We start from the raw sequence: 71,269 nt of genomic DNA, 5'->3' as shown, positions 1-71,269 counted from the left end.
ACTCTTTGTGACCCCCTGGACTGCAGCACGCCAGGCTTCCCTGTCCATCACCAACTCCCGGAGCTTACTCAAACTCATGTCCATCGAGTTGGCAATGCCATCTAACCATCTCATCCTCTGTTGTCCCCTTCTCCTTCTGCCTTCAATCTTTCCCAGCATCAGGGTCTTTTCCAATGAGTCAGTTCTTTGCATCAGATAGCCAAACTCAGCTTATACCTCTGGAAGTCCTTGGTTCACGGACCGTTGAAATCTAGCTTGAAGGATTTTGAACATGACTGTGCTAGCATGTGAAAAGAGCACACTTATGTGGTAGTTTGAACATTCCTTGGCATTGCCTTTCTTTGGGATTGGAATGAACTGACCTTTTCCAGAACTGTGGCCACCGCTGAGTTTCCCAAATTTGCTGGCATGCTGAGTGCAGCATTTTAACAGCATCATCTTTTAGGACTTGAAATAGCTCAGCTGGAATTCCATCATTTCCACTAGCCTTGTTTGTAGTAATGCTTCCTAAGGCCCACAACTTCACACTCCAAGATGTCTGGCTTTAGGTAAGTAACCACATCATCGTGGTTATCCGGGTTATTAAGACCCTTTTTGTACAGTTCTTCTGTGTATTTTTGCCAGCTCTTCTTAATCTCTTCTGCATCTGTTGGGTCCTTGTTATTTCTGTCCTTTACTGTGTCCATCTTTATATGGAAAGTTCCCTTGGTATCTCCAATTTCCTTAAAGACATCTCTAGTCTTTTCCATTCTACTGTTTTCCTCTATTTCTTTGCATTGTTCACTGAAGTCTTTCTTACCTCTCCTTGCTATTCTCTGGAACTCTGAATTCAGTTGCGTGTATCTTTCCCCTTCTCTTTTGCCTTTCACTTTTCATCTTTTCCCAGCTATTTGTAAGGCCTCCACAGACAACTACTTTGCCTTCTTGCATTTCTTTTTCTTGGGGATGGTCTTGGTCACCTCCTCCTGTACAACCCTACAAACCTATGTCCACAGTTCTTCAGGCTCTTTGTCTACCAGATTTAATCCCTTGAATCTATTCGTTACCTCCGCTGTACAATCATAAGTAAATACGTAAATAAATATTTTTAAAAACCACATCATGTCTTGGTATGTCTTGGAAAAGATTAGCATTTGAATCAGTAGACAAGAGTAAAGGAGATCACTCTCCACAATGGAGGTGGGGACCCTCCAATCTACTGAGGGCCCTAGTGGGGCAAAAAGGCAGAGAAAGAGTGGACATGCTCGCTTTGCCTGAGTCAGGACACCCGTTTTCTCCTGCCCTGAGACACCAGTGTTCCTGGGTCTCAGGCCTTCGGGCTCAGACTGAATTACACCGCCTGCTGCCCTCCGCCTCCTGTGGGCAGAGAGCAGCCAGGGGTGCCTCTGACAAATATAGAGCAACATCCGTTCAACTCTGTTTCTCAGGAGAATCATGACACAGGCAATCCCTAAAACAAAGCAGGGCCTCAGTGGGGTTTTCTTAACAGATAGGGACCCAGTGGGGGCACCTTGAGGCCCAGGCCTCAAGGAAGTCCTGTGTAATCTTGGACATCTCTCCAAAATGTTCAGTTCAGATCCTGACACTGACGCCACCCAGGACGTGGCATCCGCCCTCCGTCTCTAAATGTCGCTTCCATGCTTGCGTGTGGCTGTCAGAATGATGGCGCCGTATAACACTGAACACGCACACACCCTGTCCACGGGAAACGAGTGCAGAGGGCCACCGAAAGGCGGGCAAGAACATCGCCTTCGTCTGATCAGGCCGCAGACTAGGCGGCTCATGCACAACAGAATGTTTTTTAATTGGAAGGTAATTGCTTTACAATGATGTGTTGGCTTCTGCCATACAACAAAGTGAACCAGTCATAATTAAATCCATATATATTCCCTCCCTCTTGAGCCTCCTTCTCGCCTCCCACCCCAGCCCTCTAGGTCATCGCAGAGCGCCAGGCCGGGCTCCGGCGTCACAGAGCAGCCTCCCTCCAGCTCTCGGCTTTACACGCTGTAGCGTTTACGCGGCCGAGCCACGCTCTCAATCCTTCCCGCCTTCTCCTTCCCCTGCTGTGCCGTTCTCTACTTCTCTGCTTCTGCGTCTCCATTCCTTCGTTGCTCGTTATTAGAGACATGCAAATCAAAACTACAATGAGATATCAGCTCACACCAATCAGAATGGCCATGATCAAAAAAAGAAAAAAAACCCACAAAAACTTCAAATAATAAATGATGGAGAGGATACAGAGAAAAGGAAACCTTACTGCACTGTTGGTGGGAATATAAATCGGTAGAACCTCTAAGGAGAACAGTATAGAGAGTCCTTAAAACACTAGGAATAAAACTACCATATGACCCAGCGATCCCACTTTTGAGCATACACCCTGAGGAAACAGCAGAAATTTATTCCTCACGGTTCTGCAGACACGGTGTCTGGTGAGGACCTGTCTCCTGGTTCGTGATCAGCCATCTTCTTGCTCTACCCTCACGTGGCGGAAGGGGCAAGGGGACTCTGGGGTGTCTTTTATAGGGTCACTAATCCCACAGCATAATCACCTTCCAAAGGCCCCACTTCCAGACATCACGATGTTGGGGGTTCAGTTCTAGCATCGAATCTTTGGGGGAAACAAACATTCAATGTACAGTAAGTGCTCATAATAGCTTATTTGTAATAGTTCCAAAACGGAAATAACCCAGATGCCCATCAACAAGAGAATGGGTAGATAAATTGTGCACTTTCATACAATTGGAACGCTAACAATAAGAATAAACCACTGCTACACACAAAGACGTGGATGGTCGCACACATTATGTTCAGTGAAAGAAGCCAGACTCTGGAGAATGTACTTTGCATTACTCAATTTATATGAAATTCAAGAATAGGCAAAACCAGTCAATGGTGATAGCAGTCATAATGGTGGTTATCTCTTGGGGGGTAGGGCACAGAGGACCCTCTAGGTGCTGTAAACATCCTGATCTGGTAGGGTGACAGGGGTGTGTCGTGCTCAGGCCGTCGCTTCAGCCGCGTCTGACTCTTTTGTGAGCCCCATGGACTGCTCCCCACCAAGCTCCTGTGTCCATGGGATTTTCCAGGCAAGAAGACTGGAGTGGGTAGTCATGCCCTTCCTGACCCAGGGGTTGAACCGGCGTCTCCTGTGTCTTCTGCTGATTCTTGACTGCTGAGCCACTGGGGAAACATATATACGTGTGTGTGTATGTGTGTGTGTGTATGTGTGTGTGTGTGTGCACGCCATCAAGTAGTATCCCTCAGATTAGTGTACTTCACAGACACTTTGCTATTTGTGTTATATTCCAATAAAAACAAAAGAATACTTATATTCCTTTACCAGATTCTACTGTCTGTGTGAGCTGTGAACAAATAAATCCAGTAACTGTCTTGGAAAAGCGCTTTTAAATTGCTTTATATTATTTTTTGTGCTAATGGGCTTAACTTTAAACATGTTTACATTTGAAATACACTACAATGTTTACGAGCCATTTTGACATGTCTTCATTGGGTAATAAACCACAGCTTAAAGAAAGGGCCCCTGGGAACCTCTGGGAGGTCTGTGCTGGATGCAGACCCAGGACAGGTGAAGGCGGCGGGAGAGGTCTGTGGACTTCCAGCACACAGCTGGAGATGGGCAGCGGGGAGGAGGCAGGCTCTGCCCAAGTGCCCGCGCGGGGGCCCCTGCGGGACAGGAGTGTGGCCTGGGGCGCCAGTCTGGGCTCCAGTCCCAGCTCAGCCCCATGCTGGCTAAGGCATCTCAGCTGAGCTATGAACCTCTGTGCCTCAGGTCCTTGGCTGCAACATGAGGGTAACAGTTTAAACAACCCCAGAGAAGGTGTCAGGAGAGTTAAATCCGCCACCAGCACCCGGCCTGGCACATTACAAGTGTTCAGTAAAGTTTCCTGATTAGCCTTAAGATGGTGGAGGGCGGATTATTGTGGGTGCAGTCTTGCCTGGACCTGCCTTAGAAATGCCTTTTCTAAAGGCAGGAGCCAAAGAAAGAAGCTTTAGGATTAACTCTTCCAAAATAGCAAATGTTCTCTCTTTGGCGTTAGGTCTAACTCTGGCTGCCTTATTACACCCCAGGAGAAATGTGTCCTCATCAAGTCACAAAAGCCTGGCTTCAACCTGCAGAGGGAACAGGAAAAAAAAAAAAAAAAGCCTGAAATCTTGAAAAAGCCGATAGCTCCAGGTACACGTTATCCAGCCCATCTCTGATTTGGAGGTTCGCTGAAGCATGGCGGACATGTGGTTATCTTGGGTCCTATATGTCGCTTCTGTAAACAGACTTTTGTTTTTAAAAAAATGACTGACTTGGAAAAATTGAAAGAAAGACGAGGACTGGGGAGAAATACTTTTTCTCTCTAACCTCTCCCGTGGAACTGATGGGTCTGAGAACTCCAAGGAGCCCAGCTGCTCACACATTCATTAACGTCTTGCAGCCTCTGTTTCTCCGCTTGTATGAGGGACACAGCCGGCAGAAACTGGGAATGCAGATGCTGGAGTCAGACTCCAGGGCGTGTCTTCACACCATCACTTCCCAGCTGCTGGGCCTGGGGCAGGCACTGGAGCTCCCTGTGTTTCTGCTTCCTCGTCTCTAAATGGAGGAGATTATGACCCCTGTCTCCTGGGTTCTTGTGAGGATGGTAATATATGTATGGAACAGTGCCTGGCATAGTAAGTACTCAATAAATGTTTGCTGCTGAGCACAAGCATAGAGCACCCAGACACAGTCTTGCAGAATAATGAGTCCGTAGTAGCTGCGTCGGGCTTCCCAGGTGACTCAGCAGCGAAGAATCCACCTGCCAATGCAAGAGATGTGGGTTCAACCCCTGGGTCAAGATGAGCCCCTGGAGAAGGAAATGCCAACCCTCTTGAGTATTCTTGCTCGGGAACTCCATGGACAGAGGAGCTTGGTGGGCTACAGTCCGAAGGGTTGCAAAAGAGTTGGCCACGACTTTGCAACTAAACGACAAATAGCAGTGGCAGCTGTTGTTATTGCCATTTAGATGGCCCCGGGGCGTCTGGGCCTGTGGCTGCAGGTCTCTACTGAGAATACAGCTTCAGGGGATGCACCAGTGATGCTTCAAGGCCTGGGAGAACACCTCCACCTTCCTGAGGTCGGCCCAACCTCCGAGGGCAGCAACCTTGCAGCTCAGAGGCATTTTAATGTCAGAGCAGGAAAAACAGGACTTAGAGCAGGGCTTGCCAACTTCTGGGATGTAATGCCTGATGGTCTGAGGTACAGCCGATGTCATAATAATAGAAATAGAGTGCACAGTAAATGTGATGTGCTTGAGTCACCCCCAAACCACTCCCCACCCCCTCAGTCATCTGTGGAAAAACTATCTTCCAGGAAACTGGCCCGTGGTGCCACAAAGGCTGGGAACCCCTGGAAGGAGGAACCAAGGCTCAGAGAAGGCAAGCGACCTGCCCAAGGTCACAGAGCAAACTCGGGGCTGAGCTGGGAAGACAGCTCAGGGCCCTTGACTCTCTGCAGCCCTGCGCGGCCCAGCCCCCGCAGTCTGTCCTGCCGGAGCTTCTGTGTCCTCGTCCGGTCCTCCCCTCCTCCCCATCTCCTGGGCGGGCTCTCCATCAGGTTACGAGCTCATCTAATTCTTGGCCACATCCTGCTGAAGACCCATTTTTCTTACTGAATCAGGCCGCCATTAGGTCCTGAAAGCCCCATAAGTCTTCTATGGATGAGCAGATCCCTTAATCTATTATTCCACAGTCCTATTTATATATATTTATCCATATGGCTATATAAATAGGGCTTTGAGACATATACGTGGCAGGTTATTGCTGTAGCATGGCTGTTCTCCCCAAGAGGAAAACAAAAATGATGTATGGCTGAGGCCCTTTTCCATGCAGAAAGCGCCTGCCTGATTTATTAAGAGTTAGGTGGCAGCCACATGCTCCGGAGGTAGAGAATCTATTGCAAAGTTATCTAAGAACGGGACAGTCTCAGCTCCAGATGCCAAAAGGCAAGGCTAGGGTGTGGCAGGTGCTCACGGAGGCTTGGAGCACCTTCTCACCGGGCCCTGGCCACTCCCGGTCTGCTAACTAGGAGCGCTTTGGGTGCAAATTGAAGCCAAAAGGGAGATTTTGGTCTAACAGTACTGGGGTCTCTGGGAATCCAGAGAGGAATATGGCCAGGTCTCAGGAATGGCTGGGTCTGGAGAGATGACACCAGCGTGTCTGTCTGTCTCTCCGGCACCTCTCCATGCCCTGCTTCCGGGTCCCTCCAGAGTGACATCCTCCACACAGAAGAAAACGTCCCCAGGTTCTCTCATTGCTTCCAGGGGCTGACTCTGTGTTTCTCTGATCCCAGGTCCCAAACCCCACGGACCTGAACTCCTGCCCTCTGCCTGGTCCAGGGGCCATAAGCGGGACCGTGAGAGACCAGAGCAGCTCCTGCAGGCATCACATGGACGGACTGGGTGCGAGGAGAAGCAGTTCCCGGGTGAAAGTGAAGGGATTTTACCTTCTCTCTTACTCAGAAAAGGCATTTAACCTCCCTGGGCTTCCGCATCCCTAAGCATAAAACCAGAATAATGGTATGCTCCGTCAAGGCAGAGATTTGCGACCATTTTTGTTCCCTGATGTCTCTCCAGTGCCTAATCGAAGCCTGGAACACGGTCACGTTCCATAAATATCTAACAAATAAATGAGATATAAATCTCCAAATAAATGAATGAATGATAACTCCCTTGCAGGGTTGTTGGGAGGATTAATTGCAATAATAAGAAGAACTAGCATTTAGAGGTCACGGGGTCAGAGACTGCTTTCCGCGTGTAATTTAGTACATGACGTGTGCTCAGAATAGTGCCCTGTGCACGCATGCACACGTGAGTATAAACTAGGGCCCCAGGAAGCTAGGCAACGTGGCAGACAGCAAGAGCAGGATTCAGGTCCTTTCTGAAGAGATGAGGCCAGCTTCCCCGTCACTGACGTCTCTGGTCCAGCGGTTTCCGGCCGCGGATGGAGAGGTGACTGAGGACGCTGGCGCAGAGGTGCAGGTGCGTATAAAACATGGTGATGAAGAAACAAGTTGATCACAGATACCTTTATGACCATTTCAAAATGTAATGCACGTTGCCGTGTTTAATGAAATACAAATTCATTGTAAATCATTCATGAGCTCAGAGTAGCCTAGGATGGTGGCGTATTTTCTCAATCATGGAAATCCGTAAGTATGTCTGTTTTTATGGGGAAGGTGGTGACGTTTAATTTTGAGTGAAAACACTCAGATTATGAGTCTCTGAGCTAGGCCTTCGTCCCCACATCACAGATGAGAGTCAGACTTGGTTTGGAGGGCTGGGAATTGACTCACCCAAGGCCACCCAGCAAGTGGGGGCCGGCTTAGGGCAAGAGCTCAGCCCTGGGACCATCAAGGTTTCAAGAGGGAAGGGTATTGCACTAGAGGAATTGGGGGACTCCGCTCCCTTCTTTTCTGACAACTCCGATACAGGTGGAGGGGGAGTCAGGGGGTGTGCTCTGCTCTGGAGGCATGTAATTCTTCTCTTCTTAAATTTTTGAGTTACAATTTGCATACCATAGCAAGCAAGTTCACTTGCTTCATTTGCACAATTCTGTGATTTTGGGTATATTTACAGAATTGTACAACTATCACAACAGGCATAGATTTTTGTTTTGTTTTGTTTTTTTTTTTCGCTTTGTTTCGTTTTTGGCTCTGCAGCATATGGGATCCTAGTTCTCCGATCAGGGATGGAACCCAGACCCTCTACACTGGAAGCATAGAGTCTCAACCACTGGATGGCCAGGGAAGTGATTCTTACAAACACTTAGAGAATGATCTGGTGTTTTCTGGTGAAGTTGAGAGTATGTATATCCTGCAATTTAGAAATTGAGTCCTACAGAAAGAAGCTCTATCCCTGGTGGCTCAGATAGTGAAGAATCTGCCTGCAATGCAGGAGACTCGGGTTCGATCTCTGGGTTGGGAAGATGCCCTGGAGGAGGAAACAGCAACCCACTCTGGTATTCTTGCCTGGAGAATTCCCTGGACAGAGGAGCCTGGCAGGCTGTAGTCCATGGGAGTGCAAAGAGTCGGACACAGCTGAGCAATTAACACACACAGAGAAACTCTAGACGTGTGAATGAGGAACTATGCTTAGGATGCTTCACTGGAGCTTTGAAAAAATGGAAATAGAGTCAATGACATCAAGAGAAAAACGTAAGCTGAAGCATTCAAAGACTTTCTATCCAGCAGTTAGAAAGAATAATCCGGTCACATCCATCCACAGGAATAAAACTCCTGGCTGGAAAAAGGAAAACCTGGACGGGCCCTGGACTTGTTGTAAGACCTTAGTCCTTTCTCTCCAGGCCTCAGTTTATTCTGTAAAATGGGAACTTGTGATTAGACCTGTGGTTTTCGAAGTGTGCTTTTGGCAAAGCCCTAGAGAGGCTTCAGGTGGGCTCTACAAACTCAGATGCAAATGTCACCTTTCAAAGAGATTTTAAACTGTTTTGAAACTGAAGGAAACAACACGCACACTCCAGTGTGCTTTGTACAAAATATTAACCCCTCCAGGCCGCTGGCTTCACAGACCTCAGAGTGAGATCCCCACCTTCCTCCATTCAGCCCAGTACATCCTGAGACCGCAGGGCGGCAGCTGTTGAATCTGCTGCCGTTTTTCAACTGCTCCACTGAGGAAGTCGAGGTTTTTTTCCAATGCTGTGTAACCAAAGCAACAGATAGCAATAAGTTCCCTATTGTAGAAGATAATGGTTGCCCATAATTTCAAATTTGTATTTTTTATGAATTTAATTTACTAATGCTTCCCTGGTGGCTCAAATAGTAAAGAATCTGCCTGCAATGCAGGAGACCCAGTTTTAATCCCTGGGTCAGGAAGACCCCCTGGAGAAAGGCATGGCAACCCACTCCAGTATTCTTGCCTGGAGAATCCCATGGAGAGGAGTTTGGCGGACTACAGTCCATGGGGCTGCAAAGAGCTGGACACAGCTGAGCCACTAACACTCACTCACATTTACTAACGCAATAAAATTTTTTAAAATAACCTTTTTCTTTTGCTAATTTTATATTCACAGAGGACTTATAGTCCAAGAGTTCCTGAATATGTGCATCCAATTAATTTCATTTTCTCCTAATATTTGCCATCATGCATTGCAGTGCACATCTGTCAGAAATAAGAAACCAACCTGGGTATGTTACTATTAAGTGAAAGCTAGATTTTATTCAGATTTCACTGTTTTTGTAAACAGTTTGCAGACACCTGGAGGAGCTGACCCATGGAGTTGACTCGACCCTGGCAGCCCCAGGGGGCACAGTTCCGGCACTGTTGGCTCTATCAGGACTTGCTAAAAAGAGCCAAGTCCCCAGCTCTTTAGTGTGGAAGCTTCACACCCTTTTTAGGTTGAAATTGCCTCTTCAGGCTATTCGTCCTGAAGGGACTGGGATGCTCTTCTCCAATGGAATGGACATGAGCCAGGCATCCACCTATTTGTTCATTCTTTCAACAAGTATTTAAGCACCTGTTACGTGCCCGGCAGTCTGGGAGCTAGGGTTACCGACGGATCAGGTAGACAAATTATTGCCCTCCCAGAGCTTAGAATCTAGTGCAGGAGACAATGATAAACAAGACAGAGAGAGAAGTCAACTGCACGACGTGTTAGATGGTGAGGCTTAGAGGGAAAAAAGTGGGAAAGGAGATATGAAAAGCTGTGGGGGTGAAAGTTTAGGTAAAGGAGGAGCAGATATCAGGGGGAGAACGTTCTAGCAGAGGGAATGGCAGGTGCAAAGGCCCTGAGGCAGGAACACGCCTGTGTTCTTGAGAAACAGCAAGAGCGCTTGTGAGGCTGCAGGGAGGGTGGGGGCGGGGAGCCACTTAGGAGCCTGGACAGAACGTGAGGGGCGGCCCGGAGCCTTCCAGAAACAACAGCTAGAGACTCTTGGGCCGCACTGAGGCTCTAGGTCAGCAGCAGGGGCTGAGCACCCGTAGTGTGAGCTTTCACATGAGTGTAACCACGTGTGACTCCCGGGTACAGCCCAGAATACACCCCGACACACAGTGGGGAGTCTCAGATATGTCCCTGCATGAAGAGAGCAGGGAGAGGAGGAGTGACCTGGGTACCATGCCAGGCCAGCCGCCGGCACCTCTCCTGACCCGGCTCCCTGAGACTGGGGAGCTGCAGACGCAAGGCGTGGTGTTAGGCAGCCTCCCATGGCCAGCCTGCCCCCAGGAGGAGCTGATGGGGGTGAAGTGACGCGGGGCACCTCCCAGGCAGGTGCCCTTGTGCTGGCGGCAGGCCCTGAACTCACCTTGGAGAAATGAACTCTGCACCTCTTCGGGCCCTTGAGAAATAAAGAGAAACTTGGGAAGCAAGAGGAACTTCCTACAATCCATTGCACGGTGGGGCGGAGGGTAGAGGTATTTTCAAGTGAATATTAAACCCAAGTGTCCTTCTGCACATGACTGAATAAACAAAGTGCGGTCCATCTGTTCAGCGGATCTCAGCAATAAAAAGGAAGGAGGCCCTGACGTGGGCACCAACACGGTCTCCACAAAGGGGGCTGAGTGAAAGGAGCCAGGCAGAAATGAGCACACACTGTACGGTTCTGTGTATACAAAGTCCCAGGAAACACAAGCTGATCTGCAGTGAAAGCAGACTGCTGATCGCCTGGGGATGGGAGGGAGGTGGGGAGCAAGCAGAGGGGTCACACAGGGGCTGGAGAAAATTTGGGGAGTGATGGGCATGTTCAGTATCTTGGCTGGCAATGGCTTCGCAGGTGTGCCCATATGCCAACATTTATCCAGTCGTGTGCTTTAAATATGTGCAACTTTCTGTATACCAATTATGCATCAATTATACACAGAGTTGGGAAACGTGAACGGAGTAAACACTCCAAGTAAAAGTTAGAGATAGAAGGGGAAAAACAAAAAGAGTGACTTTATTTTATGGTCCAAGGTTTTATTATATTTTATGTATATATCCACATTTATACATATTTAAAACATGATTGCACATTCTGTATTTCATGTATAATTATAGACATGATTATATACTACAATATCTATAACTTTGATGTATTTGTATTATACAAATATATTTGATTTTTATGTATTTTATATTTTATCGTATATGAGTTTATACATTTATATTTAACCTGCTGTGTATAATTTATACATGGTGGTGGTGGTTGTGTCCAAATCTTTGCAACCTCACAGACTGTAGCCTGCCAGTATCTTCTGCTGATGGGATTTCCCAGGCAAGGATACTGGAGTGGGTTGCCATTCCCTTCTCCAGGGGAATCTTCCCGACCCAGGGATCGAACCCAGGTCTCCTGCATTGCAGACGGATTCTTGACTGGGCCGCCAGAGAGGTCTTAATTTATACAGACTGTTATACGGGGCCTCCCAGTGGCGCTAGTGTGCCTAGAACCCGCCTGCCAAAGCAGGAGACGTAAGAGATGCCGGTTCGATCCCGGTTCGATCCCGGGATCGGGAAGATCCCCTGGAGGAGGGCATGGCGACTCACTCCAGTATCCTTGCCTGGAGAATCCCACAGCGGAGCCTGGAGGGCTACAGTCCATGGGGTAGCAGAGTCAGACACAACTGGAGCGACAGTGTGCATACATGTTATATAAAACTCTGCATTTATTCATTTTCTATATTAACATATTCTGATGTGTACACATGTGTTTATATAGAGCATCCCAGGCTCCCTTAAGGGGTGACATTGATTCAACCCCCTCATCGCACAGGCCGAAGCTCTCACCAAGATTTCTCAAAATTCCCAGCTGTTGGAAGTTGTAGGCTTCCAGCCCTGGCTGTGGCTGAATCCGCACCCCGGCACTAGTTCATACATGAGACACGTCTTCTCTGCACACACGGCTACCCTCCAAGCAACCTCAAATACAAAGCTGCTGCTCCCCAAACTGAGTCTTCAGGGAAGGCTGCAGCGTCTCAGCAGCGTCTCCCAGCAGGCAGCTTGAAAAGGCCTCCTCTTCCTCAGGCCGCCCTGCTCGGGGCTCCGCCTGGGCCACCCCGCCCAGCCCTCCCCCATCACGGCTTCCCATTCGCCTCTGTGCCCCTCCCTGTTGGACCACCTCGTCTCTGCTCCAGAGCAGGGTGAGGCTGCCTGCCCAGAACCCCTTTCCAAACTGCAAACACTGGGTGGAACAAAAGAGCAACTGAGAGGCACTTGTGGCCACGGACAGCTATGCTTTGCAGCCTCTTACACACAGGTTTGTAACCGCACGTGCATGTGCGTCCATGTGCATACGCACACACGCTTACACCCTCATCCACCACTGGGATGCTAACCCCAAAAGCAGTGCCTGGGCCCATCTCCCGGCCCCTCGCCCACGCCCAGGGCCCCTCCAGCGCCTGCCTCCCTCCCTGCTCTCTGAAGTGTCTCCTTCCTGTCCTAAAGTGCTGCGCAGCGCCCCCACTCTCTCCCTCCAGGGGCTTCGCTTCCTGAGTAAGTAGCGAGCCCGCCAGTACAAAGGCTGAATAAACAGTTGGTAGAAATTAACTTGAACGTTCAGGGAGAAGAACAAAGACTTTCGACGTGAGCTGGGGAGGGAATCATAATTGCTGGAGAGGGGGGAGTGGTGGGCCCCAGGCTGCAGGCGGCACACAGTGGCAGTGGCAGAGACAGGCAGGTGCGATGCTGATTTGATAAGTGGGAGGGCGAGAATTCGAATGTAATGGAGACGCTGATGGAAAGGGGAATTGGGACTGAGAAAGGGGAGGCTTCTGCAGGCAGCCAGCTGAGGACGTGTGCCCAGATCGGGGGTTTCCCAGCTGAGAAGGAAAGGGCATCTGGAAGCGGGGTCCCCCCGGAGCCATAATTACGGCCCAGGAGGCCTCCCACGGTGGCTCAAGGGGGGAGTGGCGAGGGGACCAGGAGCTGGGTCTTGAGTGTGGAAGGGAATGATGGGTCCCTTGGATCCAGGGAAAGGGGGTGGACCCCACCCTGTAAGAACCCACAGAAGCAGCTGACGATGGTGTTGTCTTCTGAGAGACTTCTCCAGAGGACCACTCAGCTGGTGCTGCCTGTACACCATTTAACAGCTGAAGGGTATAAATAATAAACGAAATATCAAGTGCCTCCTAGATGCCGGAAACTATGTTAAACTCCCACAATTTGAGAAGGTGCTCTTATTATTGACCCTAATTCACCGATGAGCAAACTGAGGCCCAGGGAGTTAAGATCACGCAGCTTTTAGCCAGTCTCAGCCAAAAAAGCTAGAAAACAGTCATGGAATTCCCTTTGGAGGGTTCCATCCTCTGTTAACTGAGTTTCTATAGTACCCACTTGAGGTCTGATGCACTCCACCATTCACTCATTCAGCCAAACACTTTTGAGTGCCAATGACGTTCTGGGGCGTCTCATAGACCAGGTGCAGAAATAGAAGATGGGCCCTGCTCCCTAGGGACTTGCAAATAGTAGGAGGCAATGTCTTAGCAGAAGGGTGTTCCGAGTGCCTCAGTGGCCCAGCGGGGGTGGGAAGGCCACCATTCCACATCTGGGTAGGAGGCTGGGAGTCCGGGGATGGAAAGAACTCAGAAGTACTTTCCTAGAAGTGAGAACCTCACGTGTCAGGAGAAGAGACAAGCAGCACCAGAGACCGTCTTAGCAGAGGCATGGAGGAGAGAGAACGCTCTCACTTTCCGCAAAGTTTGGAATAACCGATGAAGGTTAAGGGTGGTGGTGAGCTCGGATGCTCTGGAGGCCACGGGGTTCTGGAAGCCTTTTGGGGACACACCAAGGGTCTCTCCTGAGGGTGGTGAGAATGGCCGGTGTCTCCATCCAGCCTGGAAATGCGGATAAAGAAATCTTCCGGGGAGGTTTCCCTTCCTGCGAGAAATGGAGGTGGCTCCCCGGGACGTGCGGCCTGTCCGCTCAGGTTAGTGGGTGAGGGTAAAGCACCAATCCCTGACCTTCCAGAGGGAGCCCTCGCCAGGCCTCCTCCCTGTGCCCAGGAAACCCCAGGAGGCACGCACGATGTCCCGGTACTAAGTCACCCCGTGTTCTCAGGGCTGAAAACAGACCATAAATATTCATGGCTGGAAACAAGCGAGGCCCGCCTGCTCCGGAAGAAACCACCGGAGGGCTCCTGGCTTTCCTCCTCCCGCCTTTAAATGCCAGGTCAGAGCTCAGGAAGAGCTACACCTTCTAAAACCCAGCTTCCTTCATTTGTTTAACAAAAGACATCTCCACGCTCTGTGGCCTCTTAATTTCCGCAGATGTTAAAGTGCAGAGAATTAAAGAATCAATGGGCAATTAAGGAGACACTGGCAGGTTCTGGCCGAGAGCAGATTATTTATTTATTCAGCCAGCCACGCTCGTTTTTTAAAGCGCCAACTTTCCATTTTGTTTCTGACATCAAAAATAAATCAAACTAAACTGTACACGTCACAGCTGAAAAAAAATTATTTGCATGATGCATTGCTCCTTTGAAAGAGCAGGAACCACCTGCGAGAGGAATTTTTGTCTGCGTTCAAAAAAAGAAAAGATATGAGTTAATTCTGGCACTGGCCTCCCCTTAGGATACTGATAGGCTTGACAGAGACACGATTTTAATATACTAGTGATCTTTCCCCCTCGTCTCAAGGTTCTTTTTGATTTCTGAGCATCCATCTTCGTGGATCATCTAGAGAGGGTTGCAAGATTTTAGTTCATTAACAGTGGCTGCTTTGGTGAAATTTCAGAATGGGCAGAAACAAATAGCCATCCATAATGGAGACCTAGGCTGAGCAGCCTGTGCTTCTTTTCGCTGCTCAGGACCTTTCATCTAAGGTGGGGGTTCCCTAGTGACTCCCTTTCTACCCCCATCCAGCTGATACCATCTGACATGCCTAACCTAAAAAGAAAGCTATAAAATCGCCACCCATTCCCTTTTCCCTAACTGTTCCCCTATTTGGACCAGCCCTATCCAAATATGGACAGTGTGGACCTGCCCCTGCACCACTGATCTTCACTGTCTCCCTTCCCAGCCTCCCCACTCCCCCAACTCACCTCACCTTTCTCCAGCAAGGCCTCTAGCCACTTCCACTTACCTTCATTCACTCAAACTACCCCAAGGTTCACGTACTGTTGAAGCCTGGCTTGGAGAATTTTGACCAGAACTTTGCTAGTGTGTAGAGTCTTCTCTTGTGTTGTTGGAAGAGGGTGTTTGCTATGACCAGTGCGTTCTGTTGGCAAAACCCTGTTAGCCTTTGACCTGCTTCGTTTGTACTCCACAGCCAAATTTGCCTGTTACTCCAGGTGTCTCTCGACTTCCTACTTTTGCATTCCAGTCCCCTGTGATGAAAGGGACATCTTGTTTGGGTGTTGGTTCTAGAAGGTCTTGTAGGTCTTCATAGAACTGTTCAACTTCAGCTTCTTCAGCATGACTGGGAGCTGACTGTGGCTCAGATCATGAACTCCTTATTGCCAAATTCAGACTTAAATTGAAGAAAGTGGGGAAAACCACTAGACCATTCAGGTATGACCTAAGTCAAATCCCTTGCAAATATACAGTAGAAGCGACAAATAGATTTAAGGGATTATATCTGAGGGACAGAGTGCCTGAAGAACTATGGACGGAGTTTTGTGACATTGTACAGGAGGCAGTGATCAAGACCATCCCCAAGAAAAAGAAATGCGAAAAGGAAAAATGGCTGTCTGGGGAGGCCTTACAAATAGCTGAGAAAAGAAAAGATGCAAAAGGCAAAGGAGGAAAGGAAAGATATAAGCATCTGAATGCAGAGTTCCAGAGAATAGCAAGGAGAGATAAGAAAGCCTTCCTCAGCAATCAATGCAAAGAAACAGAGGAAAACAACAGAATGGGAAAGACTAGAGATCTCTTCAAGAAAATTAGAGATACCAAGGGAACATTTCATGCAAAGATGGGCTCGATAAAGGACAGAAATGGTATGGACCTAACAGAAGCAGAAGATATTAAGAAGTGCCAAGAATACACAGAAGAACTGTACAAAAAAGATCTTCATGTCCCAGATAACGACGATGGTGTGATCACCCACCTAGAGATAGACATCCTGGAGTGTGAAGTCAAGCGGGCCTTAGGAAGCATCACTACGAACAAAGCTAGTGGAGGGAAATGAATTCCAGTTGAACTACTTCAAATCCTAAAAGATGATGCTGTGAAAGTGCTGCACTCAATATGGCAGCAAATTTGGAAAACTCAGCAGTGGCCACAGGACTGGAAAAGGTCCATTTTTCATTCCAATCCCAAAGAAAGGCAATGCCAAAGAATGTTCAAACTACTGCACAATTACACTCATCTCACATGCTAGCAAAGTAATGCTCAAAATTCTCTAAGCCAGGCTTCAATAGTACATGAACTGTGAACTTCCAGATGTTCAAGTTGGATTTAGTAAAGGCAGAGGAACCAGAGATCAAATTACCAACATCCACTGGATCATCAAAAAAGCAAGAAAATTCCAGAAAAACTTCTGCTTTATGACTACGCCCAAGCTTTTGTGTGTATCACAACAAACTGTGGAACATTCTTAAAGAGATGGGAATACCAGGCCATCTGACCTGTCTCCTGAGAAGTCTGCATGAAGGTCAAGTAGCAACAGTTAGAACTGGACATGGAACAACAGACTGGTTCCAATTCGGGGAAGGGGTACGTCAAGGCTGTATACGGTCACCCTGCTTATTTAACTTCTATGCAGAGTACATCATGAGAAATGCTGGACTGGATTAAGCACAGGCTGGAATCAAGATTGCCGGGAGAAATATCAATAACCTCAGATATGCAGATGACACCACCCTTATGGCAGAAACTGAAGAGGAACTAAAGAACCTCTTGATGACAGTGAAAGAGGAGAGTGAAAAAGTTGGCTTAAAGCTCAACATTCAGAAAACGAAGATCATGGCCTCTGGTCCCATCACTTCATGGGAAATAGATGGGGAAACAGCAGAAGCAGTGTCAGACTTTATTTTGGGGGCTCGGAAATCACTGCAGATGGTGACTGCAGCCATGAAATTAAAAGACACTTGCTCCTTGGAAGAAAACTTATGACCAACCTAGATAGCATATTAAAAAGCAGAGACATTACCTTGCTGACTAAGGTCTGTCTAGTCAAGGCTGTGGTTTTTCCTGTGGTCATGTATGGATGTGAGAGTTGGACTGTGAAGAAGGCTGAGTGCCAAAGAATTGACACTTTTGAACTGCGGTGTTGGAGAAGACTCTTGAGAGTCCCTTGGACTGCAAGGAGATCCAATCGATCCATCCTAAAGGAAATCAGTCCTGAATATTCATTTGAAGGACTGATGCTGAAACTGAAACCCCAATACTTTGGCCACCTGATGCGAAGAACTGACTCATTGGAAAAGACCCTCTGGGTCTTTTGGGAAAGATTAAAGGTAGGAGGAGAAGGGGACGACAGAGGATGAGATGGTTGGATGGTATCACCGACTCAATGGCCATGAGTTTGAGTAAGCTCCAGGAGTTGGTGATGGACAGGGAGGCCTGGTATGCTACAGTCCATTGGGTTGCAAAGAGTCGGACACGACTGAGCAACTGAACTGAATTGAACTGAACCCCAAGGTAGATTTTAGGACAGTGATTCTCAAACGTTAGCGTGCAGCAGAGCTACCTGGATGGTACGTTAAAGTAGATTCTGACTCAGTGGATCTGGGGTGAAAGTAAAAGAAAAGTGAAGTCGCTCAGTCGTGTCCAACTCTTTGCGACCCGTGGACTGTAGCCTACCAAGCTCCTCCGTCCATGGGATTCTCCAGGCAAGAATACTGGAGTGGGATGCCATTTGGATCTGGGGTAGAACCTGAGAATTTGCATTTCTAACAAATTCTGAGATTGAGACTTTACTTGAAGAACCACTGTTCAGAGACAATCAGTTGGGAGAGGAAGTCGGAGGGAGGTAACACTTCCAGAAACTGGTGCTATGGTGCCATCTAGTGGTCTGAGGCCACAGTGCCAGCAATCTGTGCAGGATGAATTGCAGACCCTTGTAAATAACTCAAGAAATTGTTGACTTGCCTGGAGTGCATTTCCCATGGTTAACTCTTCTTTCTTTCTACCTTTTTTTTTTTTCTTTAGGTAAACTTCTTATTGAAGTTCAGTGATTCTTTTCATCCTCCAAACAACAACAGGCAGAAAAGCAACAGGAAGACAAGTCTTCTGAAGCCAGAATCTCAACAATGCAAACTTCGGTGTGTGTCCCCCAGATGCTTCCAACCTAAGGCATGACAGTTCCGACATACTGGCAGACAGCAAAACAGCCACCTGGGTTACACAGGAATTAATTGCTGATTTAATCTAACGCAAAGCAGTCCTCAGCACTTCCTGGCAGCCAAGTCAAAGTAGGAAATAAGAGTTCCATCTTTTCACAGTCTGAAGCAAGGGAGCACACCTGTTAAAGAGGAATATTGAATGCCCCAAGTTCTAGGAGAAGTGGACCTCATATTTAAGAGGGCAGGAATTAGCTGAGGAGGTTGTGGAAAATGCAGATTCCCAGTCTCACCCTCAATAAGAGTTTCTGGTTAGGGCCCCGCACATTGCATTTTTAAGAGTCACTCCAGATAAACGCTAAAGCAAAAGACATGAGCCCCTAATCTGAGAAAGACTGTATGAAAAAGTGACCTCCTGTAACGACATGCTTCTCCCCAGCGCGGTCCAACAGGAACCTGTGATCACGTGAGCCACCTTCATGTGCCCATCAGCCATTTACAAACACAAAAAAAGAAAGAAGAGAAAGACAAAAAGAAAAAAAATCGATTAAAAATTTTAAAACACCAGGACTTCCGCGGTGGTCAGTGGTTAAGAAGCCGCTTTGACATGCAAGGAACACGGGTTCGATCCCTGGTCTGGGAAGACGGTACATGCTGTGGAGCAATGAAACCAGTTCGCCACGGCTACCGAGACTGAGCGCCCTGGAGCCTGGGCTCCACAGCGAGAGAAGCCACGGCAGTGAGAAGGCCGCGCTCTGCAGCCAGAGAGCAGCCCCTGCTCGCCGCAACGAGAGCCCGCACGCAGCAACAGAGACCCAGCGCAGCCAAAAACAAAGAACATAAAAACGTTTAGGAAGAACAAATCAAGCCATTATCCGACTTAAAAAGAAAAACCGAAAAAAAAATTTTAAGAAAAAAAGTACAGGGTGTATATTTCCTTTAACCCACTACATCCAGAATATTATTTCAACACGTAATCATTTTTCTCACAAAGTATATGTTTTACAACACACCTCAGTTTGGACAAGGCACTTTTCAAGAGCTCTTTGCCTGTGGTCAGAGGCTGCCCCATCAGATCGTGAGGCTCTCGACGCCATAGTGTCCATCAGAACTTGGAGTGAGGACAGAAATGTTCTGTTATCCGCATTTGGGCATCATTTATTGAGTACTGTCCACCAGTGCCTGTGCAAAGCACTTTATAGGCTTTATGCCTGCTCACCCTCTTGTCAACCCAGCGTTAGGGCTCTCAAGACAGGGAGGGTGCTGGGAATCGACAGATACCACATCCCTGGGGTCGACTGCTACTGTGTCCACGCCTGGGGGGCCCAGGAGGAAGAACTGGGTCAAGAGTCTGAGCTAGGCTGCTGGCAGGGGAGATACCCGAGGGAGGCTGGACAGAATCCCGTCGATAGGGGTGATGGGGAGAGATTTAAACACTGAAGGGGATTCAGGGGTCGGGTGGGAACTGCCCAGCGTCTGGTAGACAGGGCTTACAGGTGGCAAGAAACAGAGCTGGATGAGGAATTTACTGGAAGGCGACTGGGAATCAACAGCAGGACATCAGAGTCACCTGCGGAGCACCCACTCCAGTGTTCTTGCCTGGAGAATGCCAGGGACGGGGGAGCCTCGTGGGCTGCCGTCTGTGGGGTCGCACAGAGTCGGACACGGCTGAAGCGACTCGGCAGCAGCAGCAGCAGCATGCATACAAGTCACTACTGAGGTTAAACCTGGTCCCCCCCGTGGCCCAGCAAGCACCCTCCCAGGTGCCGGCTCAAGAGAAACGGATACACGTGGCCACTAAAAACACAAGAAGGAATCCCAGCACTTCAATTCATTACAGCCTGAACGTGGCAACTGGAATGACAGTCGTCCAAAGGCTGGAGCAGAGAGCTGGGGCGTGTTCACGGGGAGGAGTTCGCAAGCAAGGCACCACCGAGGCACGTCACCTCTCACACAGCACCGCGACCTCACGCACCTCCTGCGTGACCCTCCACAACAGGTGAAACTAACCCGAGGGTGACAGAAGAATGATGATTACTCGGAAGGGGGTCCCAACCAGAAAACGTCGCTAGAGAAGCCCGGGAAGCGTTCCTCTTTCTTCACTGGATAATTGGCTACCCTAGGTGTGATTATGCAAAAAATGTCTGCATTCTCTACTCAAGATCTGTGCACTCTATAGACAAATATAGTGTATACGTTATACTCCAAAGGCAATCATTTATATATGTGCGTTTGTGTATTATATGTATATTAATATGGAAAGTGAAAGTCGTGAAAGTGTTAGTTGCTCAGTCACGTCCAGCTCTTTGTGACCCCATGGACTGTGGCCTGCCAGGCTCCTTTGTCCAAGGGATGTCCCAGGCAAGAACACCGGAGTGGATTGCCATTCCCGTCTCCAGGGATCGAACATATGTCTCCTGCATTGCAGGCAGGTTCTTTACCAGCTGAGCCACCAGGGAAGAGTATATATATATATTTTTAAAAATATATATTTAATATTAAATATATATAAAATAAATGCCCAGGCTGTTGAGATCAATTAAACCTGCATCTCTGGGGACTGCCCGGCGGTCCAGTGGTTGAGAATCCACCTTGCAATGCAGGGGACAAGGGTTCGATCCCTGGTCAAGGAACAAAGCTCTAATATGCTGCAGAGCAATGAAACCTGCAAGCCACAACTGGAGAGGCTCCGTGCACCACGTGGAAAAATTCCGTGTGACTCAACCAAGACCCAGCGCAGCCAAATAAACAATTTTTAAAAATCTGCATCTCTGAGAATGGGTCCCAGGCATAGGTGGTTTTTGAGGCGATTCCAAATACACAGCCAAGATTGGACATGACTGACAACCCTTGGATCAGTGTTTCTCAGACCCTGCTGTACACACGAATCACTGGGAGTCTTATTAAGAGGAAGACGTGGGGGGCCTGAGCGTCCCTTCGGGTGCTGCCAGCGCATTGAGGGGTGGCCCAGTCTTTGCTGCCTGCTCCACCCCAGGCTCCAGCCTGGTCACCTGCTCAGGAACAAGATCTTCAACAGGGGCCGCCGCCAAGACACCATCCCAAGGAAACTGAGGCTCTGGAATTCTCAACAAAGGAATTTCTAGTTGAAAGAGGCAGGACATAGTGACTTAAATTTTGGGTGGGGGGGAACAATGCACAAATGTTTACAGTGGGGGGCGGTCAGCCAACTTTTTCTATAAAGGACTGGGTATTGGGGGCTTTGCGGGGTGGCCTCTATCCAAGGCGCTCAGCTACGTGGCTGCAGCAGCGAAGCAGCCCTAGACAGTGTACACACAGCTGCTGCTCTGTGCAGATAACACCGTTCACAGGCTCAGGCCTGCCCTGTGACCGCGGTTTGCATCACCCTATCGCTCACATGTGCTGAGCAGGAACAGGGGAACCTCCTAACAGTCCCCCGAAGAGGAGACGTGTGTTTGGGGGACAGGAAAGGAGGTGGCCGTGCCCTCTTCTCTCCGTTCTTCTTTGGAATCGTGTATTGTGTTCATCACCTATTAAAGAACAAAAAACAGGCAAGACTTGCACATAGGACGTACTTGCAGACTGCCTATCGTGAGGCCTCCTCTGCTCTCACTTTTACCAGCTCCATTCCTCGTGCCCGGGAGCCAGTCCCGCGGGCCAACTCCGTCTCAGCAGCACACCCGGCTTCTCCCCCCGGCCCGCTGCCCACCTCCCTCGGCCTCCCCTTCCTTCAGCAAAGCCCGGTGGAGGCCGCCTCCTGCTGGGCACAGGCGAGTTGGCTTCAAAAAGGGAAGCTGAGGCACCACATGCAGAGAAAAGATCAGCCTGGAGTCTGGAAGGCCTGAGTTCCAGTCCAGCTCTGCTGATTCGCAGCCCCTGGTGCCCACCTCACCAGCAGTTGTCAGGATCCCATAGAAAGCGTGGGAGGGTGGCTCCACCAAGCCCGCCTCCCCAGGTAGAGATGCCTCCAAAGGCCCAGAATGTGCTCCATCTTTGCAGCCTCCTGGCAGGATACTTGGGCTTATGTGGCAGCTCAGCTGGTAAAGAATCTGCCTGCAACTCAAGAGACCCCGGTTCGATTCCTGGGTCGGGAAGATCCCCTGGAGAAGGGACAGGCTACCCACTCCAGTATTCTTGGGCTTCCCTTGTGATTCCACAGATAAAGAATCTGCCCACAGTGTGGGAGACCTGGCTTCAATCCCTAGGGTGGGAAGATCCCCTGGAGGAGGGCATGGCAACCCACTCCAGTATTCTTGCCTGGAGAATCTCCAAAGGCAGAGTAGCCTGGAAGGCTCGCAAAGAGTCAGACACAACTGAGCGACTAAGCACAGCACAGCAGAACGCTTGGCATACAGCAGGCGCTCAATGGAGAGAAGAGACCAGGGGGAGCAGGCAGAGCTTCTGTCCATCACCAAGCCAGAGGCCAGGAAAGACAAGATAGCCACCCCAGGTCGAGACAGGAGGGGGCCGTCTGTCCCCACCTGTTAGCTGGGCCTATTGCAAGCAACAAACAGCCAAGATCTCTCCTAGACAATGCGCTTTGTAAAAATACAAAATAAGTTAGCCCCCTAAGAGGAATCGCCAGGAAGGCCCTTAGAGATCAGTGTAAAGTCAAACCTGGCAGACACCTCTGTACGCACCTAATTCACTCTTTCACAGACGGGGGCTAGGGAGTAAGGCACTTGCCCCCAAGGCCACGGCCAGAGTTCAGTGTCCTCAGAGCAAGTCTGGGGCCAGAACGACACCACTGATCAGGATAGGCCACACATAGCCCCCAGACCTGACTCATGACAGACCCACTTGGGATACCCCACACTCCCTCTGCGGGTGACTGCAGCTCCGTTCCTCACCATCTTCCCGTGGGCCCCCGGGCACGCAGGCTAGTCTCCACCCAGAACTCAGCAGATGCTGGGCCAACAGGGCACACGCTGCCTCTTGAAGCCTCAGCCTTGGGACTGAGGGTACCTCGACCCGCCCTTCGCTACCGGCACCTGGTGTCAGAATGTGCGATCCTACTGTGTGGAGGGGGAGGGAGGGCAGTTTTTTTGGCAGGCATCTGCTCCAGTAGAGACACTAAGGCTGACCTCAGGACAAAAAGAGAGGTTCCAATGGCCAACGAGTCATACGTGTTCTGAAAACACACAAGTCAGAAGAAATACAACAAACAGAAGTGAATCAAAAGCACTTCCCCGGTGGCCCAGTGGACAAGAATCCATCTGCCCAGGCAGGGCACACAGGTTCCATGCCTGGTCCGGGAGGATCCCACAAGCCTGGGCACCAGCACCCATGCAGCAACTGCTGAGGCCCACGCGCCCTGGAGCCTGGGCATCGCAGAAAAGGCGAGCCCCCACGCTGCAGCTAGAGAGCCCACTCCCCACAGCAAAGAGCCAGCACAACCCAAGATAACTTTAAAAGTGAATCAAAATTACTCAGGAACAGGTACGTAAGAAAGAGTGTTCTGCCCGTTTTCCTCGCAGTTTGATTATTTCTGATCCTCCATTTAGGTCTTTAATCCATTTTCTCTGTGTGTGTGGTGTTAGGAAGTGTTCTAATTTCAGTCTTTCACAGGTAGCGGTCCAGTTTTCCCAGCACCACTTAATGAAGAGACTATCTTTGCCCCCTTGTATGCTCTTGCCTCCTGTCAACGCTAAGGTGCCTGTGTGTGTGTACCAACGAGGCGGATGAACCTACAGCGGATTACAGTGAAGTTAGAAAGTGAAAAACAAACGTTGTATATCAACCCATATATATGGAATCTAGAAAGAGGGCACTGATGAGCCGAACATTTTTGACCAAGCAAATGATAATGAAAGAAAAAAAAAAAAAAGAGCCAATCAGAAAGCAACAGGAAAATGAACTAAACACCTAATGTTACAACAGTGATCACACTCAACAAGTGAAATCCACCTACTGACTTTCCAGATTTCACCAAAAAGGAAAGCAGTCGAGGAAAGACAGGAAAACACGATGCCAATACATACAAAATCCTTTAATGTACTTCTCTGAGAAATGGATAGTACAGGCAAAAAAAGGAAAAAACTGGGGGAGCGGGTGGAGGGAGACAGCAAAAAAGGGAAACAGATTGAATTTACAAGCTGAATTTAATAGAGCACATAAAATTTTATACCAAACCAACAATAAAGCATCATTATTTTCAGGGGTGGCACAACATTTTCCACAGTCCCCTTCCCCCCAAAAAAATCATTCTAGAGTTTATCTGGAGAAATAAATGCACCAAAGAACCCAGAATTTTCTGAGTAAGAATATACGCATGAGGCTGTCAGTACTGGAAAGAGAGTGATGAAGGCAACAGTCCAGTCCTGAGCTGCCCAGACTAGCAGCCCCTCCAGCCCCCCGTGACTGTGGAGCACCCGAGCTGCTGTGAGTGCACACACACACATGGGACTCCAGACTTTGTAAAAAAACACCCAAATATCTCAGTATGCCTAACACCCATTACACGCTGAAATAGGTTAATTAAACCATTATTAATTTCATCTGCTCTTTCCTTCTTATTGAGACTCCTAGAAAATTTCAAACTATACACGCGTCTCACTCCATGTCTCTGGACAAAGCTGGTCTAGAAACGGGTCTGGGTTTTCAATTTTCTGTCCACATTCTTTGATGGCCACAGAGACTGTTTTCCTTTTAGACCTCCTGTCTGGCCTTTTAGATCCCCTGTCCGGCCTAGGTGCCAGGAGTTTCTCCTGGGTTTGTTGACATAAATTTTAATTTTTCTAAGAGGCAAAATGATGGATCTCTCCCGCCTGTGTTTTTCCAATTCTCAGTTCTGAAACTCTCCTGAGAGGCTGGTCAGTGAGCCCCTGTGGTGTCTGGGGACACAGGAGGGGGAATGATCATTCTCACACTGTCACAGAGGAGCTGTGGTGGAGAACCTGGCTTTCAGCCTCACGTCCGCTCCACCCACAAACCACAGTCCCCACCGTCTATCTCTGGGGTCAGCCCTCGCTCACCCCAGAGGTGGGCATGAGGACCAAGTGATGTTTAGCCGCAAAGTCACGTCCACCTTTTTTGTGACCCCATGGACTGCAGCCCGCCAGGCTCCTCTGTCCGTGGGATTTTCTAGGCAAGAACACTGGAGTGGGTTGCCATTTTCTCCTCCAGGGAATCTTTCCAGGACAGGGGTGGAACCTGTGTCTCCTGCATTGGCAGGCAGATTCTTCACCACTGAGCCTTTTGAGGACCAAGGATCTCTGTGAAGCAGCACGGTATCTGACAGTAAGTTCTCCACAACTCCAGCTCAACCTTGATCTTAAGCCTGCAGTGGTGCAGCAGTAACCCCAGAACAGACACCGACACCCTACTGGGTCCAGTTCTTTCTCCCGCAGCAGCGCCCCAAGGACCAGAGAGGGGCTACAGCCCACACGAGCACCTGCAGCGAGAACAGGCTGGCTCTCCGGCTCCCGTGCTCAGCCATCCACCTCGCCCACACCCGGGGCAGATCATCCCTGGGGGAGATCTCCAGCCCCAGCTTCTCCCATTTAAGAGTTCAGTTTACACTTAAGCTGCTGCTGCTCACTCACTTCAGTCGTGCTTGACTCTGTGCGACCCCATAGACGGCAGCCCACCAGGCTCCCCCGGGTAATTCCAAGAACACACCAACAACCAGAGGGACGCCATCTGGCCTGGCAGAACAAGGGCCTCCATGAACCCGGAAACCCGCTCCTGGGCAAAAGCAACGTGGGCAGCGGCAAAGTGGTCAGAGCTAACTTTTCCAGAAGTCCGGGAATTAATCCAAGGCCCATGGCAGCCTGGACAGTGTCTATCCAAAGCGTACAGGCTCCTCAGTAACTTGTCTCCAATACTACAGCCCTGAGACACCAAGCACAACCTCCCGACCATGAGCCTGGGCCCCTGGTCCTGACCCCGTCACTTGTCAGCCCAAGAGCCTTCCCAGAGGAAGCCTGTCTCGGCCAGACCGCTCTGGTTTGGCCTCCACTCCGTCACCTCCCCTGCCCTCCGCCCTGCACAGAATCATGGGTTCCGGCTGTCAAAATCCCTCCACTGCTCCCCAGGAGAGAAGCCACGCCTGCACCCCCAGCAGTGAGACCTCTTCAGACTAGCCTAAAGGCTGCCACACACCACTTTCCATTCCATTGATGCAAGCTGTAAAGAAAAAGCTTAGCCCCGTGTATAGCCCAACCTGACCAAAGTCACAACCCACTTATGGCTGGGACTGAGGGCTGTTGGCAGTTAAGACCACATGAGAGCTCGCTGAGGGCCAAGCTCCATTCCAGCAGGGATATTTCCATTTCATTGCCTTATGAGGCTGATACCAAACAGTGGCAGATTTTTTCTTGGGCTCCAAAATCACTGCGGATGGTGACTGCAGCCATGAAACTAAGACACTCGCTCCTTGGAAGAAAAGTTATAACAAACCTAGACAGCGAATTAAAAAGCACAGACATCACTTTGCCAGCAAATTTTTCCGGTAGTAGTGTACAGACACAAGTTGGACCATAAAGCTGAGCCCCGAAGAATTGCTGCTTTGGAACTGTGGTGCTGGAGAAGATTCTTGAGAGTCCTTTGGACTGCAAGGAGATCGAACCAGTCCATCCTAAAGGAGATCAACCCTAAATATTCACTGGAAGGACTGATGCTGAAGCATCCAATACCTTGGCCACCTGATGCAAAGAGCCGACTCATGGGAAAAACCCTGATGCTGGGAAAGATTGGGGGCAGGAGGAGAAAGGGCCAACAGAGGATGAGACGGCTGGATGGCATCACTGACTCAACGGACATGAGTCTGAACAAAGTCCAGGAGAGAGTGGAGACAGGCAAGCCTGGTATGCTGCAGTCCATGGGGTCACAAAGAGTCGGACACGACTTAGCAACCAAACCACCACCACCACCAGTATCTGATCATGGAAACTGAAGCCTGTATTTTACCCACTTGGTACCCAAAGCCAGGGAGAGAGGCTGCAGATCTGGGGAGAATGCCTTCTGTGCCCTGGGGCTCTCTCAGCACTCCAGAGACCCTGGAGGGGTGGGCAGGCCCAGAGGCCAGGGCTCAAGGCCTGGAGCCTACGTTTAAGAGGAGAGGCCTTTCGATCAAGACTTGGTTCTGCTCTTAAATCACTTCACAGATTTATTAAGAATGCACAAAGAATTTGGGCAACCAGTGCTTTCTCCTCAAGCCTGGCTGTCTGAGACGATCACAGGAGGAAGCCAGGGGAAGGCTGGCCGCCACCTTGTGGAGCAAAGGGGAGGAAAAAGCCAGACGGAAATTTCTGGCTAAACTTTCAGAAAGCCATGAGTCTCCTAGTTTAAGTGGCACCCTAGGGCCCACCACGCTCACAACCACCCCACGACTCCCCAACTGTGTCCACCAGGGGAAGAAACGGAAGCTACGGTGTATACAATCTGAGATGCATATGTTTGCATGTTTAAGTCACTTAGATTGCACAAGGCTGCCTGAACTCAGCCTAAGAAAGAAGCCACACACACCACTGCAGGGTAATCCAATGAGGGTTTTTTTTGTTTTTTTTTTTTTAACAAATTTGTACAGAGAAAAAAAAAAAAAAAAATCCCCGGGTCACAGTCTATACCATACGCTCACCCTGCCCGGTTATGCACGAAGTGACGGGAGCTGGGACAGGCAGCGGCCATAGATGACCCGGGATGTGGAAAAACCGCGAGTTCCCTTTGTTCTCCAGTGTATCTTGTACAAAATAATTACATTTTTTTAAACATATTTACACAGTTTGCACAAATAGAAAATGGTTACAAATCACAACTAGGCTTGGCAAGATGAGCTCCCCTCTCCTCTATCACTGACTAAGGCCAGAGGTGCGACTGCTCTGTATTTACAGATGCATTAAAAAGTCTGTCTTCTTAGAGACCCAGATGGAGTTCATAAAAAATGGTTAAACAATCATAAATTCATTTGTAAGCTATACAAGCGATTGATGCCCATCAGTCAGTTCATGTCTTGCTCCCTGAAGAAAGACTCGAAGGTAAAAGAATCCCTTCCCCAAAAGCAAGAACACATCCCTTGGCCTGTCTGCTTACAGGGGTTTGGGTTTGGGAGGAAATAGAATAGAGGCAGGAAGAAGGGAGGAAGGGAATTGGAGGGGTGGGGTGGAGGGCAGGACAACCTAGTTGAGGCAGTTTTCCTTTCATTTTTGTTTGTTTGTTTTAGAAACAGCTTGGAACCAGGTTAAGCCGACTGGCTTGTAACATGCCATCTGATGGCTTTGAAAAGAACCCACAATTCCCTTGTCTCAGAGACGGAAACAGCTCAACGTGACTACAGTACAGAATGAAAGGACTCTCTGGAGACGACAAATGTTTGTAATTCTGCTGTAAAGTCTTTGCCTTGAGTGCCAAGCCCAATTCCAACAGTGCAAAACAGACTCCAGAGGCGGTGTGGGGCGGGTCAGAGGCTTGAGTAGCAGCTGTCCACCCACTGAGCGAGTCCTCGCTCCACCAGCGACCGGTTTATCAATACCACCTAGGAGAGAAAGGTCCTGGAGAGTGCGGCCACAGCACCAGGCCCACCTTCTGGGCCGGCGCTGTTCCCCCTCAGCCTAGGCCCTACCCCCGGCGCCTGAATGACCGGGCCGGGCCCGCCAGGGGTTCATGGACAGGCTCTGCCAGCGGGCGAGCAGGCTGTCCACGCTCTAGTACCAAGAGACAGAGGGGAAAACCCCAAGGGACAAGGTCCAATAGAGCCCCAGGACGTCCTGCTACGGGGCCGCCACAGCTCTGCGGGGATCGTCAGCTGCACCTCCAGCCGCCCACCCCCTAGATGACAGCGGCATGCCCACTCCAACTGTGGCCACCAAGAGCGTCTCTGGGCGTGACGGGGGAGAGGAGGCCAGAACTTACTTCATCTCCAACCACACTCCACAGCTGAATCAGAGGAAGGCCGGTTGGGCTGTAACTCGTCACCTGAGAGAACAAAAACCCCCCATGGTATTAATAAGCTACCCCAGGCCCCTCTCCTTCAAGACTGCTGGCCGACCCAGGGCGTGGGCCACGGGAAGGCAGGCACTGAAGGTCTGCTCCCAAGAAGCCGGGAGAGCTCAGAGAGGCTGGAGGCACCGGGCAGGGGCTCCCGAGACAGACTCGCCAGCCTGCCTGCACCACACACCTGAGCCAGCAGCGCCGTGTTCCCCGTCATCTCGCTCATAGCCGCGTCTGCCTCGGGGGAGAAGTGGTCATCGTCTGAGGAGAGGGAAAAGCAGCGTTCGACTCTCACTGAGGCCCGGCACTTGCCACACAGCTCACAAGTGTTCTCCAAGCAGACGTCACACGCTGCCACGCAGCAGGACCTCCCGGGACAGAGCCACACCCGTGCCGAGTGCAGAGCCCCAGGCCTCCCTGGGTACACTCGGGGTGCCTGCTGCATGCCACCCCCAGGGGACAGAGATGCTGCCTCCAGTGAAGTATCGCTGCCACCAACACTGAATTGGGGGCTGAATACACTGCTATCTCATGGAATCAGGAACACACGTTACAGGTGAGAACATGAGAGACACGGGTCAGTGGCTGACGGTCAACCCGCTCCCACAGTGATGCAGGTGCAATTCAGACCCCGGCAGCTGGCCAGACAGTCCACTTTGCACAGCGATCCCAGGCGGGCAGGGTGCGCGGACAGCACTCCTTGTCGGATCAACACTCCCGAACAAGGACACACCAAGGGTGAGAGGCAGGGAGGACGGAGGCACAGGCCCAAGGCCTGGGAGCACCTAGGGAGGGAGCAGTCTCTGCAGGAAGCCTCTCAAAGCCGGAGGCCCGCGTGGAGGCCAGGGCAGTGGGCCTGAAAGCAGGGGTCCAGGGACCAGCACCACAGGAGAACTTGTTAGAAACGCAAGTTCTCGGGCCTCCACCCAGACCAGTCCATTGGAAACAAAGTGGCCGCAACCTGTGCTGCTTAAGCCTGGAAGGTGAGAACAAGGGTCTCACAGAGAAGACCTCCTTTCAACACCTGCTGCACCCCGCCCAGGCCCGCGGCCCCACCTGTTACCTGACAGGGGCATCACGCTGTCCAGAAGCACCTCCGCTCCCTGGAACGGCAGGGTCACAAAGTCAGACCTGAAAGACAAGCAAGGCCCAAGCTCAACCTGGACGCCACGCTGCCTCACCCCAGGCTGATGCGCCCCTCCTGCTCAGCGTCATGACCCCGAAACCCAGTGAAGCCACACAGAGGCGCACAAGACAGGCACAGGCCACTGCTCCCAGCTCGCCTGCGCAGGCCTGGCCGTGGAGGCGCTGCTTGCATTGAGCGCCCCAAGAGAAGCCGCCTCCCTTGTGCCCAACAACACCTGGACTTCTTCCACCAGACGGGCCTCTCTGCTGTGTCTCGCTGAGGCGAGGACGGGATTCGTTTGCATCATCCTCTTTCAAACAGAGTGGGCCGCAGCAGAAGAACCCGCCCACGTCCCAGGCGCCCGCTCTGCAGACACCGACTGCACTCACCGGATCTGCCGCAACACGTCCACTTTCACCCTCTTGTAGCCGCCATAGTCGACGTAGCGAATCTCGACCTCATTGGTGTCCTCGTAGGCGGCCACCACCTGGGCTCGCCACCAGGCCCCGTCCACGCCGGGGGCAGCACAGATGACCGTTACTGCGGGCAGACGAGAGCGTGTGCCCAGAGCCAGCGCAGGGCAGGGCAGCCACAGGCCCTCCCGGGCCCAGCACGGACCAAGGGCAAGGCCTGCCAGCCGTGCGTCTCCGCTGCCCCCAACGCCCCCAGGCCAGAAAGTGCCCACCCGCACCTCTTTCTCTGAGACGTTCTCTGAGGCCTAAGGCAGACACAGATTACCTGATATAAGCCAGGTGAATTTCAGAATTCAGGGAATGGACCAGCACCTGCCTTCTACTCTGAAGGGAATGTCCCAGAAAGAATCCAGAGCCTCCAGTGCAGCAGATCCCTGGCTAGCTGCCAGGGCCTGCTCTGGCCCACCGCAGACCAGACCGAGGGCTCCCAAGCCCAAGGCCCACTTCTTCTGGCCTTTGCTTCAGGACGGTGCTGAGAGCAGGAATGCTTGGGGCAGCCAACAAGGCCAGAGAGTAAGTGCCCCTGAGCGCCACCAACCCTGGCCTGGGGCAAGGGCGGGGCCTGTAGCACGGCTGGCCACACTGTGTCCTGACCCTGAAGGGCAGGTGCCAGCACAGCCCAGTCACCTCCTGGCCTCCAGTTCTGTCTTCACTTCTGGGTTGAAGAAACATCAGAGAACCTGACAATATTCCTCCGAAAGGAAAACCTTAATATAAAATGCCCCCCAAATTTCAAGTGTTCCTTATGTCTTAAAGCCCACTGGGGGCTTCAGGTCAGGAGTCTCTGATGGGGCAGGTTAGAGACATTAGATCTCTGCTAATGAGGGCGACGAAGGCAACAGAGCTCCGGGGCAGGGGCCACCGGGGCAAGTCACTGACTCCAGAGTCTTTGTTTTCTCACCCGTGGACTGGAAATGCCCCAACCCGCCGTCACCAGACTGGGACCATCTATGAGAGCGGGGTCCGCAGCAGGCACTGTGCATGTCTGACACACACAGCAGCCACCCCGATTCCCAGACCCCATGGGCATCCACCTCCCTCAACAGGCGAGCAGCAGAGCTGAGACCAGAACCCTCGTGCCAACTCTGTTCTGACCCCTTCTCTCCATCAGCCTGTGGAAACACCAGCTTGAGCTAGCCAGGAAATGGAGCCCAGCGCACCCCAGGCTGACACCAAGAACTCAGGGATGCTATTCCCAGGAAGAGCCCCAGAACAGCCTCCTGCTGGTTAAAACCATGGGCAGAACAAGAGGAGACTCCCCAGACTTCTCCCCGAGCCTGGCCAGAGTGCAGGTGCCCCACTCCAGCCCCGAGGGCAGCGCTTACTCTCCACCGGGGTGGGCAAGGTGGGGATGCCAGGCTGAGAGTAGCAGAGATACATCTGCTGGTCCAGGCTACGCAGCGCGTGGAAGGTGGGGTGAGTATGCTGCTGCACAAACAGGTGCCCGGCGTTGACCTGGTTGACCACGATGACCTCCACAGTGACGCCGTCCGGAAGCATGAGCTGCAGAGAGGGGAGGGGCGTGTGCACTCAGCAACCCTTCTCACACCTGGGATAGACTCTGAGGCCCCAGGGCAAGACTCCGAATTGGCACATCTTCGGAAAAGGCAGAGCAAACCAAAGCAACATGGCTCCTAGACAACAGAGGTGCAAGGAAAACTCTCTTACACCGTTCTAAGTGTTTGGCTCCGCTGTGGCCCTGGCCCTGCAACACCCCACGTAACCATGAGAGGTGGCCTCAGTTCAGCTGGGCAGGGAGGCCCCCAGGCGTCCACGGTGGATGGAGCGTCTGGCCGCCCACGGGCCTGGGCACAGCTTCTGCCCAATCCCCCTCTTCTCCAGACCCTGTAAGGCCCAGGGAAGGCAAACAGGAATGGGGTGGCCACTGAGAACAAGAGTAAGAGATGGTCAAGCCTGAGGGCCACTCCGCCAGCTCCCTGGAATGGCAGCTGACCCCAGGAGTGCCAGCGTGACCGTCGGCCTCTCTCCAAGCTAAGGCAACACCGAGGTGCTGTGGACACAGAAGGGGATCCATGCCACCTCCCAGCCAGGCGGCCACAGAAAGAGCTTTGGGTGAGAGCTCCGCACTGACCCCCCGGCCCCGCGGGCCAACAGTCATGGCTCCAGCCACTCAGAGCCCAAGGAGAGGAGGCCTCACCAACCGCTCAACTACTTGAAAAAGAGCGGGTTTGGGGCCAAGCCTCACAGGAAACCCCGATGATTCAGAAGTGAAGCGTGGAGTGGGGGTCAGCCTACTCCCGGATATTCACAAGAAAGGAAGGGACACCCACCCCTTCCCCCAAAGCACAAGGGTACTGGGAGGGAGAAAGACACAGGATGAAAAGGCCAGCATCCTAAACGTTTTCTTGGAGTGCACACCCACCCTACGTGTGAAGTGCAGTGTTCTCAGCCTTCAGAAACCTACAGTTCTGCTCCCAGTGAGACGAGGCTCCCAGGGCTGGAGGCGCACAGCAGGATGGGGTAACAGGCCCCAGAGGCCCCAAAGCCCCAGCACATAGGCCCCAGAATGCCAGCCCCTCTGCGAGGGCTCCCGGGGGTGCAGGGGGAGCGGGGCTTCTTTCCCTTTATGACCCAGGTGCCCTTCGTGAGGATGGGAGGGAAAGGGCCTCCTTCACCAGGGCCACCGCCGGACCCGACTCCACCGGAGGGGTCCCTGAACCAGGTCTCAGGGTTATCAGGACAAGGCACAGCTCAAAGGCGTCCCGAGCCAGCCTGCACATGGCCAGTCAGGAGGGAGCAGTCCTTTCCAGGCAACTGCCTAGAGAACAGACTGCCCAGGTGGCACAGGCGGGGAGAACGGTCCTTCCAAGCAGGGACCGAGAAGCCTCTGGCTTCCTACAGCAGCCTGGCCCCCAGCCCAACCCAGAGAACTAAAAGCAGAGCTGACCGCTGGCCAGAGGTGAAAGGGCAGGCCGCAGTGTGCCCCGGCCTTCCTTGCCCACGGCCTCGGGGGCTTCCACCTAGGGCCGGCCGGGAGGAAGGGGCATGCTCACCCAGGAAGTCATTGGAAGAGAAGGCAGTGCCAGCGAAGGCAGCGGGGGAGCGTAAATGTTGGTGAGGTTCAGCTCTTTGAACTTCTTGCCAATCAAGTTCAGCGCCTTGTCCACATGATGCTGAGAGCCTGAATGTGGGGCCAGACCACAGTCACAGGGCTCAGACAGAGAGCAAAACTGAACTCAGGCCCACCCCGCACCGCACCAGACTTTCCCCAGAGTTCAGGTGCACCTTTAAGGTGCCAAAATGCCAAGCCTCGCCTTAGGGTGAAACACATCTAAAGCTGGAAGCCTGTCGCCCTTTTCACATTTGGCCTCTATTGGTTATGACTGCACTAATGCAACAGGAGCTTAGCTGACAGGGAGGGCCGGCCTTTGTCCACCATCAGCCCAGGACCCCTGGCCAGTCCCCGAGTGCCCACCCCTTTCCCGCCAGATCTGGGGGATCCCAAGTCTCCTTCAAATACCAGAAGTGATGAGGCTAACGGGAAGACTCGCCCACTCCTTTCACCTGGGGTGAGAAGCAGGGTTTTCTATTCAGAGACTTAGATTTCAAAAGGGAGCAAGTGGGACTCAAATGCTTCAAGTCACTTACGTTCCAGGTAAGAAAACTGTCATAAAACCCAGGCAGCGGCTGCCACTGACCTTCGATGTGGCAGACCTGGATGTTCTGGGTGTAAGGCAGGGTGGAGATGTAGATCTTGGCACCAGATGTCTGCTTGAGAAAACTCACGTAGCGTCCCTGCTTGCCAATCAGCCGACCAACCAGGTGCTTCGGGAGAGAGACAGAGGTGAGAGGGTGAACAAGAAGCCACACTCGAGCAGCCCCAAGACCCGTCCTCTGCTTCACACCAGGTCAGGCTCACACGCACTCTCGGCACTCACCCACCAGGCACTGTTCTGAGTGCAAAACAAAGAGCGTCGTTTATCACCATTTTACAGTTGATGGAACAAACCCAGAGAGGTTAAGTTAATTTGGCCAGGCTCACACAGCTGCTGGCTTCCCTGATAGCTCAGCTGGTAAAGAATCTGCCTGCAGAGTGGGAGCCCTGGGTTCAATCCCTGGATGGGAAGATCCCCCAGAGAAGGGAAAGGCTACCCACTCCAGTATTCTGGCCTGGAGAATCCCATGGACTGTATAATCCATGGAGATACAGTCCATGGGGTCGCGTAGACTCGGACTCAACTGAGCGCCTTTCCCTTGCACACAGCTACTAGGCAGCTGCGCCAGGCAACAGGCAGTTTCCATTTCCTCCCCAGCAATGGGGCTCACACTCAGAGGCTGCAAAGGCGGCATTTTCTCCTCCTAGACACTGGGATGTTTCTAAGCACAAGGTTGGATTTTTGACTCCTCTACCTCTCCAAGTCTGCTCAGGTCCAAAGAATGGCCTCAGTTTGAAAACAAAGGTCTAAAACCCTTGGGCTCCTGCTGCCAACTCCAGAGCACACGTACCCTGCGGGCCAGAGGAGCCAAATTCAGCCCAATATAAGACAAACCCTGACGCAATCCCCAGCGACCCCACCCGGTGGAGCTGCTAGGGACACGGTCACTCTGCACCCAAAGCTGCCGGGGTGTGCCCTCTGCAAGCCCTGAAGGAGAGAAAAGAGGGCAGCTCTGCCTCCAGGGTCACTGGGGGAAAGGCATAACCAAGGGGGCCAGCCATGTGGGTCAAAGCAGCCTGCCTGACCTCGAGGTCACACCAGGCCAAGTCTCCACCTCGGCAGGAGGCTAAGAGCCCAGGAGAATGCAGTTGGGCAATTGTTTCTGAGCCCCTAAGACAAACGTCAAGATCAAGCTAATAAGATGTAAGTTAGAAAAGCAAGAAGCTAGAAATCACTTAAGTACCCAGGGATTGGGGGACTGGTGAAGTAAACTCACATTCACACAATGAATCATGCAGTTAAAATTCCATTTTCAAAGAATAACACAGGAAAATTAAGTTGTTAAATATTTAAAAGCATTAATTAAAGCAACATAATCTTAGTTTTGTTTAAAAACCACAGGGTGCAAGATGAGAAGGAAATAAAAGTCTTTCTAGTCACTCTCGGGGGTAGGATTAAGCTGATTTTTATTTTCTTCCTACACTGCTATATTCTTCAAGCTCTCTAAAATATGGATTTATGCTGTGCTCAATTATAAAATACAGTCTGCGTTGGAGAGCGCGAGGAGAGCATGCTGAGGGGACTCCTGGCCAGCCCCTGCCCTCAGCCTCACTTTGCTAGCATCTCCAAACTGATCTGAGCCCTGCACACCAAGAAGAGCCCAGAGGAGGGGAGGAGCCGGGGAGTGTGAGAACGCTGCCCCCAAGGGCAGCTGAAGGTACTCCGCGCTGCAGGAGCTCTCCAGACTTGGGCAAAGCAGAGCATTCCCACTCCTTCAGCCTCCGGCTCCCCAGGGGCTTCTCCTGCTTTAGGTCCCCCTCTTGGCCCCCTCTCCCAAGCCTGCTGACCCGGGGCCCGGGGCCACTTAGTGCTCGCAGCCCTTACCTTTGGCACCTCGATCTCCCAGATGATCAGGTCAACCTTCTTGGGATTGGAGCCTGCCTGGGCGTTCTGGAAACCGTCAGGCTTCCTGAGGCCACAGCAGCTGTCCACCGAGTCCATGCTGTTCCCGTCTGAACCTGCAGGGGAGGAAGCAGCACGCACAGACACGGGCCCAGAGCAGTTAATAACGTACAACTTCCAAACTTGCACTCCCAAGAGGCCCCCGCCCCACGCCCTCTCCTCAGGCTTGGCAGGTGACTGTCAGCTCGCAGTCTAGAAGGCTCAGAACAGCCCCAATGAAAGGCGGACTGGGGGTGTAGACACACCTAATTTTAGCCTGTCACTTACAGCCCCACTTGCTGAACTGGCAGCCGCACCCAGCACAGCTGCTGGAGCAGAGACAAGTGGTGAACTGGGAAGAAACTGATGTTGGCTCAGCAAGGGGAGTCCATGGGGCGGGGGAGGGGACAGGCCAGCTGGTCCCCAAGGTCTCGGTGGCCTGTGCCTGGTGTAGGTCCTGGTGGAGCCCAACTGGTCATAGCTGGTCCACAGGCAACCAAGCGGCCCCTCCGATGAAGGGCCCCTGGGCACCAAGGTCCCAGGCCTGGGCACTCAGGCGGGGGCCTTCGCCGAGCAGAACTACAGAGTCCCCACTTGCCCTTTTCCCGGTCAGGGCCGGGAAGAATGGGCGACAGGAGGAGGGCCCCTCCCTCTGCTGAGGCCTGACTCGCGCACCGCTGAAGGCTCTCAGGGCTCCCGGTGGGTCTTCAGTTCTGAGAGGACACCCCCATTCAGGGTCTGCCAGGGGGCCCACAACCCAGGCACGGGTCAGACGGCTTCAGAAAAGTGGCTCTGGCTGAAGTATGGAAGACTCGACTGCCAGAAACAGGTCATTCCTGAGAGGCTACTAACTAGGCTATCTTCCACATGGTTTCTCTAGGCCCTGGACATAATCCCCTACAAGCGACTCCGGCCCTGCCTGGACAGAGGAAGCAGGCACTCCTCCCAGCTACGGTGAGGCGCCTCCCTCGACACTAGGGGCTCACGCTGGGAAAACCACCCTTCTGGAGAGAAGTCTGCTTAGCCGACCTGGCCGATGCAGGCGCGGCTTGTACCCGGCCCCCAACTGCTGCCCGACCAAGCAGGACAGGCCTCCACCCTGATGACACTTAGAGGGGGCTCAGACCACACCGCGACTCCCACCAGCCCCCACCTGCTGTGCCCAGGCCCCACCCCCGCCCACCACCCCTCCTCTGCGGCCTAGACTCATCCCAGCAGCCGCCACTGCCAAACTGGGGTCCGCATGACGAGGCTGAGGGCCTCCTCTATTTCCAACAGATTTCCGTCCATTTTAAGATGCTTTAGAGTAACTTTTTAAAAGTAGTTTAACATCCCTGAAGTCGGGTGCACCTTATGGCCTCTGACTTTTCTACACTGGTGACTGGCAGCACCCCCCTATCACAGGCACACACGCAACAGCAGTGTCTCAGTCAGTCCCAGCACCTTACAGGTGGCGACACGCAAGGTGCGGCACAGCAGGTACTGAGAGCACTGAAGTCCCCAGCAAGGGCCCCAACCGTCCTGGGGCTGAGACGACAGGGAACATCTCCAGGACAAGCAGGCTGGAGGCCCGCAGAGGAGACAAGTGCAGATACCCCAGGGGAGCCGCAAAACCAGGGTCAGGAGCTGCTGACCTGTGAGTGAGCGGTCTGAACTGTCTACGCTGGGGTCAGCACTCGAAAAACCCATTGGACACTTCATTACCAAAGTGCCCCTTTCCCGGGGGTGGAGCTGCAGCTGCACAGAAAGGACATGGCTGAGGTTCTCTGCGAAGGAATAGGTGACAGCAACAGGCAGGAAGGCGCGAGCCTCCCACAAGGATTCGAGGCTGTGGCCATCTCTGGGCACTGACCCCGAAAGAGCTTCTGGAGAAGGAAAGCAGGTGAAGACACGGGAACAAGCGCATTATTAGAAGGAAATAACCCACTGAAAACGCTCGCCCATTCTTGGTACGCAAGGGGATTAAAGCTGAAGGGGCCGCTCCGTCTTTAAAAAAGCTATGAGGAAGTTAGTGCGTAAAGACAGATCAGTATACTTGAGTTGGGTGAACCCAACTTTGAGCTGGTTCCTTCGGAAGGGCTGGGAAGGGTCCCTGGCTACAGAACCAAGTTACAGCTCCCGTGGCTTTGGGATTCAGGGCAGCATTCACTTCTCAGTTGCCCACCAGCTCTCCACTGTACCCCGATTTCTGCAAGCCGCTGGGACACAGTGTGGAAGAGCATTGTGGCTACAGAAGCAGCAGAGGCCGACTAGCACCTTTCCCAGCTGAATGAGGGGGACACCCCAGGCCTGCCTACCTCCCGAATGGTCTGCTTCCGCGTCCACAGTCCATCCGTCCTCGGTCCCCAAGTCTGACAGCTCCCCCTTCAGCACCCCATTGCTGATGGGCACAGTACTTTCAGGCAGCGGTGGGGTGGCGGCCTCGCCCCTGGGGCTGGGGGCAGTCTCCGGACAACAGTCTTCAAGCCCCGAGTTGCTGGCAGAATCTGAGTGCTGCCCGGAGGTGACAGCACTGTCCCCTCCGGGGACAGCCTGGCCGCCGTCAGACACGCAGGGGACACGGGTGGCCTCTTCCCCGGGGCCGCCTGCCTTGTCCAGCAACTCACGGAGGGGGGCAGCCGGCGGAGGGCAGGGGGCCAGGGAGATGTGGTGTGCAGAGTTCTTTGGCTTCCTGTCCTTGGTGGGGCTGGACAGAGGGCTGCTCAGGCAGCTCACGTAGGTCTTTGGTGCTGGCAGGTCCCCTGCCAGAGGCTCTGCGGAGGGGACGGCTGTGTCCCCCAGACTCACGGGTGCCTCCGCCTCAGCCAGGGTGGGCTCCGAGGCCTCCAGGCCCAGGGGGGTTTTCTGGCTGGCAGGGGCACAGCTCTCCTCCTTCGGCTCCTGGGGCTGGGCGGCTGAGGCCTGATACACCCTGCCCGCGATCCTGCCCATGGTGGTGGCCAGCACCTCCTCAGTGGCCTCCAGGATCACTTTGGAGATGATCTGGAAGGCAGCCTGCTCCATCTTCTCGCTTCTGTCCCAGGTCTCCTCCCCGCCCTGCTCCTGGGGAAAGGCTCCATCCCAGGCTCGGCCCGCCTGGCCCCTCGGCGCCAGCGTCTCCTCGGGCACCGCCTCCGCCACAGCCTCATCCAGTGGGCAGCCTGGGCCCTTCTCTCCCGCTCCGGCCGCCTGGCCACTCTGTAACTCTAACTCGGGGGCTGGCTCCCAGGCCGCCGGCCCTTCCTCCAGCACGTTCTCTCCCAGCACCGCGTCCCCAGTGCCTTCGGCGCCCCCTGTCTCCCAGGCCTTCTCTCCGATGCACGGTTTTTCCACGGGGGCTGCAGGCTGGCCCTGGAGGCCCCGTCCCCCCGGCCGGCCCAGCACGGCCTCTCGCTTACACACCTCGACTGCCTCGTGGGGGAACGGAAGGCCCTTGGGAGCTGGCAGAGGACACTCCAGAGGGACAGCCTTGGCTTCATCGCCCGCAAGGGCGAGCTCCACCTCCTTGCGCGCTCCCGGGCGGAGTCTCATGTCTGCGGGGTTGGGAAGGCTGCCCGAGGACTCGGACCTCCGGCAGGCCGGGTGTGCCCGCAACAGGGCCGGCGGCTCCGGCGAGGGCCTGCCGCTGCCGCACAGCTCCGTCTCGGGCGGCGGGCTGGCTACCCCAGGCCGCACGTCTTCTGCTGTGAGCGCCTCCTGGGCCGCAGGGCCGGCCCGCAGCGCCACCGCACCGGCCTCCGCTGCTCTGTCGTGGCTGTCGAGGGGCTCTTTTTTACGGGAGAAAAACCACCACCAGCCGAGGAGCGCCAGCACTCCAGGCAGGGCCAGGGGGAAGAGTGAGCGGAACTGGATCGTCATCCTGGAGGCGTGGAGCAGTTACACCTGTGGGGAGAGGAGAGCAAGGGGGAGCCGTGAGAGCTGGCGAGGGCTCCTGATGGGACTCACTGCCCAGGAAGGCGCGGCCCTCCCTCTGGGCACACCCCGGCCTGTGACCCACGCGGGGGTGGTGGTGGAGGTGCTGCCCCCGGCCTGCTGCCCGCTCATCCAGGCAGACTCCCCTGAAACACACTGAGCCAGCTCCTGAAACCAAATCTTTCCTGCATCACCTCTTGATCCTCAATTCTCCCTAGGATCCCCCCGCCAAGGGACTAGCTGTGTTTAGTGTTTCATTCTCTGAACTCCCAGAACACTTCTATTCAGGTGGTATTGGAGCAATTTTAAATACCCATGGAAACCCACGTGGACACGTCCCTGGCAAGCATCCCCCAAATCACCAGCCAAGGAAAGAGTAGTTACGCCACAATTAAGTCAGAACAAAGGACGAGTGAGACTTTTCAAGGGATGGGGGGTGCCCCAAGGCGAGGGACCAGCAACACACACAGGGCTGTGGAAATCGAGTCGTTTGAGAGTCAAGCTGGTCCGCGGGTTCCATGCGGCGCCTGCACCCACGGCAGAGGCTGCGCTTTGTTCCGCAGACAACAGAGAACCAGCTTTGGTTCGCAAGGAACACACACTCCCAAACTGTGCTTCTAGCTTATTGCAGGAGCATGTCAAACGAAGGGAAGCTGAATACCTAGCCCGTCAGATCCAGGCCAAGAGGAATAAGAGCCCAGAAGGCGGCAGCAGACAAGAGACAGGAAACCGCTTTCTCCACCTGTAAGATGGGGACACGCTCTGTAAGGAACAGCCGGCGTAGGCCAGCTGAGACACGCATGAGACGCTGGTAAAGCAGGGTCGGCTCTCACGAGGTGCGTGACGAGCGTGCTCCACAAGACACACGGGCGCGCACTGCCTCCCTGCCAGCAAGACCTATTCTGTCTGCAAAAATGACCATTCTTCAAACGAAAAATCCTCCACTGTTACGGTGAATTATTCCTTAATGTGGTTTGTGCTTTGCTGTGGATATAAGTGAATGCTTTAACAATTCTTTAATTGTTAAATTTGGACTAGTTTAATTTGGGCTTCCCCAGAGAGAGATGGGAATACGAGACCACCTGACCTGCCTCTTGAGAAACCTGTATGCAGGTCAGGAAGCAACAGTTAGAACTGGACATGGAACAACAGACGGTTCCAAATAGGAACAGGAGTACGTCAAGGCTATATATTGTCACCCTGCTTATTTCACTTCTATACCGAGTACATCATGAGAAACGCTGGGCTGGAAGAAACACAAGCTGGAATCAAGATTGCCGGGAGAAATATCAATAACCTCAGATATGCAGATGACACCACCCTTATGGCAGAAAGTGAAGAGGAACTAAAAAGCCTCTTGATGAAAGTGAAACAGGAGAGTGAAAAAGTTGGTTTAAAGCTCAACATTCAGAAAACGAAGATCATGGCATCCGGTCCCATCACTTCATGGGAAATAGATGGGGAAAGAGTGGAAACAGTGTCAGACTTCTTTTTTGGGGGCTCCAAAATCACTGCAGATGGTGATTGCAGCCATGAAATTAAAAGACGCTTACTCCTTGGAAGAAAAGTTATGACCAACCTAGATAGCAGAGACATTACTTTGCTAACAAAGGTCTATCTAGTCAAGGCTATGGTTTTTCCTGTGGTCGTGTATGGATGTAAGAGTTGGACTGTGAAGAAGGCTGAGCGCCGAAGAATTGATGCTTTTGAACTGTGGTGTTGGAGAAGACTCTTGAGAGTCCCTTGGACTGCAAGGAGATCCAACCAGTCCATTTTGAAGGAGATCAGCCCTGGGATGTCTTTGGAAGGAATGATGCTGAAGCTGAAACGCCAGTACTTTGGCCACCTCATGCGAAGAGTTGACTCACTGGAAAAGACTCTGATGCTGGGAGGGACTGGGGGCAGGAGGAGAAGGGGATGACAGAGGATGAGATGGCTGGATGGCATCACTGACTTGATGGACCTGAGTCTGAGTGAACTCCAGGAGGTGGTGATGGACAGGGAGGCCTGGCGTGCTGCAATTCATGGGGTCGCAAAGAGTCGGATACGACTGAGCAACTGAACTGAACTGAACTGAACCGTGCCTCAGCAGTTAAGAATCCACCTGAAAAGCAGGAGATGTGGGCTCATAATCCTTGGGACAGGAAGATCGCCTAGAGAAGGAAATGGCAACCCACTCCAGCATTCCTGTGTGGGAAATCCCAAGGACAAAGGAGCCTGGCAGGCTACAGTCCACAGGGTTACAAAGAGACAGACACAACTTAGTGACTAAACAACAACTAGTTGAATTTATTTACATCAGTGCACTCTGGAAATCCCAGAGCATGCTCTTGTTTCCTAGGTGGTTTTAATGTTCAGCCAAGGCAAAGAAAGTTCAACCACTGCAAAAACAGGCCTGGAAACTTTGCTTCTCGAAGTGTAGTCTATGGACCAGAAGCACTGAGAACCTGCTGCCCACCCCGGGCCCACTGAATCACACGCTGCCATTTAACAGGACCACCAAGGATTCCCCTGCACACGGCAGCCGGGGAAGGGCTCCAGGAAAGAGTGTTCTGCCCCGAAGTGAAGGGGCTGGGGACTGGTCATTTCCAGAAACTCCTGTGTCTGTAAAGAGAAACCTTCTTGCTAATATTCAAAGACAAAGCACTGGGACTGGAAAACAAGAAAGCGAAGCTGAGCAACAGCCGGGGCTCAGAAGACTGTCAATCCCTTCAGGCAGAGAGCTTCAGAGATGCCACCTTGGAGCTTCAGCTCCAAACACAACCTCACCAGATGCTTTCCCCTGCATTGCTTAATCCTCAACTACCTGGTTTGGAATACATATTGCCATCCTAAAGGTCAAAATACCTCAAGGGGCTGAACTTGGGTCTACTCCACATTAAATCCAGAACCCAAGGGTGTGTGCAAACAAGGCATCGTACAGAACAAGGAAGAACTTAATGATCCTACCCTATGATGCCCAAATCCCACACCCAGAATATTTCCTTAAAAAAAAACACACACAGGCAGACGTCTGTATGTATTAAGAATGTTCACTGGGAACTCAGGGTTGTTGGGGGGGAAGGGTGGGAGGAAGGGATAGTGAGGGAGTTTGGGATCGACATACACACACCGCTCTATTTTAAATGGATAACCAACAAGGACCTCCTGTATAGCACATGGAATTCTGCTCGATGCTATATGGCAGCCTGGATGGGAGGGGCGTTTGGGAGAGAACGGATACATGTATATGAATGGTGGAGACTCTTCACAGTTGTTCAACTGAAACTATTACAACATTGCTTGTTAATCATCTATACTCCAAAATAAAAGGTTATAAAAAAGAACGTTCACTGGGGTATCATTTGAAGCAAAACTCGGAGGAATGACTGCTAAATATATTGCAGAACCCACGCATATACCAGTTTTGGAGAAGGAAGCTGATCTCATGGACTGACATGGGAAAATTGCCATGATACAGAAAACAAATGCTGCAGACCACTGTGCCTTTGTGATCACGTTCACGTCATCTCAAGGAAGACCTGGGGAAGATCCACATCAGGCCTCTTGGTTGTGGAAGGGGGAGGTTTGTACATTGATCTTGCATCCTGCAAATCTTCCCAGACTTGTCTATTTATTTATCCTTATCTGTAAGTAGAGACAGTCTTCTTTCTTTCAGGTAGGAATTTTAAACTTCTTTAACAGAGATTCTCCAACTTGGCTGCCTGTTGGTATCATTTGGGAAGCTTTAAAACCCCAAGGTGGCACCCAGATCAATTAAATCAGAATCTCAGGGTGAGACTTGGACATCAGGTTTTGTTTTTTAATCAACCCAGGTGATTTCAATGTGCAGTCAAGTTGGGGAATCACTGTTCCCTAACAACCTGCGCACACCCCAAAAAAGGTGAGAGATTAAGGAGAACTGCTTTGTGTTCAATGTCTTTCACATAGAAAATTTAAAAAATGAAATTTAAGAAAGAAAACAGGTTAGGGGGGAAGGGGGTACTCAGGATAAGGCAGTCCATCCCTGGCCTGTTATCAGATCAAGTCCCACCCAACAGATCGCATGCAACAAGAAGTGGGACTCTGGGGCTGGGGTATGAGCCCAGGTTTTCTTCTCATCAGCAAATTCATATTCTACTTCTTCATTAATTCGGTAATCCCAAAGTTCATAGCTGTGATTCCCATCGTATTCTAGCCATTCTCTATTCCCAGGTAGGAGATTAAATGGAATGGGACGGAGAGGAAGAAAAAGAATCCTACGTCTTAAAAAAAAAAAAAGAATCCTACGTCTTAACAACTCAGAGTGGGCAGTCTCCTAACTTTACATACCAGGGGCCCAACTTTTACAGCCTTGAAAATTAGGGTATAAGTGGGGAGCTGCTATCCAAGATACAAACTGCTTCTCAAAACAGCTGGGAGAACCCACTCCCCACTCCCTTGGAACTGAAGCTGATGGCAGGGGTCTGCTCTCCCGCAGGCCCCGCCCCACTCCTGGATCAGATCTGTGCTACCATGAGGCAGAGGTCAGACACAGACCCCCGTCGAGCTTTGGTCCTGCACCCTGGACACGCACACCACAACCCGCCCCGTGCCAGGCCTCCCCTGCCGCCTCCCCGTTCTGCTCCTTCCTGGTGCAGACTGGGGCCACGACAGGCGCCACGTGCCTGCCACTCTATCCTTCAGGGACACCACTGCCACCTGCCCACCTCACCCTCCAGCCCTGCTGGGTCCGCACACACTGTGGCCCAAGCTCCCAGCCAGAGTCACCACCTATAGCCCCACCCAGCCCAAGAGGCCACTCAGTTAATGACAGCTCAGGAAACACTTTCTACGTTGCCAAGCCGGACTCAGAGAGGGCGGGAAACGCTGCTCCCGTGAAGCAATGTTACCCGCCCCACAGGACTGGGGATGTCCCAGCGGAGCCCCAGCGCCCACCACTGACCCGGGCCCTCAAGCCAAGGAGCCACGGCTTCCGTGTGAGCAGCAGCACCTGGCCCTGTACTGCCCCCCGCAGGAACCGCTCCCGGCTCCTGAGTTCAGAGCGAGCAGACCCCCAGACAGGAGCGGGGCGCAGAGCAGCTAGGGCACTGGGACCAGGGCCAGCAGCCCCTGGGCCAGCAGCCACTCCACCCAAAGGCGGTGCGCTCAGGAGGCAAGTGGGTCTCACCAAGGGCACGGCGGCCTGGGGGCACCTCACAGGGAGCCCCACTTCCCACAAGTCAAGAACTGTCCCTCACTTCCTTGGCTCTTCAGTCTGGAAGGGCCCTACCTGAGCTAATGTCACTTGGATGGACTTGTGAATCAGTGAGGTGCCGATTTTCCCTGCTTCACAAGGCCTGACAGGCCCGGACAGCTGGTGTAGGAAGCGCCAGCCTCTCCTGAACACTGGCCACCTGCACACGGACACACATGCACACAGATACAGACACGCTCCGCAGCCTCCGCCGGCCCACCGCTACCTTCCTTCTCTGGGCCCTGGCTCTGGGCATGTGTGACTTGCTGTTTTAACCTGAACCTTTGAGGATACAAGTGGCATTTAGCACTGTAGGTCTAGCGGCCTTCACACTCACTCACTGGGAAGGCAGGTTCCTCCCCTAGGGCCTCCTATCCGGGAGGCCAAGGACACTGCCTCCCCTTGGAAACAGCCTCACAGAAGAATGCAGAAGGGACCTTAACACTGGTGGGGAGGACAGCCTGGCTATTTTGAATCTGGTGGAACTGAATAGCTGCCTGTTTATTTTTAGCAGGTCCATTTGCTAGGGAATAGATGCAGGCTGGCTGGCTTCCCAGTGGTCACACAGAGCCCAAGGCGGGCACGTGCCACAGCCCAAGACTGCAGCATTCACTTGGACTCCCCAGGATCTGCGGAGAAGGCAATGGCACCCCACTCCAGTACTCCTGCCTGGACAAGCCTGTGGATGGAGGAGCCTGGTAGGCTGTGGTCCATGGGGTCGCTAGGAGTTGGACACGACTGAGCGCCTTCACTTTCACTTTTCACTTTCATGCATTGGAGAAAGAAATGGCAAGCCACTCCAGTGTTCTTGCCTGGAGAATCCCAGGGAAGGCGGAGCCTGGTGGGTTGCTGTCTATGGGGTCGCACAGAGTCAGACACGACTGAAGCGACTTAGCAGCAGCAGCAGCCCTAGGATCTAAAGAGAGTTCTTCCTTCTCCCAGAGGCACCTGCAGCTTCTCACAAGAGCTTGCTGCTGCTGCTAAGTCGCTTCAGTGGTGTCCGACCCTGTGCGACCCCATAGCCGGCAGCCCACCAGCTCCTCTGTCCCTGGGATTCTCCAGGCAAGAATACTGGAGTGGATTGTCATTTCCTTCTCCAATGCATGCATGCATGCTAAATCGCTTCAGTCGTGTCCGACTCTGTGTGACCCTATGGACAGCAGCCCACCAGACTCCTCCGTCCACAGGTTTCTCTAGGCAAGAATACTGGAGTGGGTTGCCATTTCCTTCTCCACAGAAGAGCTTACCCCTGGAGAAAAAATGGTCTCACCCCCAAGCCTGATGACCAGTCCAGTCACTGCAGTCTAGAGCCTTCTGCTAAATAAGAAGGCAAATTTCCAGATTTATTAAACAAGAAAACAAGTGTTGGTCCCAGTAACTAAGTCAACTTGGCTGCGGTTATTGTTAGAAAAAGAGTGGCATGTGATTCATGATGGGGTGGGGCGGGGGAACTGATCGTAACGCAAGAGCCGAGGGAACACCGAGAGACAAGTCCAGTGTGGGCTTGGGCCTGGATCCACTCCTGGGTTCTGAAGGGACTGTCATACACTCTCCAGGTGGAAATCAGAACGTTTCTTTCCTTATTCCAGCATGATGTGTTACAGTCCCGGGGTGTTCACCAACAGGGGGCGTTAGACACCCCACCTCTAGAGTGTCCAGCACATCAAACCCTGGCTAAGGAGCTTCTCCTCTTAAGGGGTCCCTTCCAAGGACAGGAAATAGCTACATGACCCAGTACTTGCTGCCACCACCTTCACAGAACAGCAGGCTGCTGGCTGGGCCAACATCACCCCCACCGTCCCGCCCCCTCACCACCCTCCACCCCGGGGGAAGGTCACACAGAGGTCTTTGTATAGGACTACCAGGGTGTCTCTGGATTTGTACAGGACGCACTTACCCAATTACTCACCAGGCTGAGGTTATGCACATACATTTAAACCATGCAAATAAAAACTTCCTGTCACCAGAAGCTCACAATGCCAATAGAAGACTCTGGGTGTCTCTCACACACAGAACTGCACCAAGCTGAGCCCACTTCAGAAGTAGCAAAGAGAACTCCCCCCAGGAGGCTGTCTCAAAGAAGGCCAGGATCTCCTTAGGTTGTAATGGGGCTAACAAGAGAAACAGCTTCTAAACCAACACATGCTGGGGGGTGAAGGGGGCAGCAGAGAGGGGAAGAAAGAGTTGGGAGCCAGAGCCAAAAGCTGGCGGGGGAGGACACCTCTGTGACCTCTGCTGTGAGGACAAGGAAGGCAGGAAGAAGCTGTGGCAGCTGAGACTCAGCCAAAGCACAGCAGGTGGCAAGACCCAAGGCCTGGGCCATCCCCGAGGGGCGATCGCAGGCTAGGACTGGAGGCCACTTAGTCACAAGGGGCTCCTGAGCACTGCAAATGGGACCAGGGCGACAGAGGAACTGAACCTTAAATTTAATGTCAACTTAAACCCAAACAGCCACGTGCAGCGAGTGGCGACCCAGTGTCCCGAGCACAGACGCGGTGCTAGAGGGCGTCCTCAAGGGCCTGAAGGAGACACAAGGGCCGGATCAACGCCACAACGGCCAGCGCCTACCTTGCCGGGCAGAGTGTGATCCTGCCCCTGAGGGTGGGGGATGATGGTGCGCTGGGCCGCGGACCCTCAGCAGCATGACTGAGGCCCCGCAATCAGAGTGCCGCGGCCATCCTCAGGCGGTTGGTCTCGCCCAGCCCGTGCTCACAGGGTTGTTACCTTCATCCTTAGGGGGCCTGGCTGGGCTGACTCGTGTCGGCACCCTAGAGATTCCACACTAGCTCACAGAGAGGCTGCCTCCACACCCTCCATTGTGATGGTCCAGCGCAGCAGCAGGCAGCCAGCATGGCCAGCCCCACCACGCTGCCCACCTTGGCGGGACCCACGGTCCCCCAAGTCACAGGGCGCTTCCCGGCTGCCCTCCAGGAGACTGGAGCCTTCTCCCAGTAATGTCTGGGTGAGAGGATCTGCTCAGGGAAGCCTTCTCCTGCTGAAGCAGAAACTTGGGATCTGGTACCAGAGTTCTAGTAAGAAGTCAGAAGCAAAACATCCCATCTGGACATGGCCTCAATTCAAGACCTCCTCCTCCTCCTCCAGCTCAATTCAAAATTAAACTTCCAGTTTGCAAAACTTCAGAAACCCACGCAAGGAACACCCCAAATGCCCCCACTCCTCTGACTAAACCCACAACCATCTAGCGTCACTCAGCTTCAGGTGATAAAATCAGCATCTCCTACAAAAACCTTCCCACTGCATCCCTGAACAACGATGTCACACCCATCCTGCCCCTCATCCCTGGCTTCTGGCAACCTTCTTGCTTTACCAGTGAATTCTGACAGATCTCTGAGGACGGTGACAGATCAGGCGCCAGGGCAGTGCCCCCAGGCACGCAGAGCTCCCACCCATGACCGCAGAACGCAAGACTGCCCCAAGACACGCAGGTGCGCGGGGACAGCAAGCTCACCCGAAAGCCAGAAGGACGGCACACGCCCGCAAGAGGGAGCAGAAGAGATGCTGAGGAGAGGCAAGTCGCACAGAGGGCTAAGACACTGACTTCCCAAATGGCAGACAGTGCGACAGGGCCAACTCAGAAATGACCCAAACGCATAAGGTAATTTCTACTCAACAAAAAATTCATTGGTGCCAACAAGGTACAAAGTTCAGCGGGGCACAGACGTGAACCAGACAGAAACACGGCCCTCTTCCTAGCCTTTTGGTTTCTTCAGGGGAAAATCCCCCAGTGACCTCTTCCTCAGTTGGTCTGGTACTGCCACTGGCCGACTGACAAGTTCAGCTCGAGAGGTGGGGGGGTGGATCTGGCCACCACATGTCCCAAACTTGACTGTCCTGGGGTACGGGAAGCCACGAGCATGAACGGCAGCACTGAGACAGTCGAGCAGGGCGGGGTGCCCGTTCAGCACACAGACTCTCATGCCCGCCACTACCCGGTACCCAAATCTGGACCCCCTCTCATTTCAACTACTCCGAGAGTGAAGCCGGTCTTTTGCCGGCGTGGACTGATAGAAGGGATCCGAGGGCCTGGCTTTCTCTGCCATCTTTCCACCAACCCTGCGCCTTCAGCTGCACAGCCCCAACTCCTGCCTTCAAAGGGGCTTGTCCTTGTGCTCAGAGCAGCTTGCTTCTGGTTGGCTGCCCACCTTCACACGTGTCCTCACCAAGACAAGGGAGTAAAACCAGAAAGGAGGGGAAAGAAGCAACACAAGAGAAGGGGAGGAGGAGGTTCCAGGACGCAGGGGCCCGGGGATGCTGAGCACGCGGTGTGCATGAGAGCTTCCCACCAGCGGACCGCAGTGGCCAAGGCCCAGGGGAGAGCCAGAGGCTGGAGAGATTCAAAGAACACCAACCTACAGAAACACAGGAAATCAACTAGGGGAAGAGGAGGAAGGGAGAAGACCAGAGAGGAAACTCGGAGAAGCAAGAACTCTGCAGCCACGGCAGTATAAATACCACAACCCTATAACGTGACCAAATGCTGAGCTGCCCCTCTACTGAGACGATGAGGGCGGGAAATGGGTAGGAATGGGCCAAGTCCGTATCTTCCAGAGTAGAAAAACACGAGTAGCGGTCTTCTTTTTTAAAAGAAAGGAAGGGAAAAAAGAAAGCAGTACACTGCTTAGAAACAGAGCCGGCCCTCCTTACCCATGGACGCAGAACCCGAGGACAGAGCCTACACGGCCGTGAACGTGCGCGGGTTTGGATCTGCAGAGGTCTGGATCCGACTCCCAGGAGACCCAGAGACTGCTGTGCAGAAGTACTCGGGAGGGAGGCCAGCCCCCTCCAGAAGGGGTCAGGACAGGTGGGCGAGTACTCTGGGCAAAGGGCTGTTCTTTCAAACCTCAGCAGAGTCAAGTCAATCTTTCTACAAGTAACCCTATGATAAAAAATTAATACATTCCTAAGTATTAACTACAATGGATGTTCTATTACCATACAACTTTTACCTATGTGATTAATATGTATTAGCGCTAATCCATCTATGTACAAACTTATACTGCTTTATTTTCAAATACTAACTGATAGCAATCTTGCTTCAAGAAATCCCCAACTGCCCCCTGACGCACAGCAACAATCAGAAAGAGAACATGCTTACTGAGGGCAAGCTAGCCTCAGGCAGCAGAACCCCTCAGAGCCAGCAGTTTAACAAAGATTAAATACCCACAGGGAGCCAGGTTCCACTGCAGATGGGGGAGCCCTCAGGAAGCAAAGACGGAGGGAGGGGTAGGGAGTCACATTTCAAGTAACAAGATAATACTGCAGAGATATGGGAACGCGTGTAAGAAACCCACAGCCTCTCAACAAGTTCAGAGCGCCGAGGCCTGGGCATCCCCCCGTGCAATGGATTAACCACACTCCTGTGCATCCTTATTGTCACCCTGCTTATGAAACTTCTATGCAGAGCACATCATGAGAAACACTGGGCTGGAAGAAGCACAAGCTGGAATCAAGATTGCCGGGAAAAATATCAATAACCTCAGATATGCAGATGACACCACCCTTATGGCAGAAAGTGAAGAACTAAAGAGCCTCGATGAAACTGAAAGAGGAGAGTGAAAAAGTTGGCTTAAAGCTGAACATTCAGAAAACTAAGATCCTGGCATCTGGTCCCATCACTTCATGGGAAATAGATGGGGAAACAGGGGCTGACTTTGTTTTTTTTTGAACTCCAAAAATCACTGCAGATGGTGATTGCAGCCATGAAATTAAAAGACGCTTACTCCCTGGAAGGAAAGTTATGACCAACCTAGACAGCATATTAAAAAGCAGACATGACTTTGCCAACAAAGGTCCATCTAGTCAAGGCTATGGTTTTTCCAGTGATCACATATGGATGTGAGAGTTGGACCGTGAAGAAAGCTGAGTGCTGAAGAATTGATGCTTTTGAACTGTGGTGTTGGAGAAGACTCTTGAGAGTCCTTGGACTGTAAGGAGATCCAACCAGTCCATCCTAGAGGAAATCAGTCTGAACATTCATTGCAACAACTGATGGTGAAGCTGAAACTGCAATACTTTGGCCATCTGATGCGAAGAGCTGACTCATTTGAAAAGACCCTGATGCTGAGAAAGATTGAGGGCAGGAGGAGAAGGGGACGATAGAGGATGAGACGGCTGGATGGCATCACCGACTCAATGGATATGGGTTTGGGTGGACTCAGGGAGTTTGTGATGGCCAGGGAGGCCTGGCGTGCTGCAGTCCATGGGGTCACAAAGAGTCAGACACGACTGAGTGACTGAACTGAACTGCATCCTGAACGGAACCAGCTAGGAGAGCTGAGAAAAGTGTTGAATAGTTTAAACGAGGAGCCTGGGCTGAGGTAAGCCGGATAAAGCCTACCCCGGAGAGGGGGAGCTTTAGCTCTAGACAGCATGGTCAGAGAAGGTCTCTGCAGAAGTGGCAGCAGCGTGACTGGCAAGGAGTAGCTCTGCCAAGACCTGAGAGGATGGGAAAGGAGGGGGAGAAGCCAGGCCAGAGTCCTGCGGCAGTCACAAGCCTGGCTGACTCAAGAGCCAGCCAGAAGCGGAGGGCAGGGCAGGACTGCGGGCCGCTGCCCGAGGAGCCGTTCCTGGCACCGCTGGGCAGAAGCCGAGCTAAAGGCTAAGGTCCTGGGGGAACAGGCTCACCCAACTCCCTCCAGAGAGGGCGCCCCAAGAGCCACAGGACTGCAGGTTCTTAATAAACAGAAGCCGACTGCAGAATCCATTCCAGGACAGCGCCTCTGCGGCTGGTAGCACAGTAGGGACGCGCAGGGTGTGACAAGAGGTTCCCTCAGCAAATTCATCTGCCAGGAAGCCCCAGGGGCACACCCCTCATTGCCCTTGGGGAACTGAAGCTAAGCTCTTACCCTCAGCCCTTCACACCTTCAAACGAATCTGTCAGAATAAGGGGGCCCAGACCCCCTCTGCAGAGGGGGGTCGGGGACAGAGGGCAGCGACGGACAGACAGACACAGGCACAGACAGATACACACATACACACAGCCCCACAGAAGCCCTTGCCACTTTTTTCAATCAGACTTTGCGAAAACAATCTTGCTCTCCAGCCAACATAAACCATAGGCAACAGAGGACCTTATATGGCCTGAAGCTTCCTTAATCAGAAACAGGGAGAGGGGCTGGAGCCGGCAGCTCCGAGTCAAAGGAGAGAAGGAACGAGGGAGGAGCAGGGTGAGGAAGGAGGGCGATGAGGGACAAAACGTATTTGTCAGCCCCCTTTTTCCTCTCTTTTGGGCCTCAGTGACTCCCCAGGAAGAACTCCCCGTGAACGGCATGAGTTTCCCTTCTCTCGTGGTTTTCTTTTGGCTTAAGCCAGAGGATGCCAGCTTCCAGGCTGCGGTTCTTTAGTGGCCAGTCCTCAGGCTGGGTGACTTCCCATGGAAACAGAACCCAGCCACTGGGTCATCCTTCCCCAGGATGGCAGTCCTGACCTACAAGCGTCCGCTCAGAGGGCTGCCTCGGTCACATGTCTGCCTACCCAGGAGACAGGGCTGGGTCCCTGCCACAGGTCCCGATAGAAGCGGCAGCCCCGAGGACCTCAGGAGTGGCCACCCCCACCCCCACAGCCCCCCCACGGTCTCTAGGGGGCTTTCTTCTCCTTCCTCCCTGATTAAGAGGCGGCGGCTTTGGCGCTAGGACCTGCCCCACACACTGAAGCCGCATGCACTTGGCCCTCCTAAAGGAACCGCCTGCTAAAAATAGCACGACAGCACATGCCTGGCCAGGCGGCCGCACCAAAGCCAAAGGACAAAGCGAGGAGGCTATGCTCAGGCCCAGCCCATGCAGCTCTGGGCAAGCCACTCCTTTCTCTTTGGAGAGACAGGAAGGGGGAGGTGAGTGGGGTGGAAATCCACAGGGTGGGGGATGGGGGTGGAAACCTGTCCTCCAAGCCAAGGCTGGAGGGAAGTGATGGGGGCGGCCTGGGGCAGAGGGCTGGGCGGCCTCCTCCAACAGGGACCAAGCTGCTCTGGGCTACACCCTGCTGAGGGCCAGGGGACCGTCCCGTGACCCTGTGCGAGGTCTGACAGACCACACTATTATTAGCAAAGGACTGAGTGGCTTCACGACGGCCTTTCCAGCCAGGTGACTGAACTAAGCCATAGAGTCTTCAGAGCAGTTTTCCAGGCCCTAAGGCAGGGCCACCTCGCTTAGGAGGCTGTCTCCTCTTAGTCACTGCCCTTATTGTACAGCTTGAAGGCACTGGATGGTTGCATAATTCTGATGATAAAAACACTGGAAATACAAGGGCGTTAAAGATCCTTAACTCCCGTTTCCCATAAAATAACACTGAAAGAAATGAGATACAAATACCTCCCTCCTAGGGCTGAATGAGGCTGGAATGATCTAACAGTCTGACTCAGTTTGTGGGATAAATAAATTTACATTTTAAAAGCCTGGTTTCACTTTCTGGATGAGGATGGAAGGGTAACAACAGGGCAGTTAATAAGAAAGCGCCTGAAAGGGCCCGACCCAGCCCAGCCCTGTGTCCTGGAATCAGCTTCCTTTTCGCAGGGCCTTGGCTTCCACATACACAAAACTAGAAATTCTAATGTGCAAAAACCCTTCTAAGTTATCAGGTATACAGCAGATGCTCAATAAATGCCGTATCAATCTTCTAATGTCAGGCTCCAAGAAGAGTTCACATTATATGCCAAAGGCCAGTCTAGCAGGGTTCAAACTAAGCACACCCAGGCCTAGATGAGGGGCATATGGAAACAAAGCCCACTCCCCAGAGCCAGACCCACACCAAGACTTGGGGATCCCCACTGGGAACCAACTCTCCCAAAGCCTTCGGTAAAGAGAGGCTTCCCACCGCTGAGACGGCTGCAGGGACAGAATGAAAATAACACTCGTCTGTAAGGTGTGCGCAACCTGGCTTAGAAAGGCCCATGCTGGGACCCTGCAAAAGTCACCAGGTGACTGAAGGACCAAACAGCAGTCCTGCTGACAGGATGGCCAAGGCCAATGACACAGGCCTTGGAGGAGCAGCGAGGACCTTACGATGATGAAGAGTCTCTCAAGCCAAGATGGCTTTCCGAAGGCTTAGCGCCCCGCCTTCGCTTCTCACTCCCATCGCCAGACCCCTTGCTACACGCCTCTCTCAAACTGTCTCATAACTGACCCTGCCCTCGAAACTGGCAGACCAGAACTTGCATCTGAACATGCCATGGAGAGAGCTGATAAATAACTTGTCACCAAAGATGTTGGGTTTGCAGAATATAGAAGACTAAGGCCAAACATGTGATGCTTTACAAAGCGAGACAATGACGCTTTTAGAGTTGGGCAAAGAACTAAGACCAGTGCTGTCCAACAGAACTTTCTGTGATGATGAAAACGTTCCTGACCTGCACTGTCCAGTACTGCAGCCCTGGGCCACACGAAGCTACGTGAGCATGTGAAATGTGGCTAATGTCACCAAGGAGCCAATTCTTAAATTTTCCTTAATGCTTTGAAAAGCTTAAATTTAACTAGCCACCCATAACTAGTAGCTATCTATAGGACAAGGCAGCTCTACACCCTCAGACCTAAGGATGGATTCAGGAAAATAAAGATACAGTAAAAAATAAAACCATTTAATACAGTAGCACCTGAGAGCTAAGTGAACTTCAAATGCACTTAAAACAGTGGACTGACATTTTTTCTAGTCTTTGGCTTGTACTATCCTGGCATCCCTGGCCCAAACATACCCCACCCTGCAGGCAACTCCGCCTCCCAGCAGCTGTAAGGGGCAGACTAACTCCAGGGCTCCCAGAAGCTCATCTGAACGCATTTTATGCTAACTTTATTTCCCCAGCTGCAGAAACGGAGAGACCTGCCCGGACTCCAGCCAGGTTTCAGCCTTGAAAGCTGTAGAGACCTCAACCTCCACCCCACCCTGCCACCCCCAATCAAGACTCCTGTTAGCTAAACCCTCAGGGATGAAACAAGCCCTCAGCACTGCTCAGCTTTACTTCCCGAACTTTCCTGGGGCTCTGTTCCGTTCCTAAGTGCATGGGCCTCAGTGAGGACCAGCTAAGCAGAGGCAGCCAGCCTGTACTGCCAGATGGGGACAGCAAGTTTTAGCATCAACTTCTGCATAACTTATCAAACTGAGCTGTAGAAACATTCAGATGGCAAGAATTGAACAGAACAAAGACCACTTAGTAGAACCATACAGGAGAGGAAAAGGACATCCTGAAAGGTCCTTAAGACTCAAAGCAGTCCTCAGAATGCTGAACAGTCTTTTTACTGCAAGAATCTGCTTAGGAAGCAACAGATAGAAAAGGCGAAAACCCCATGGACTTGACGACCCCTTGTTCTCCTCACAAAAGCCCTCCAGAGAACTGAGTGTAAGTCCAAACCCAAATTTAGTCAGTTTCTCTATCCTTCAATTTGTATTTTTATTTGCCACTGAAACAATCCCGAAAGACCTCCAGCTTCACCCTCCTCAACTGTACTCAGAAGTGTGAGGATTAAAGGATTAGGGAGGCACCTGCTTGTAACTCACCTCACAGAGTAACTATCAAGGAAAAGGCGTCCCCTAAATTTTAGCTTGTCTCCACAAGTGACTTCTCCAGCCCCTCTGTCCTACCCAAAGCACTGTGCTTGTTCTGCACTGCCCAAGTTTAAAATTAGGTACGAGGGCCAGCTGGTTTGCTCAGTGAGAATGCCACACACAATCAGTACTTGATGTTAATAATCAAAGGTGAAATCTGTGTGAGGCATTACACCAGAAAGGGATGTAGATGAAAAGACGTGCCCTAGGAATGAACCTCTGGGATTAAAATATATCCCACACAGATTAGCAACTCAAATAGTATGAGACGATTTCAAGGAGCTAACAGGCCCATAAGGACCAACCTCCTCCCCAGAGGAGAGAAACTCCCTAGATAGCAGAGTGAAGGCATTAAGTCACACCCAAACTTCCCCACCAGAGCACAACAGTCCACACTGCAGAGAAGACCCCTCATTCAAGACTCACAGGGAAGATTAGGAAGGAAGCACTTGGGGAGAATGGGCTGGAAAGCATCAGCTCACCAGGCACGTGGCTTGAGCCAGGAGGCTGGCGGGCAATGTGTAGGAAGCCAATTTTTCCTCCTTCCAACCAAGTTTCCAGGTGAGAGGTTGGGGAATAGAGACCTTTTATTAATATTCAAGTCACTTAACAGATTCAAGAGAAACAAAGTCCGTCTCAGAGACTCTTTAGAAGGAGGGAAAAAAAAATTATGTGTGAGTACCCAACACGTGCCAGGCACAGCGCCGTGCCCCACAAATATTATCTCAATTTGTTTTGAGAATGAAAGACTGAAAAGCTTAAACTAGCCTACACCCACAAACGATGATTTTGACCTGGCCTGGGTTCAACGCCCAAGAATAATTTGCATTACTAGGCAGAATAAATTCCTTTAAAATATTGATGCTGAGCAACCTTCCACTGGAGATATATCTCCTTGGCACCTGAGCAGTCACTTTCAACAGACATCCTCACTGACACCATGCAGTGGCCAAGTACTTCCTAGAAACAGACAGTCAAGGAAGAACAGACAGTCAAACAAAGAGCTAGACAGTAGACCAGTCTCACTCACAGGCTGGGAGGGGATCAGTTATCTGCGACTTCAGGGGGCCATCACCTGAAAATTCGTGTGACAACAGAGCCTATTTAATTCAGACAGGCACCAAGGCTTCAAAGATTTGCATACCTGTAGGATCCAGAGAACCTACTATAGCCCAAGGCCATTCTTCAACTAAACACACACCCAGGAATTATTACCCAGAACCCATAAAGGAAGTTCAGAAGTTAAAGAGGAAAGGTTCAACACAAGTCAAAAAAAGCTCCCCCAAGACTACTTCACTTGTCTCCAGTGCTAAGAATGTCTTAAATCATCAGCAGGTGAATCCCTTGAACTTCAAGAACAGAGGAATTTGACAGACGGGCACATCATGCTCCCCTCTCTGCACTTCAAAGATGCTCTGTACCTTTAAGAGCAAAGGGGATGGGCAGTGAGTGCTAAGAGCTCAAACTTCTAACTAGAATTTAAAAGAAAATTATTTGGGAAGGACTTAGTTTCAAGAATATGGCAGCAAGGTAAGTTACTAGTTCCCAGAATTGACAGCTTTTTGTGAATGGGGTTTCTTGATCAATAATTTCGACAAAGGAGGTGGGGGTACTGGAGAGCAAACCAACCAACAGATATGACTGTACCGAGTGTCCAGCAACCCAGATTAACCTACAGGAGATACATTTAAACACCAGACAGCCTGTACTTCCCCAGGGGAAAGACAGCTAGTTCAACCTCAGGGCTCTGCCCATACACCCGACACGGCTTGAGAGGCCTCCTCTGACACCTGGAGTTATGTACACCGGGCTGGTGTTAGCTGAGGACGAGGGGGCAAGCAGGCGCCCGCCAACCTCGTCATCTCCGCGGGAAAGGAGGACCGCGAAACGCGCGGTCTTCCCAGCCAGTCGACTGGGCACCACCTGCCACCAACAGCTCCTGTCCTTCTCTGGGCCTCCTCCGCGCGTGGGAAATAGGAGCGAACGTACCCAAGGTGGCACAAAACAGGAGAGCTGGTGAAAGCTCGCCCCCGAGGCATCCAGACCAAAGCCTGCCCACGCACACTGGGACCTGTGACCCCGAAACCAGCGTACTCCCGCCGGGCCGAGCCGGGCGCGGGAGCCAGGCGCCCTGGGGCGCGAGGTCAGCGGGCGCCCGGGACGGCACGCCTCCGCCTCCCTGGACACCCTGTAAGGGGGCTGGGAGAGACTGTCCTCGAGAGAGACACCAAGGCTTCGATACCGGGACCCTAAACCTTCCTCCTCCCGTAACAGGGTTCCAAGCACAGCCGATCTCCGAGCTCAGCCTCGCGGTCCCGCAGACCGAGACCCCGTGCCCTGAGTTTGCCGCGTGCCGCTCCCAGGGGCTGGGCTGCCCGCTCGGGTGTGCCACCGCGGGGCCTCGGTGCGGCGAAACCCGGGGCACGACGGGGGAGCCCAGAAGTTGGGGGAGCTCTCTGAAGTGGCCAGCTCAGCTCCAACCCCGGAGGAGGCGGGGGAAGGGCGCCCGCGGGCCTTCGGACACTCCCGCGCCCTTGTGAGCACCTGGCCCTGCCCGCCGCCGCCGCCGCCTCTCCCGGCGCAGGCCGGGCGCACGCGACCTTTGAAAGGGAAACGCGCGCGAGGCCGGGCGACCTTGGGTGGGACGCACTGGCGTCCGCGCCCCGGGAGGGTGTGAGCCGCAGCTCGGGGAAAGTTAAGCCGCGGAGAGGCGTACGGAGCGCCGCGCCCGCGATTCCCGCCCCCCGGGGACGGGGGCGCGAGCGGGGGGCCCGCGAGGCAGCCGAGGGCGGCCGCGGCGGTCACCAGAGGCGCGTCAGGAGGGGCCCGGCGGGGCGCGCGGGCGGCGGGAAGAACAGGGCCTGCCTGACAGGCGGCGACGGCCCGGGCGCCTGAGCGCCGCCCCGACGGCGCCGCCCCCGGCGCCCCCGCAGGTGCTCCCCGTTTCACCGGCGGCCCCCACTCACCGCTCCTCGGCCCCCGTCAGGGTGCAGCGTCCTCGCGCCGCCGCCGCCCCCCGGCCCCCGGCCCCCGCCTCTCCCGCGCGGCCCCTCAGCGCAGCGCCCCGGCCGCTCCCCCACGTGCTCGGCCGGGCCGGGGGAACACAGACACATTAAATACCGAGGACGCGCGGCGACGTGCCCGCGGCGCGACGCAGGCCCCGCCCCCCGCCCTCGTGCCCCGACGCCGGCCCGCCGCCCCTGCGCGTGCGCGCCGCTCCCGGCCGCGCCAGAGGGGGCGCGGTCTAGAGCGCTCCGCCGCCGCCCGCCGCCCGCCGCCCGCCGCCGCCGCCGCCGGGTGCTGCGCGTGCTCTCGCGAGATGAGCTGTCGTCTCGGTGGGGCTCGGGAGACAGGCCGCGCTGGATGCTCTGGGCCGCTTCTCGCGCGTTTCCGTCGGTGAAGCTCCGAGCTCTGCGCGCCTTCGCCCGCCTCGGCCGCGGGCGGTCTCCGGGGCTGGTGAGACCGTCTGCCTGCCTCGGGAGGCCCCTGGAACAGGCAGAGGGGCCGCTGATGGGCAGCGCTTCCCTCGCCTTCACTTAAATAGATGTATTGTGTGATTCATCATTGCATTGTACGTGATTTGGTGATTTTTAATAATTGCACGGTAATTGCATAATGGGAGTGCCTGTCACAACTCAAATGTCACTCTTGCCCCTTTTTACAATTTCGTGATGTCAAAGTGACACACTTTGCTCTAAAGACGGTTGGGATTTGGAATAATTCTTGCCAAGAGGAAACTTAGGAAAATAAATTGCTCCCCCCCAACCCCCCGTACAGGTGGACAGGGTCGGGTTCCCGCTGGCCAGGGAGGTGGGGACAGGAAGTGAAAAAAGATCATGTTAAGAACTATTACTTATGAACATGCTTAATCCTCCCTAGTTTTCAAATACAAATTTAAATGATGAGATAACATTTGCCTATTGAGTTGTAAGTCTAAATTCATATATATGTGTAAATATGAATCCCAATTGTATGATGTTATTAGGGACAGGAGGGAAACAATTAGGAAAGAAGTAATAAGAGGAGACCTATTTTAATTTCTGTGGTTCAAAAAGGCCTGAGGTGAAATTTAAACTGAAACCTGCCTGATGAGAAGGAGCGCATCTAGCAAATTGGACTTAAGAGTTGGATTGGGAAGGATTCCTGCAGAGGCAGCTACATTGCCTGTGTGGCAGGAAACAGTGTCTGACGAGCTAGATTGGTGTGAATGGACTGCAGTGAGGAGGGGTGAGGGAACTGGGTCGGTTTATAAACCATAGTAAAGCTTTGATTTTGTTTTACTCTGTTCAGCTCCTGGCATGCTTCTATTCTACCCCGGTGCCTTTGCACTAGTTATTCCCGCCCACTGGAAGATTCTGCAGAATTCAACTCTCACCTCTTTCACCTCCTACCAAGTCTCAGTGAATCCCTCCTTGGAGACCCTGTTTAATAACTGTAAACAGACACATGCAATTCCCTGTCCCTTCACACCTTTATTTTTCTTCACGGCATTTACCACAATCTACAGACTATTTCTTTTCCTGAATGGAGGCATTGTTGAGAGTAGAGCACAGAGAGGGCACTCGGTAAAAATGTTTAGTGAATGAATGGGAAGCCATTAAGAGGATGAAATAGAGAGTGACACTATCATTTCTGCTTTGAAATGGGAGTTGCGGAAAGGACTGGCTAGAGCAGGGGGTCCCCAACCTCCAGGCTGCAGAGGTACCTCCTTTCGGATCAGCGGTGGCATTAGATCAGAAATAAAGTGCACAATAAATGTAACGCACTTGAATCATCCTGGAACCAAGGCCGCCCGACCCCACCAGTTTGTGGAAAAGCACTCTTCCACGAAAACAGCCCTGGGTGCCAAAAAAGTTGGGGACCGATGGACTAGAAGAAGACTGGCACAGAAAAGGTGAGACTAGTTGGGAGGCTGGTACAGACGTTCAGATGGAAAATGATGTGGCCCGAGGCAAGAGGCACGGCAGTGAATCAGAAAGAAAGACGCTTTGGACGCAAGGTAGATTTCAGAAGTGGAAGCGACAAGGCTGGCTCATGTCATGGACGGTAAAGAAGAGGGAGCCAGGCTTCCTCTCGCCTGGATTATGGGTGTGAAGTGGGTGCAACTGACCCAGATGGGGGCAGAGAATCATTCATTTCCTTTCGGGCCCATTAAGTCTAAGGAGAGAAGCTGTGGTTGGACCGATGGAAAGTTCTGGTCCAACAGACAGGTAGCTTTTTGTCACTGTAAATTATAAAAGTGGCCCTCTGGTTTTCTACATCTCGTACAGTTTCATGAATGTTTTTTGTTTGACTCAGCTTTCAGTTCTGGGTCTTTGTTGTGAAGTTTCTAAGCCTGTCCTAAAACTGAGTGAGAGCTTGATACCTAACCATGGGGAATTTCATCAAAGCATCCTCAGACATGCTTTCATCAAAAGCAGTCCAGTGGCTGAGACTTGTCTAAGACTCCGCACTTCCAATGCAGGGGCATGGGTTCAGGCTCTGGTTGGGAACTTAAGTCCCACATGCAGCTCAGCTCTGCCAAGCAAACAACCAAAAACCAAAACCAGCATCTTGTGAGACTCTTGTTAAACATTAGTCAATTGTCTTTTCCCGGCAACCTCTCCAACGTCAAGAGCATTTATTTGAGAAATGCCTGCCTTTCCTACTGGAAGTGTCTACAGAGAGAACTTTTTCAGTGCTAACAAATATGAAAGTGAAAGTGAAGTCGCTCAGTTGTGCCTGACTCTTTGTGACCCCGTGAACTGCAGGCTTCTCCGTCCATGAGATTCTCCAGGCAAGAATACTGGAGTGGGTTACCATTTCCTTCTCCAGGGGAATACGAGAAATGCTTGCCTTTCCTACTGGAAGCGTCTACAGAGAGAACTTTTTCAGTGCCAACAAACATGAACTGTCTCCTTTACGGGTAATACAGTGAAGGAGTGTTCATACAGTCTAACTGAATGAACAAGTGAAACTAACCTCTCTGACTCTCCATTCTGCTCCCTGTTCCCGTAACTACAGAGCATTTGATTCTGCCCTGGACCGTGTGTGTCTGCAGGAAAGAATTATTTCCTTCCAGAGAAGTCAGTGGAAAGATGTGGCGGGTAAAAACACTGACGGCTGATACTTAAATGAGCACTTAATGCCCAGCACTGTGCACAGCACCTTATTCTAACCTCCCCCATCCTCATTCACACAGAAGGAGAGACAGTTTTTGTTTTTTTAACTGGAGGGTCATTTCTTTACAATGTTGTATTGGTTTCTGCCATGCAACAGTGAATCAGTCAGAAGTATGTACCTGTGTCCCCTCTCTCTGGAAACTTCCTGCCATCCCCCACCCCTTCTCACCCCTCTAGGTTGACGCAGAGCACCAGGTCGAGCTTCCTGTGTCACACAGCAGCTTTCCACTTGCTGCTTGTTTTACATATGGTGATATATTTGTTTCAGTGCAACTCACTCAGGTCATCCCGCCCACTCCGTCCCCTGCTAAGTACCCAAGTCTGTCCTCCAGGTCTGCATCTGTATCCCTGCCCCGCAAATCGGCTCATCAGTACCATTTTTCTAGGTTCTGTGTATATATGTGTTAATATATATGTGTGTTTCTCTCTCTGACTTACTTCATTCTATATAACAGCCTCTAGGTTCATCTACCTTACTGGAACTGCCTCAAACTCATTCTTTTTTATGGCTGAATGATATTTCATTGTATATATGCACCACAACTTCTTTATCCATTCCTCTGTTGATGGACATCTAGCTTGCTTCCATGACCTGGATATTATAAATAGTGCTTCAGTGAACTCTGGGATACCTGTGTCTTTTTGAACTACGGTTTTCTCAGGGTAGTAGTGGGATTGTTGGGTTATATGGTAGTTTTATTCCTAGTTTTTTAAGCAATCTCCAAACTGTCTTCTATAGTGCCTGTATCAATCTACATTCCCACCAACGGTGCAAGAGTGTCCCCTTTCCTCCACATCCTCTCCAGCATTTATTGTTTGCAGACATTTTGATGATGGCCATTCTGACCAGAGTGACGTGGTACCTCATTGCAGTTTTGATTTGCATTTCTCTAATAATGAGTGATGTTGAGCATTTTTTCATGCGTTTATTGGCCATCTGTATGAGACACAAAATTTTTAACCTGAGAAATCTGACTTGGAACCCATGGATTAACCAGTTCACGATACTAGAAGCAGATTTAGGAGTCCAGAAAGCAGTTTTATGCAGGAACGTGTCTGCTGTGATGAAGTCCTCCCCAGTGATGAAGTCCTAACCCCCAGTACCTCAGAATGTGACTTTATTTGGAAATAGAGCCGCTGCAGATATAATCAGTTGAGCTGAGGTGGTATTGGAGTAGATTGGACCCCTAATGCAAAATGATTGGTGTCTTTATAAGAAGACGGCCTTGTGAAGACAGGGAAACGGAGAATATCCTGTGATGACGGTGGATTGGATTTATGCATCTGTAAGCCAACAAATGCCAAAGATGGCCCACAAACCACCAGGAGCAGGTAATAGCCAAGGAAGGAGTCCCCTGCAGGCTTCAGAGAGAACAGAGCCCTGCTACCATCTTGGTTTGGGACTTAATCCCCCCTGGACTGTGAGACAATACATTTCCATTCTTTTAAGCTGCCCAGTTGGTGGTACTTTGTTACAGCAGCCTTAGGAAACTGATATAGTGCCCATCTTTCTTGAACCCATAGATGCCAGGTGGTACAAGAGAATGTGATGTCATTCAGCAGGTCATAAAAGGGGGCTGTCCCCTTCAGCCTGTCTGGATCCATGTGCCACGTCTTCACAAGGCAGAGGCCCCATCCAAGTAGCTATGATGAAAGGGCCTCAAATTAGTACTAGCCAGCCTCGGACACCATCACCGCTACATCGTTCTGGGGAATTTTCCAGCTACATTTTGAAGATCTTAATTCTGGTTCTATGCAGTGGGTGTCTGACAGGGGTATTGTTAGCCATTTCCCAGAGCCCTCTCCACTCTTCCCAGTTTTTTCCAGTTTTGAAGTGGAGCGTGAGGAACTCTGCAAGCTATTTCGGACAGGGTGAAGTTCTACTCCAAACCAGTTTCTGTCCTTCAGCTCTAGCTCCACTCGTGCGTATAGAGGAGCAATCAGAGACAGTTAGCTATCTCATTTTATTCCATGAGAGGCGTCTCTTTTGGGTTAACTGTCGGGATCCATGAGGCCCTACATGCTGGGTGCTGTATGGACATTGAATTGCTTGGACCCTCTAAGAAAAATTGTGGTAAGCCCTCTCTGGCAAGGTTTGTAATCTTTAGGAAATATTTTTTGCTAGTTTGCATAACTTACTATGCACCATTGCAGCTGGGATGGACTGAAACAGCAAGGTCTGGAAGTCTCAAACAATGGCAGAGAGATAGGAACTTCCCGGGGATGAGACATTTAGCCAAAGTGATGGCGAACCTCACATAGCAATATGGCAGCTCAGATACCACACCCAGATTTTCCATTGCCCCCAGGGTCCACATACTCGGCTGTTTCTCTGGAACCGTCTCCTTGCTCTATCCATTCTAAAACCTGGCATGTTTCTTAGTCATCTCTATCTTCTGTTTGATCAGGCATTCCAGTTTCCTGTAGACTAGCACATTTTACCCAGGACTGCCACTAACCCACCCAGTGACACTGTACAGATTAAGCAACAAGTGTCCCTTCCCCCAGAGAGACAGCTCTATGCCAGGCACCATGGTGAGCACAGCCTGGATTTTAGCCCCTACCTGACCTTGGGCTGGATCCCCTTGTGCAGAACTTGCCCTGCACAAGCCTCCATGACATTCCTGCAGTTGGAAGGCAGCCCTCTCAGAGAGAGTGCTGTCCACTATGACACAGGCATCTAACCAGATGTCAGTAGGTTTTGGCCACCCTACGGAAGTGACTTTGTTCATCTTCTTGCTGCCAAAGCCTAAAGCATTGCCTTGATCAGCACAAGTACACTTGTTGCCGCAAGTAACTTTGCCTAGCCTCTGTTTCCTCGCCTGCAAAATGAAGATCATAATAAGACCTACTTCATGGGATTGTTGTGACCGCTAAATGAGATATTCAACATAAAATACTTTGCACAGTGCTGAGCCCAGGAACAAAAACCCATTGCATTTCAAGTGCTTTTATCACTCAATCAAGAGCAAGTCAAGATTCACAAAGCAAATAAGTACTAACAACTATTTTTAGTGTGTGTTTATCTGGCTACATCATGTCTTAGTTGTGGCACTCAGGAGCTTCATTGTGTCATGTGGGGGCTTTCGTTGTGGCGTGGGGGCTTTCTAGGTGTGGTGCACAGGGTCCAGAGTGCCAGGGATCAGTGGTTGCAGAGCCCAGGCTTAGTTGCCCCATGACATATGGGATTTTAGTTCCCCAACCGGGGATTGAACCTGGGCCCCCTATCTTGCAATTCTCAACCACTAGACCACTAGGGAAGTCCCTATTGACAACTGGTTTGTGCCCGGCCTACTGAAAAGTGTTGCGGTTACCAAGGTGAGTACCCACAATGTGGTAGGGAAAGCAGATGCAAATGGACATAAAGAGGGCACAGCGGGGTCAGTTCCGTGACAGAGGTCAGTGCAGAGGTGGGATGAGAGGTGGTGAATGTCAGTGAGTTTCATTCTGCTTGGAACAGGGTTAAGGAAGCTCGAACGTATCACTGGCCTGCCTCGGCATTTGACATTCACCAAAATAAAATGTATTACTTCAGTTCACCCCCCAAACAAATGGCTTAAAACAACCCTTGATTATCAGCTCCAGATGTTGGCTGGGTGACTTGACTGAGGTTGGAGAATTCACGAGGGAGTCACCTTTGTCTGGTGCCTCAACTGCTATGGCTGGGACAGCCGGACTGGCCAGGGATTTCCCTCTCCCTCCATGTACTCTCCAGCAACGAAGCTGTGTAGTGGCTTGGGGTTCCGAGAGGATGAAAGCTGAGCCTGCCAGGCATCTTAAGACCAACATCCAGACCTAGGCAGCATCACTGGGCTATATTCTATTGGTCAACAGAAGTTAACACGATAGTCCAGGTTCCAGGGTCCAAGGGAAGTGTCAGCAGGCTCCACCTCTGGGCGGGAGAAGAGGCAGAGAACTGTAGATACGTTGACCCACTCCCTGATAGCTCAGTTGGTAAAGAATCCACCTGCAGTGCAGGAGACCCCAGTTTGATTCCGGGGTTGAGAAGATCTGCTGGAGAAGGGAGAAGTGAGGTAACAGGGCTGGTAAGAGAACAATTTCTTCTACCTGTTATGGGAACACCCAACAGACTTCTAGCACTGCTTGCCACTCCCTGAAAACCTCAGCAATTAAGCTGTGGAGTTGGGGCATGACTTTGTGAATTTCTTCAACCTTTTGGAAAGCAATTTAGTAATCATTAACAAAAGTCATAAAAAAAACGTTCATATCCTTTGACCCAATAACCAGATTTCAAGAAAATTATCCCAAGGGAACTGATTCAAAAGAAAAGCAAAGTGCATACACACCGAATTCTTCATTGCCATTTTCTCTAGAGCAGCTAAAAATAAACAGCCTAAATGTCCAGTAGTGAGGAAATGGTTAGCTAAATTACAACACAAATAAGTACTTGTTGGAATATTATGATTCCTAAAGTGACAATTATTATTACTACATGAAAGCCTGGAAACATTTTTAAACAAAATGCTAAGTGACAAATTCAGAATTCACAAATTTCTCTACATAAACAGCAACTAGAGCCAGACAAGGAAAAAAAAAATGTGTTAGGGTTTTGGAAGTGATTTTGAAATTGATTTATTTTCTTTAAAAATATTCTTTATTATTTTACATCAAAATCAGAAGAAGAACATAGGCAGAGCCGTATGGGAAAGTGGTTTATGAAAACAGAAAGGCCACATCACAAAAGCCAGGGTGTAAATGCTTAAGCTGCTCCCTGGAGATTGCAATTCAGAAAGTCCCAGATAGGGACCAGTTTCTTATGTCTATTTTTTCAGAGCTCACAAATGATTTTGATGTACATGAGGATGAACTTCATCATTATCCTTTCAAATGCTCTAATAAACACTGATAAGAAATAGCAATACAAGGAAAACTTATATATTAATAACTAGAACCCTTTTTCCCTGATAAAATTTGTTCCTCCTTGTGGGCCTTTTCCATTGCCAGTTATTTAGTTATACTCTGATAAACTGTAGCCTTTGTACATAATCCAGAACACAGAAAGGACTGCTTTCAGTAAACATATGCGGTTCTGCACAATGTAAGGAAAAAACATTACAGAAGAGCTGATGGTCTGGGGTTGAACAGGAAGAGTAATAGCAGAAAAAAATGTCATGTCCATAACAGGCAAAAGATAGCAATAGAATTGCAAGGACGTTCTCCCACTGTGACCAGCTGCGGTCCTTTCCCAGGGAACAGAGATAATAAGTAGGCTCATGAAGACCAATATGCATAGTTTTCTTTCTTTTTATCATGCTAGCATTAACCCATAGGGTGTTATTGTTAAACACCAAGAGTAGGATCAGAAAATGCCAAGTAGAGCCTTGTTCTACCCAGCTTAGCTTCCACAGAATGTAGTAACAGAGACAATAGATTCTTTACGACAGTCCTGGAGTTAACCGATTTTCACAGTAACTATTCTGTGAAACCATCATTTCCCAAAGGGAGCGCTTTGTAAAAAACTGTTCCTCAGAAGGCTGAAAGGTATTGCCTGAAAAGGAGTTCTGTGATGAAATAAATTTGGGAATGCAGGATTTAACTGAGGTAGAGAGGTTTCTTTGCAGGACTTCTCAGGGCCTTTGTGAATCTCTGAGAAATTATAGTATGAAATATGAAAACCTCCTCCTAGTCAATGAGACATGCTTTGCAAAACACTTCCATAGACCATATGGCTTCCAGTAAGAATTAAATAAACGTTAATTGTTAAGTCAAAGAAAATCAATACACAGTACCACAATCCTAGGTTTATGTTGTGAAATTTGCATGTTTTACATAAGGAAAACTAATTTTTGTATGAAAATTAAGAGATAAAATTTCTAATCAAGAACCACTCCAGACAAATCCTCAGAACTGGTGAAAAAGTTGACTACCATTTCCAGACAAAAGAAACTTGAAAAAAAAAAAAGAAAGGAAACAATTAGAAAATTAGATTTTAAAAATACTATTCATAATAGGATCAAAATCTACAAAGCTATATAGGAATAAGTCTTAATTCATATATATTGTCAAACATCTATGAAAAAATTTAAAGGCTTTATATAAAGACCTAAAAGGATTTCTAAACAAACAGAGAGACATGACATGTGGCTGGGGAAACTCAGTGTGATAAAGATATGTTGAAATAGTCTCCATCTTTCATTTCCTTTGCTCCCAAATGAAGACTTATACTTCTCATTCTTTCATTTTCTTGTTTTCTATAATGTCCAAAAATGAAGAAGGTAACTGCTCTTTCCTTGCCAGAATGTCTTCTGCCTATCTTAGCAAGCCTCTAGCGAAATGTTTCAGGGCTCCATCTAAGGATGCTCAATGTGAGGACTTCCCTGATGGTCCAGGGGCTAAGACTCCACGCTTCCAACGCAGGGGGCCTAGGGTTCAATCCCTGGTCAGGAAACTAGATCCTGCATGTAGCAACTAAGACCTGAAACAGCCAAATAAGTATTTTTTAAAAAAACATAAAGATGCTCAGTGGTATCCTGGTGATTGTTTTTAAAGTTTCTAATATAATTCACAAGGTCTTAAAGCATATTCACTTAATATCAGATTCTATAAGAGGCCTAGGCAATTTATTTGTGTCTTCCAACCACTAGGTATCTCTTTGGATACCTCAGGTAGAAAGAACTTTTCTTATGTTCAAAATGGCCAATTTAACTTACTAGATGGGGTACGGTAGAGATAGATGAAGGAGGGTGATGGCTGCTGTTTCCCCTCCATCTTCCAAATCTCACGCAAGTTCCTTTTTTGGCCAACTCCTACCTGGAATCATACAGAGAAAGGGATCTTGGGAACTGCACATCCCCGCTGAGTCAAATAGACATAGTACAGATTTTATCCTTTATCCAGAGAGAGAAAGAACTTCCTGTAAAATTTCTCCAGTGAGGACAACCAGATGCTATAGCACCTGATTTAGCTGTTAGTTGGCTCTCCAACAGTCTGACCCTCCAGTTGCTTCTCAATGGGCAATTTTTCTCACCCCCTTCCAGGTTCCCAGCTCTGGAGCCCTCTCCTCTTACACCTAATAGCCCTTGATCCTTCTTCCAAATCTGCAGGCTCAGCCTTCTCACAATTTCTAGGACCAATTCTAACTTTATGTTGTTATTTAAAATATGTATTTATTTGGTCATGCCAGGTCTTCATTGTGACACACGGGGTCTTTGATCTTGTTTTGGTTGCAGCATGCAAAATCTTGTAGTTTGGGTATGTAAAATCTTTTTTTTTTTCCGTTTAATTACTGCATGTGGAATCTTTAGTTGCGGAATGTGAACACTTAGTTGTGGCATGTGGGATCTAGTTCCCTGACTAGGGATTGAACCCCAGCCCCTTGCGTTGGGAGCTCCGAGTCTTAGTCACTGTATACCACCAGGGAAGTCCCCGGGTTCTAACTTCAGAAACAGAAAATTAAGGATATTTAGTCTAACGCTTGGGGATACAACGCAAAGAGATCAGCTTCGACTTCTTGCTCTGTCCTAGGTCCTGTTGGCTGATTTCTGCCTTACCCCGGGGGCCAACAAGGCTCTTTTGATAGTTCTGGTCCTTCCAGGACTAAGTCCCTGCCCTGCTTTGGGCTCCACCCAAAACCTGCTTCTGAACTCCAGCTGGGAACAATGGCTGCTATCTGCAAACATACTTTCCCCAAACCAGCTCCTACAAGTTTGGTTTTCAATTGCACCAAGCCCATGACGTGCTTGAGCAATATTCTTCCAAGCCGTTCTGAACCCCTGCAATGCACAAGTGACTCTTGTTCTCCAGAATCAAAGGGTCGCCTGTTTGTTGTGCGTAGCCTCTTATCAAATACTCACCTTCCTTTCAACATTCCCTAAAATTTAATTCTCCTGTGATGACCAGTTTTTGTGCCATACTCAAAGAACTTCTTCAAAATCTTTTTTTTTAATAGAATGCAAGGGGACCTATTCATCGTTTCCAGCCCAGCGCAGCTGACTTTGACAATGACATCTCATTCTTCCATCTAAATTTCTCTTCAGTTTAATAACAGGATCAGCAGCTAACTTTCTCTTCCAAAGGAAAAACCATCTTGGTTATTGTTATTTTTCAGTTACCTGAAGAAAGTTTCCATATGCGCCACTCTAAGCAAAGAACCACAGTGTCATGGAGAGATGGAAGACTGGTTTTCACTCAATTAGTTTCCACGTGCTCAAGGTGTTTAAGATGCTTGTCCTGGCGAAATGACAAATGGCTGCATGTCACGGATCTTTGAGGTCACTCAGATGTATTTTCAGTGGTAACTGTGACATCCAAGAATACCAGGCGTGTTAATTTATTACTCCCTCTGTTCCTACCTCTATCTGCCTCTTCTAGCAGATGACCTTGATGCCTCCTATTTTATGCAAAACCTGCTTATTAGTGATTGCCCTGTGCCCCAGATTCCGTGTTCTACCTGCCAAACCAGAGAGCCTCCCCACACCCGCACCTGTGGGCTGCCTTCCCAGAGCATACGCTGGGTGGGTGTGTCAGGGCCAGGCCCCGCCCCTTCCGGGGCACTTGTTTCTTCAATCCTCTGGACCAGATTGGCTGGGGTGGCTGCCGTTCCCAATAATGCGTTGACTGCTGATACACTGACTCATGGAAAGAGCTTTAAACACCCCCGTTGGCCCCAGTGAAACATATCAAGAGAAAATAAAGGAATCCTTAAGAGAGCTTAGATCATTAATTCATCTCTAAGGAGCCATCTAAACTCCAACAGGTTGAGCAAGATTGTCATTGACCACTTTATAGCCGTTGGATTGGGTTCTAGTTCAAACATATGATCCAGAGGCACTTTTACACACTTACAGCTTGCTGGGCTCTTGCGTAAACAGTGTAGCTATATTTAAGTCTGTTTTATAGAAGTTGGAGCAGCAGAGTTTTATTGTTCTAGGTGATTATAGATTTTTATAATCTTTTCTTCTAGGAAGTATTTTTGACCATATCCCTGACTTATTTAGTGCTGAGTCCTTGGTTAGGAGCCCACTGTTCCATTTTAATAGTATTCCTATGAAGAAATAAAGTACATATTTATTTTTTCAGTTAATTTGTTCGTCTTCAAATGATCCATTCTACGGCCAAGCACTTTAGGAGCAGTCTGCCTCTGATTTTCATGCTGAGTATGTGTGTGTGTCCGTGTCTGTGTGTGTAGCTGATAGTGATGGAGGGGGTGGGATGGGGGTGTGGAATAGATA

The 71,269-nt window shown here is 51.2% G+C and overlaps 1 protein-coding gene across 1 annotated transcript; it reads right to left on the bottom strand.

Annotated features, from left to right (window-relative positions):
* On the bottom strand, nucleotides 28,323–59,005 carry AKAP1 (A-kinase anchoring protein 1). Its single transcript, XM_018064095.1, has 11 exons — nucleotides 58,884–59,005; nucleotides 38,558–40,121; nucleotides 36,204–36,337; nucleotides 34,362–34,488; nucleotides 33,717–33,844; nucleotides 32,028–32,205; nucleotides 30,619–30,769; nucleotides 30,167–30,234; nucleotides 29,291–29,364; nucleotides 29,026–29,088; nucleotides 28,323–28,648 (listed from the first exon to the last, which is right to left on the bottom strand). The coding sequence occupies exons 2-11, from the start codon at nucleotides 40,095–40,097 to the stop codon at nucleotides 28,574–28,576; spliced, it is 2,538 nt and encodes an 845-aa protein (XP_017919584.1). The 5' UTR covers nucleotides 40,098–40,121; nucleotides 58,884–59,005; the 3' UTR covers nucleotides 28,323–28,573.

This window comes from Capra hircus, chromosome 19 (assembly GCF_001704415.2).
Source record: "Capra hircus breed San Clemente chromosome 19, ASM170441v1, whole genome shotgun sequence".
Lineage (NCBI taxonomy): Eukaryota > Metazoa > Chordata > Mammalia > Artiodactyla > Bovidae > Capra > Capra hircus.
This window is presented reverse-complemented; position numbering and strand designations above follow the sequence as displayed.

Coding starts and splice junctions, on each gene's coding strand:
- AKAP1 (XM_018064095.1), bottom strand. CDS start 40,097: ATGACGATCCAGTTCCGCTCACTCTTCCCCCTGGCCCTGCCTGGAGTG. Junction 30,235..30,618: donor GACGTGTTGCGGCAGATCCG/GTGAGTGCAGTC, acceptor CTTGTCTTTCAG/GTCTGACTTTGTGACCCTGC. Junction 29,089..29,290: donor ACACGGCGCTGCTGGCTCAG/GTGTGTGGTGCA, acceptor TTGTTCTCTCAG/GTGACGAGTTACAGCCCAAC.